This window comes from Zingiber officinale, chromosome 7A, assembly GCF_018446385.1.
Source record: "Zingiber officinale cultivar Zhangliang chromosome 7A, Zo_v1.1, whole genome shotgun sequence".
NCBI lineage: Eukaryota > Viridiplantae > Streptophyta > Magnoliopsida > Zingiberales > Zingiberaceae > Zingiber > Zingiber officinale.
The window spans coordinates 27,865,186-27,937,274 of NC_055998.1; the positions used below are offsets into that span (position 1 = coordinate 27,865,186).

The 72,089-nt window shown below is 39.1% G+C and overlaps 1 protein-coding gene across 4 annotated transcripts; it reads right to left on the bottom strand.

Annotated features, from left to right (window-relative positions):
• Positions 1–33,703: 33,703 nt before the first annotated feature.
• LOC122001231 (indole-3-acetaldehyde oxidase-like) lies at positions 33,704–44,017 on the bottom strand. Of its 4 annotated transcripts, none has more exons than XM_042555875.1 (10): positions 43,838–44,013; positions 39,641–41,281; positions 38,479–38,738; positions 38,098–38,307; positions 36,779–36,997; positions 35,142–36,107; positions 34,829–34,921; positions 34,641–34,739; positions 34,361–34,550; positions 33,704–34,116 (listed from the first exon to the last, which is right to left on the bottom strand). In XM_042555875.1, exons 1-10 carry the CDS (start codon positions 43,971–43,973, stop codon positions 33,902–33,904), a joined length of 4,029 nt encoding a protein of 1,342 aa, XP_042411809.1. In that variant the 5' UTR covers positions 43,974–44,013; the 3' UTR covers positions 33,704–33,901. The 4 variants fall into 4 exon arrangements, with proteins under 4 accessions (XP_042411809.1, XP_042411811.1, XP_042411810.1 ...); XM_042555877.1 differs by lacking the exon at positions 43,838–44,013 and adding an exon at positions 42,011–42,119; XM_042555876.1 differs by lacking the exon at positions 43,838–44,013 and adding an exon at positions 41,769–41,807.
• Positions 44,018–72,089: the final 28,072 nt, after the last annotated feature.

The following is a 72,089-nucleotide window of genomic DNA, read 5'->3' on the forward strand; positions in this document are numbered from 1 at the left end:
TGGATGATAGTACGTTAGGGAAGCTTAGTCTATGCATGTCTAGGAAGATATGGCTTCGACCTGGTGCATCTGGCTAAGTGGAACTGATTGAAGCTACCCTTAATGAATCCTAACCAGTTAGACCAAGGTTTTGTACTGAGTCCAGTGGATAGGACTATTTGGAAAACCTCGAAGGCATGGTTACTTTAATGATGTCTGAGTGACTCACCATAGCCCAGAAGTTTATCCAGAGAATGCCTATTTGTTGAACCCAAAGCTAAACCTGAATCTAACACAAGTTAAAAAACAAACCCTAAAGTTGTACCTAATTCATCTCACAAAATTATAGGATTCCCTGATTGACATCATAGATCGAGTGAGATGACTAAGAAATTAAAATTAATTAAAATAAAATAAAATTAAAATTAATTAAAATAAAAATAAAAATAAAAATAATTAAAATTAAAATAAAATAAAATTAAAATTAATTAAAATTAAAATAAAATAAAATTAAAATAAATTAAAATTAAAATTAAATTAAATTAAAATTAATTTAAAAAAAAATAAATTAAAATAAAAATAAAATAAAATTAAAATAAAATTAAAATTAAAATAAAATTAAATTAAAATTAAAATTAAATTAAAATAAAATTAAATTAAAATTAATTCAAATTAAAATAAAATAAAATTAAAATTCATTAAAATTAAAATAAAATAAAATTAAAATTAATTCAAATTAAATTAAAATTAAAATTAATTTTTTTTAACTTAAAAATTTATTTTAAAAATTAAACTTAAATTTTTTTTAACTTAAAAATTTATTTTAAACTTAATTTTTTTAACTTAAATTTTTTTTTTAACTCAAAAATTTATTTTAAAAATTAAACTTAAATTTTTTTTAACTTAAAAATTTATTTTAAACTTAATTTTTTTTAACTTGAAAACTTATTAAAACTTGTTTTTTCCTAAAAATTTATTTTAAAATTAAAACTCAAATTTTCGTTAACTTAAAAATTTTATGTTAAAATTGAAACTTAAATATTTTAACTTAAAAATTTATTAAAACATTTTTTTCAATAGTTAAACTAACTCCAATTCCTACCTATTGTAGGAAACTAAGTGGATTTTAGATAGTGGTTGCTCCAAACACATGACTGGAGATCACACAAAATTCACTCAACTCACCTACAAAAACCTAGGAACAGTTGCCTTTGGGAACAATGGCAGACTCAAGGTAATTGGTATAGGTAACATAGAACTAAAAATTGACTTTATTATTACAAATGTTTTACTTGTTGAAAATTTCAAATATAATCTCTTGAGTATCAGTCAACTGTGTGATACTAGGTATAAGGTTAGGTTTTTATCTACAGAATGCTTAATCAAACACCTAGACAACCCTAACATAAGCCTAAAAGGGTTTAGAAAAGACAACATCTATGCAATCAACTTAACCACTTCTTTAATTGAGTGTCACTTAACACAAAAAGAAGAAACCTGGTTATGGCATAGAAAGATGTCACACACAAATTTTAGAAATATAAGTAAACTAAATGGATTACTTAGAGGTCTACCAAAATTACCTAACTTAGACTCAACCATATGTAATGCTTGTCAACAAGGTAAACAGACAAAATCCACCCACAAACCAACTAATCAATCACAAACCAACTCAATACTCAAACTATTACTCTTAGACCTATTTGACTCCCATGGAGTCAAATCAATAAATGGAAGCCTATACTGTCTAGTAATAATAGATGACTACTCTAGGTTCACCTGGGTAAGATTCTTAAAAAATAAGGATGAAACTTTTGAAATTTTTACAAACTTTTGTAAACAAGTTGAAAATGAAAAAGACCTTAAAATTAAAAGAATTAGAAGTGATAATGGGGGAGAATTCAAAAATCATAATTTTAACAAATTCTGTCTTGAAAATGGCTACCATCACGAATTTTCGTGTCCTAAAACCCCCCAACAAAATGGGATTGTAGAAAGGAAAAATAGAACTTTACTTGAAGCCTCTAGAACAATGTTAAATGAATACAACATACCTAAATACTTTTGGGCAGAAGCTGTCAGTATGTACAAAACAGAACAACACTAAATAAAATCCATAACAAAACATCTTTTGAAGTTTATCATAATAAACAACCCAATATAAAATACTTTAGAGTTTTTGGGTGTCCCGTTTTTATCCTAAACACAAGAGAACACTTAGGAAAATTCACCTCTAAAGTTGAAAATGGAATCTTTCTAAGCTACTCCCTAAATAGTAGAGGCTATAGGGTTTACAATAAGGTAACCTTAAGAATTGAAGAAACTACTAATGTGAAATTTGAAGAATCCAAACAAAACCCAGAACAAACACAACTTCAACCAATTGATCCTGTTCAACAAAATAATAATTCTGAAGGAACCAACCAAACTCTAAGTCCTGAAGAAGAAGAACAACCTCAGGAAAGTCAACCCCTAGAACTATAAGAGTTAACCCAAATCATCCAACTGATCAAATAATTGGTGACCCAGATCTTAGAGTTCAAACTAGATCATCCTTCAGAAATCTAAGTTAAATATCTTTAATTTCAAAAATTGAACCAAAAACCATAGCTGAATCACTACTTGACCCAGACTGGGTCATAGGTATGCAAGAAGAATTAGCTCAATTTGAGCGAAATGAAGTTTGGGACTTGGTACCACCACCCAAAAATAAGAAAATAATAAAAACCAAATGGGTATTTAGAAACAAATTAAGTGAAACTGGAGAAATTACACGAAATAAAGCTAGGCTAGTTGCTAAGGGGTTCAGTCAAGTAGAAGGACTTGACTACGATGAAACATATGCCCCAGTAGCTAGAGTGGAATCCATTAGAATGCTACTAAGTTATGCAGCATACAAAGGGTTTAGACTATATCAAATGTATGTTAAGTCAGCATTCCTAAATGGATTAATAAAGGAAGAAGTCTACGTAGGACAACCACCTGGGTTTGAGAGTCTAGAACATCCTGATTATGTCTATAAATTAAAAAAAAAACCTTATATGGACTTAAACAAGCACCTAGGGCATGGTATGAAAGATTAACATCTTACCTAATATCTAAAGGATTTAACCAAGAACAAATTAATCCAACCTTATTTGTCAAAACAATAAAGGAAGATATCTTTATAACACAAGTTTATGTAGATGACATAATCTTTGGTTCAACAAATTTAAATTTCCTAGATGAATTTACAAGCTTAATGGAACGCGATTTTGAAATGAGTTTGGTAGGCAAATTAACCTACCTTTTAGGGTTAAAAATTAAACAAACAAATAAAGGTAACTACATTTATCAACAAAAATATACTAAGGAATTACTTAAGAAATTTGAAATGGAAAACACCAAAGAGATGAAAACACCTATGGCAGTAAACACAATCCTAGATGATGATCCCAATGGAAAACCAGTTGACCTAAAACATTATAGGAGTGCCATAGGTAGCCTACTATACTTAACTACAAGTCGACCAGATATCTTATTTGCAGTAAGTATGTGTGTGAGATACCAAACCTGTGCTAAAGAATCCCATCTGACTCAAGTCAAAAGAATCTTTAGATACCTTAAAGGAACAACAAATGTAGGCATTTGGTATCCTAGGACTAATAACTTTGAATTAATAGGGTACTCTGACTTAGATTATGATGGATGTAAGTTAGACCACAAAAGCACAAGTGGCGGATGTCAATTATTAGGTCCATCACTTGTCAGCTTGTTTAGTAGAAAGTAACATTGTGTTGCCCTTTCTATAACTGAGTCAGAATATATAACAATAGGAGAGTGTGTTGCACAATTATTATGGATGATGCACACCCTAAAAGACTTCAACTTGAACCTCACAAATGTCAAAGTCTTAGTTGACAACATTAGCTCAATCAACCTAATAAAAAATTCAGTGCATCATTCTAGAACTAAATATATTGAAATTAGACATCACTTCATCAGGGATCATGTTACTAAAGGGGACATTGAACTCAAATACATTGAGTCCAAATCCAATTTAGCTGACATATTCATAAAACCACTCCCTGAAAGTGAATTTAGCAATCTGCGTAGACAGTTAGGAATGTGTTCAATATACTAGGATTTTCAAAATTTAAAATTGCTTTCAAATTGACTGTTTTAAATTCTAGGTTTTCATTTGTTTTAAAACCTTCCAACTTTTAGAATTTCAAAACAACTTTAGCCTTAGACTAGAAAAATCCTCTTAGAAATCATGTTCCCCCAGGACTAGTATTTGAGCATCTCACCAACACCCTAGGATTACCTTACTTGTGATTGACAAACTTAGAAAGGGGTGAGATGTATAGGCCAATTGCCTGGATTTAAGATGCTTATGTCAGTGCATCGATATAAGTCTGGGCGTTAAATACAAAACCTACATTAATCAAGTTAAGTTATTCAGCTTAGTCAACCACTAACTGATCACAATGAACTTAACTTGACTAACCAAGTGAAAGCTGTTATCTTCTGATAGTCAGTAAGTAACTAATTGGTTAGACAACTATTTTAGATGTCAGGTTCAGGGGGAGGATTAATTAGTCTCATATTTATTTTTCTGTTACTATAATTGGTTTTTGAAAAATACTTTCTTAAAAAATATTTTAACAAATTTGACTTATCTTTATAAAATCTAATAAACTTGGTTTTTGTAAATATTACTTTTGCAAAAATTATCTTTATAAAACTTATGTTTAAAAAGTTGTTTTAACTTTACTAGCTCATTTTCAAAAATTTCAAGAATTGGATCTAGCTTTAAAGTTTGATTTGAAAATTTAAACTTCACCTCATTTTGAAAATCTGGATTTTGCAAACTTAGACTTGAAAAATAAATTTTAATTAGTTTTGAAAACTAAACAAACTCAGTTTTGAAAAATCGAGTTAGATTTGAAATTTTTTGATATGGAAAATTATGCTTAAGATTTTTTTTTAATCCACTTTTGAATACTTGCTTCTATAAAATAAGTTTTTTAAACTAATTTTGAAAATTTTAAACCTTGAAATTTTGGTCTTAAAAACTCATGTTTGTAAAGAATTCCAAGTTGAAACTTATTTTGAAAATTCAATTTCTTGAAACTTGGATACTTATGTTTGAAAATTATACGTATACTTGAAAACTAGCTTTTATTCTTTAAGTTTGCAAACCCATTTAAAAATTATTTTTACTCAAAATATACTAAGTTATTTTTCAAAACTTAGTTATTTTACAAAAGTTAAGAAACAAAAGCTAAATTACTCCCCCAAGTTAACCTAACATTATTTCCTACAGTTTTTTATGCATTCTGTATTGTTGAATGGTTAATTTGTCTTCCTTATTTGATGAATGCCAAAGGGGGAGGGATAGGTGGTTAAGTTAGAAAAACAAAATAAAATTAAAAACTAACTTAAACCTCATACTAGAACAAAATGGTTAAACTTTTTTACTCGCATATTTTTACTAACTTAACCAGGTTGTCATTCCATCAAAAAGGGGGAGATTGTTGGTGCGGTTAGCACTAACGGTCTAACTCAGGTTTTGATGAATGACAAATCAGGTTAAGTTAGGTTTGTTGTGATCTAACACTCTGACCGAGTGTGCAGACGAAGTCCAGACAGGTCGATGGGCTAACAGGATGTCTGGCACGAAGTCCAAGCGGGTCGATGGGCTGACCGGACGCTTGGCGAGAAGTCCAGACGGGTCGAAGGGCTGACCGGACGTCTGGCAGGTAAGTAAGGTAAGTCACTGGAGGGGAGTGACTGTGAGGACGCGTTCCTGGGAAGGGAACATTAGGCGTTGATCCGGCTTAGATCCGTTTCGGATATCTAAGTTGAGATCGTGACTAGATTCCGGTCTCGGAAAGATGGAATCTAAGTCATACTCTTTATATTAAACCTATAAACTGTGGCAACACCTTGTTTTGCAGGATATACCTTATCTATTTACCTCGGACTAACCTTGTCTTGCAGAAAAGTTGTCCTCTGGAGAAAGGTGGTCCGGGCGCCCGGAGGGGATCCGGGCGCCGGGAGGTCTGGGCGCCCGGGAGGTGAATTTTATCCAGATTGTGCGTCGCCACGTGGAGCTCATTGGTTGGACTTGCCACGTCTCACCAGGGCGCCTGGAAGGGATCCGGGGTGCCCCGAGCCTCATATAAAAGGAGGGTCAGAGGGGAGCTTCAAAACAACAACTGAAAGAAAGTCTTCTACTGCTTGCTCTGCTGCTCTGAGCTCCTGTGACGCCAACAAAGCTCCGACAACACGCTCCTTCACTTCTTTGTTAAATTCTTGTCGGTATTTGCTTTATTTCCATTAGCACTCCTGTACTTTAATTTGTAACAATTTTCGAACTGCTAGTGATTGCCCATCGAAAGCACCCTTGTGTGCGAGCCTTGGAGTAGGAGTCGACACAGGCTCTGAACCAAGTAAAACCATCTTGTGTTAGCATTGTCCTTTTATTTTCGCTGCATTTATACTCGAACGATTTTGTTTATCGATATTCACCCCCCGTCTATCGAATCTCACGGTCCAACAAGTTCATCCTTTTATTTAGATCTTGAAATACCAAACACAAGAGGCTAGTGATTCTAGGTTTCAGATTTGTTTCAAATTTGTGTTTCTTTCTTTTATTTTTCGATCTTGTGATTCGATTGTTCTTTTTTGTTTAAACCTAGGGTTACTATAAGGAAATTAAATATTGAATTTTGTTAAGAGGCTTTGTCGAGGTAGTGGTGGATGTTCCCATACCCAAGAAGGCCAAGTGCCTCACCATGTTTGACCTGAGAGCCGATTTTTGAAATAAATATTTAATTGAATTTGTAACATAGGTGGATTTGGATCTATAATGTTAAGTATCGTTTGCGATCCAAGTCTAAACCTCTAAGAACAGATAAGTTAAATTTGGAATCAATAATGTTAAGTTCCATTTACAATTCCGAATTTAATTTCTAAAGAACACAATAGGTTGTTAGGAAAAGTTCAGGACTTGTATAAAATTTTTGTACAGGGGAACCGGTACGATATTCCCAGTAGCAACGAACAAAAAGATACACTAAATCAACATCTTAAGTTTTGTCATCCTCCTAACATCTCACGTGTATCTAATGTATATCAAGACACATACAAGTCAACTTATGGTGTTTATGAGATGTAAAGTAACTTTTCCCTAAAATTAAGGGATTATGTATATCTATCTGGACATTTTAGAATTGATCATCCACCTAAGATGTCATTTGTTAACTAATGTCACTGTCCTTAATTACATGGAATTAAAATAATGTATGATGTTGATTATGACATATATTAAAATGAGTATTTTTCAAAAGAAAACTACTATAGCTACATGATGTATGTATGACATGACATATGATATCTTCATAAAAAGATGAACACAAAATATGATGTCATGACATATGATGGCCAAGTAACACAAAGCATGACAACTTTAATATAAAGAAAATACCTAGCTTATTTATCTAAGTGTTTCTATCCTTAAACCCATTTGTTAAGCCAAAATAATCCTAGGTTGCTCTCATCTCCCAAGAAAGTGCCAAAAATCTCAACTTGGAATTTCTTTGATTTATCCTATTTGTGCCCATTTTAATTAAGTCAAAATCCTCAAATTTTGACACATTTTATTCTTCTAAAGAGTAAACATTCAATCCTTCTCATTTTCAAGGTATAACAATAACTTGAAAAGCCCCCAAAGTGCCAACTTCATCGAGGTTGAGTCAACTACCCTTCCAATTAGAGTTGACACTTTCTAAACTCATTTAGGGTGCAGAGAATATACTTTTAGGAACCCAAAACCTATTAGTGCTCCTTGAGTGTTCTAGGTACTCACTAGGGATAACTTCCCTTGATACCTTCCTAAGCTTCTTAGAAGACTTGGTCACACTATATTCCTAACTGTCAACTCTAGGGATAACTTTTCTTCTGACATTCTTAGTGACTTTCTTAGGCTTTTTAAAAGCCTGAGTCACATTTGTCTTTTCAAGGCTAATTTTAGGGATAGCTTCCCTTGAAGCCTTGACTTAATCCCTAGACCTAGGGTGTAAGATACCGTAAAATTAAATAATAAATATTATTGGACGAAAAATCTTATTGGATTTTTCAGGAATTTTTAGAAACTTTCCGGGAATTTTTCGGAGCTCGTACGACGGGTTTTGAGGGGACGAATTGATGGGTTCGAATAAAGCCTGTTTGGAAAACCCAATTAAGTGAGGAAATATTTTATTTATAAATTCATTTTCTTTTCTTTTCTCCCCCAAATCGCCGATTCCCGACCTTTCTCTTTGCCCCGATGCGAATACCCTTTCTTCTCTCGCGATTCTTTCTGTCCGATCGCCGGCCGCTGTGAGTTCACCGCTGATGGAGGTCGTCTCCTCCACCGTCCCTCACCTCCGCCACTCAATCTTCTCCTCCACGAATTTGCCGATCCTTTCTCCCTCATTGTCGTGCCCTAGATTTGCCAATGCGGAGTCTCGCGCGACCTCCATCTTCCCCGATCCCTCTCCACTGCCGACGTCGCTTGATGCCGTGCTATCGGCGGACACCGCCTGATTGCATCAGCGTTGTGCGACCATTGATCCTGCTTTCTTCTTTGCTGATCATCGGAGGTTATTGGGTTGTCTTCCTCTCTAGGCCATCGCCTGCGCAGGAAGATCTTCGACAGGGGGGAAACCGAGCCCTAGCATCGAACTTCCCTCACGATCAACCCACTGCCGGACAAGCCTTCTTCGCTGATCCTATCTTTTGTCGATTCCCTCCCGAGCCTTGCCTCCTCCATAGAGTAGACACACATCTAGATTTTTGTTGCATCGCCGGAACAACAGATTCTAGCCGAGAAGGTATGGTTGCATCCTTACCTTTTTCCTCCTCTCTATTCTGTTCGACTGCCACCACCAGGGGTGATCAATCTAGGTAAGTTCATCTGGAATCTTGAAGATTCATTGATGATGGTCTAATTAATTTCCTTTGTGATGTTCTTCCTAATGCTAGACTCATGGGAGGCATAGGAACAACTCCTTGATGGATTTCCTCTGGGCAGATTACTAGTCTCTACATTCTTATGGCTGGGGTCTTGGGTAGCTCTCGGGTGAAGAGGTAAGGGTTCAATTGAGGTAAATGTGGTCTTGTTTGTTAGGGTTCCAACAAAATTCAATGCTGTGTAATTGTTTCCTGGACTGATCTTGGAAAGAATTGATGTAGGAATTCTTGGTGGTTGTGTGCAGAGATTAGTAGAGGGTTGTTGAACTACTGGATTTGTTGCCTCCCTCAAGGTAAGTGTTTACCACTAGTTTTCTTATTAGTGTGTTACTCTATTAAGTTTATGATGGATTGTAGAAATTTAAATTAAGTTGTATTGGATTGATTAGTGGATTTAGAAGGATTTATGATGAGATTTGATTGGAATTTGTGGATATGATGATGTTAGGTTGTTGTGGATTTATGGTAGAGATTCGATTTTGTGATAGGTTATTGTGGGTTGATATCTTTATGAGATGAATTAATATTAGAGAGATGGATTTGTTATTGGATTAAAGGATGTGTTGATTTGGGAGATTAGTCAGGGATCAGATTTGATTGGAGTGAACCTATTGGGTTAGGGATTTTATTTAGCTATTTAATTCATATGAATTTAGCTAAATAAAATATAAACATATTGATTGCTGCAGGATTTGGATTCGAGACGAGTGTCTTGACGCGGGATTACTTGGCACGATCTATATTTTAAGGCGGGTATTTCTTCCTTGGCCTCTATGTAGATTTTCTTGTACTTAGTGCATGGTTATTATTGGATGAATTAGGCTGCTTTATCTTATATCATGATCGGTTGCTATTTTTCCTGCATGATACTTATGCTTGACCCTTGTGATGATCTATTTAATTCATATACAGTCTCCACTCTTGATATCTACTCTGTTGTGATTTCACATGTAGAGTATGTCTTGTAGGGATTGTCGGGTTGTTGGTATTACCATGCTGATTGGGTATATGATGTTGACTGTACATAGGTGGGGATGTGTTATAGGAGTCATCTTGTTGACCGTGCATTTGCATGTTGTATGTACACACGTATTTGTCATGTACTTTTGGAGGAGTTGTGTTGATTGTATGTTTGGAGTATATGCACATGTCCGTTGTGTTTTTATTGGAGGATACATGTTGATTGTACTTATATTTTTGTGTACATGTGTCTCGTGGGATTATTGGAGATTTTTGGTTAATTATACATGTGTAGTGGGTACATATGTTTGGTGGGATACGTGGAGGTATCATGACGATTATACTCATGTTGGAGATATTTATGAGGTTTGGGGTTGTTGCATGGATGATGATTATATATATATATATATATATATCATGTTCATCATTCATTGCATCTGATGACCATTATCTCCCTTGTGGTTGAGAGAGTCATCAGTTGGTTTGGGAATAGCACCGCACACTCGGCCACTCATGGGTAGTGGTAGCTGGAGCAGTTGCTGCTAGTCCTGTCGTGCCACCCGGTCATGAGGTTTTGTGAGATCCGGTGTTGTGAGCAGTCAGGGACCCTGATGCTATGTAGCTAGATAGCTACTAGCGGACTATCCGCCTCGACCACTATATAGTGGGCTGGAGGGTAGTACAGTCGTCACAGACCCAAGCCTCTCGGCCATACAGGGGTCATGGTATCTGGAGAGGTGGCGGGGTGACCATGGAGCATGCATGCACTTTTGCATATGATGCGCGGTGAATCTAGGGGTTATATTTGCATACATGCCCAGTAGATACTAGTTGCATGTGATTGTCGTTGTTGCACTTGTTTGAGATATGATTGTTGCATATGGTTGTCATACTGCATACATGTCATTTATTTTACATGTATATGCAGTCGTATTTATATTTCACAGGTGTCACGGGTATATCTGTTGCAGATCCGGTAAGTTTACTGATCATTGTACCATGCGTCGATTCCAGGTTGGGTATGTATCTGTCATTATGTTAGTTGTGGTTTGTACAGTTTATATGTCAGGTTTTTTATGTCTGTTATGTTTAGGTGCATTGATTATGATAGTATGATCATGTTCTTTATTCCCTACTGAGACTGTATACTTTTGATCTCCATGTTTTATTTGTAGGTCGTGCACTGTCTTTTCTATTACCCGCTAAGTTACCTATACTCACCACCGCATGTATACATTTATATTTTCAGGTAGCTTGTAGATGGTTGGTGTGTCACTGGGAGTATCCTGTCTGCCGGGTCCTATGTCACATCCGAAGACCGTGCTTGTTTTCTTTTGTATATCTTTTTATTATTTTTGGCATTGTATTTATGTGTAGCCATGTGACTATCTTATGGTTTTGGTGTTGTATTTGTGTTTAAGCCGTGCCGACATGCATTGTATTTATTTGGTTTGGGTAGGCTTTCCTTCATTTTTTCTGCTGTGTTTTTAGTACAGCCGTGTGGGCCGTTTTATATATAACTGCGTGGTTGTGATTGTTTCATTTCAGCCAAGTGGGCTGTGATTATAACTGCGTGGTTGTATACATATATATTCCAGCCGCATGTGGCTGATGTATTTTGTTTGTAGTGATGCTTCATATTGTCACCGATACAGGGGAGATGTCGGATTTTTGTCTGGCAGGGACTCCTTTGGGGGCGTGACATAGGGTTAGTCCCATAGCTATATGGAACTATATAATAAGAAAATACATCCTTCTTGACTTTGGGTTTATAACCCAAACCCCTCCTACGATTGGATGGTAAAGATATTATTCATTCCTTTTAGAGTTTTTTCTAATTTATCAAATTTTGACCTTAAGACTTGATTTTCTATCTTTAAATCCTCATATTTGGATTTTTCTTGATGGCCTTAGGTATTTTTATTTTTAGGCATACATCTAAAATCCATAGAGTTCTTGCCTAAATTGTTATCTACTTTCTTAGCCTTATGTAAGTTAGTCTTAGCATGACACGCTACATACTTTTCTTTAATCTTATCATGTTTTCTATTTTCATGATAAATAGTATTAAAATAATATAAATTATTTCTAGTATTTTTTTTATCATTTCTTAAAGAAATTGCATCAATAAATGATACCTTGGGTTTGCTCTTAAGAGCTCCCTTTTGATTTGAGCTTCCTCCTTTGACCTTGGTAGGATTCTTCCTCTTAGAACATTGACTCCGATAATGCCTATTTTGTTTGTATGAGAAGCACATAATGTGTTCCTTGCCTCTTCATACTATGGGACTGACTTCCTTGGCCTTTTCCTTGCCCTTAGATACCAATTGATCCTTCTTCTTGGACAACTTAGGATATTTACTTTTGTAGTGTCTTCTTTCCCTACACACAAAACAAATAATATGATTTTTATTATTACAATTTGAAATTGTTATACCTTCATATGTAGGGTTGACACTTGATTTTCCATTTGATTCCGATGTAGAGGCTTCTTCTTGATCAAGCATTGATGATCTACACTCCTCCTCAATTCTTGTGGTGGATGCCTCTTCATTTTCATCTTCATTCTTGGATGTTGAGCATGCCTCTGAATCCTCGTGCACATCAAACAAGGAGTATGCCCCTTTGCCTTTGTTTTTGCACTCTCTTGAGGATGAATCTTCTTGAATTTCCTCCTTAGATGTTAAGTACCTCTCAACCTCCGAATCCTCTTCCTCTTGATCCATTGAATTTCCCTCTTCAGATTCTTCTTGAATTGGTACAATGGAGGGAACTTCATGAATCTTTGCCAATTTGCTCCAAAGCTCCTTAACATCTTGAAATTCTCCAATTTTACACACAATAGTGCTAGGAAAAAAACTAACCAATAATGTGGTTACCTTATCGTTGGCCTCGCATCTTTGAATTGCTCCATTTGCTCTTGTTGATGATTTTGCCTTTGTCATTTGTTGGAGCTTGAAAGTCTTCCATTAGAGAAAATCATTGCTCTATATCGATCACAAAGAAGTTTCTGATTCTTGATTTCTTAAAACTTGTAGATGTGAATGGTGGAGGCATCCTTGTGTCATAATGTAAAATATCGAAAATAGGCGAATATTTAATAGGGAATTTTTGGAAATTTTTCGAAAATTTTTCGGAGCTCGTATGGACGAGTTAACGGGGATAAAATTTGGATTCCGGGAAAGCCTGTTTAGGCTACCCTATTTAAGTGAGGAAATGTTTATATTTCCTTTTCTTTTTATATTTCTTTTTCTTTTATTTATTTTTGTCACCGTTTCTTCTCCTTTCCCCGTGCCCGACGCCCGCGCCCTCTCCTTGCCCTAACCAGCGCTGCAACAACCGCCGCACGCCACGATTAAAGCCTTCTCCTATCCCTCTGTTTCCTTTCCTTTCTTCCCGACGTGAGCTTCTCTCCTCCCCCTCTACTGATCTCTTCCTCCTCGCCGAGCGACGGTGCCGATCGCTACCTCAGCCGACGATGCTCCTTCCACATTGCCTAGCGCCGGTGCCATGCCAAACAGCCGCTGTTCGTGAGCCCTAGCCCCGGCCAACCCGCGACTCCCTCACCCTTCCGAGACACTATCGGCCACAAGAACCCTAGCGCCGATCACCTTTCCTTTGCGACGTTTCTGTCCTAGATCGCCGCCGACTCCCTGTTCTTGCGTTGTGCCCTAAATCTGAGTCAATAAGGTGAGTTGGGGTTGTATGGTCCGTGATCTTCACTGCTTGATCTTCTTCTTGATCAGTTTTGATTCCAGCAGTGATTCCGGCCGTGAGGAGAAGACAGACTTGCAGTGGGCTTGTTTTAGTTCTAGCAGCGAGACAACCCTTCTTCGGTAGTAACAGCGGTTGTGAATTTAGGTAAGGTTTAGGGTAATTGATTCATGTTGTTGATGAAATAGGATAATTGTGTTGTTGATTAGCAATTTCACCTTGCTGCAGCCATTAGATCCGGCTGTAGCCTTTTCTAGCAGTGGGTAAGTATAGATTTAGATGAGTTTTTGTGTTGAATCTATGATGGACTATGTTATAGTAAGTCCTAATTAGAAAGTGGGATGATTAGGGTTAATGAAGTTAACTCTAATTGATTAATTGGATTAGAATTTAGTTTGGCTAACTGTTGTAGGATAGAATTAGCTTAACTAGACATTATGTTTGATATCACAGGACTTTGACGCGAGACGAGCATCTCGATGTCGAATTTGGACATTCCCATTGGAGGCGGGTACTTCTGACTTTATGTCGTTTGATATACATAGTAGTGATTTTAACAAATTGCAATAATTATATTTCTCATTTGTTTCGGTTAGTCACTACCCAATACTTATTACATGCTTGGTTGATTGCTTGTTTTGCATCTCATGTATTCCTTACCTGCTTATACATGCTTATAGGGGGTAGTGACATACCATGCTTCACCATGTTCAGGACCTAGGTTGTATACCTTATATGATCTGTGTACCGTTGTTTGATTCATTGACTTATGGTGCACCTTATGTATGTATATGGATTAGTTCAGGATATTTTATGGTTGTTGACATGCACCATTTGCATGATTGCATGCTGTGTGATAGTCCGCTCCATTATTGTTGAGCACATCGCCAGTTACATGGATCTGCACACACCACCACGGGTTACAGGGTGATAGCCGGCAGACGGAGGACTTTGTTTGGCTCCGTTGGTCCGCTCATGGGTAGTGTGACACAACGTGGTAGCCGGCAGGGATTCCTCCCCGTCATCGTGTACCGAGAGTTGAGAGCATTGCGCTCCCCCATTTATGATTTGGGGTAGGAGGATAGGTGTACTCCGACAGCATCCTGTCCACTCGGTCACTCATCAGGAGCAGTGACGACAGAGTGCACGGTTGTCACAACCCTACCCACTCGACCTCACTATTGTGTGTGAGATGGTTGACTGGTGTCAGGGGTGACCAGGACGCATCATTGGCATCATATGTATGATGCATTTATTGCTTGTGTTTACTGCATTTATATGCTGCATATTATTTGGATGCCTATGTTTGACATGCATACAGGATTTCTATACCTCTCGGACTGTTTGTCCTTATACCCAGGTCCTGGTTAGTACAGTTTCTCTCCTATTTACTTCAGTTGCATTTTATCCTTCTTATATCAGGAGACTGTACGCATGATTAGTGCTAGATGTTATTTCCTTACTATGTATATCAGTTGTACCTGCTGAGTGTTGGACTCACACCCTCCTCCGTTGATATTTTCAGGTTGAGGCTGTCCGGAGCAGTTCCAGTCGCTAGTCCCAATTGCACGTAGTGCTAGTCCTCTGCTGATCTCGAGTTGTTATTTTTTTATCTCTATCAGACTATGTCTTAGTCTTATATTGGTTTTACTTATGGATCTTGTATGGATTCTTATCGTAAATGGATTTTGGTACGATTTGGTTTTGTTCTACTACATGCCTGCCTGGATGGCAGAAGATGTGAGTTCGTCGGATTTGTGTTTTATGAGTGTAGTGGAATAGGAAAAATCGGATTTGAGTTTTATGAGTGTAGTGGAGTAGGGTTGTTTTCGAGTCATGATATTACTGATTTGTTTATTTCTTATTAAACTGCGTGGAATGCCTGTGTGTTATATTTTATTATCGTTGTTATTCCAGCCGCATGTGGCTGAGGTATATGGATATGTAGAAAGTTTCAGATTGTCCGCCGTACAGGGGAAATGCTGCCGAAATTTCTTCGGACAAGGACTCCTCCGGGGCGTGACAATTTAGTGGTATCAGAGCGCAGTTTTATGATCTTTGTTTTCGTATTTTGACTATTTGGAATAACCTGATATCAATTTATTGGTATCAGAGCGCCATGTTGGCGATACTTGTTTGATTTCCGTGTGTTGGATTTTCAAAATTTATCTGATACCAATTTATTGATATCAGAGTGGGTTATGATACCTGCTTTTGGTGTTCTGGATATTTGGATATCTATTTCGGTTTGTACAGATTTTCGTTATGGTTATATTCGGACTTTCGTTTCAGATTTATATGGATTTCCGGTGATTTTCTCGTTCGAAATTTTGAGGTCAAATTAGGGACTAGACAGCGACAGAACATCTCCAGACGACAAATAGGTATAATGTTATTTTATGATTGTTATACTGGTAATGATATCTGTGATATAACTTAACAGATATGAGGAGGTCAACACGTATTGCTGCGAGACGTGGTGCTGGACGGCCACGTACGAGGACGGTGGGATCTCTGGACTTGTCAGAGATGCCTACTAGTGCTGAGCCTGTCAGTCAGGGACAGACTCAGGATGTTGCGGGCGCATCGGGCTCTCAGACCCCGATGGCTCCTATAGAGGTACCTACCTCGACTGTGTCGAGTGTACCTACTCCTACCGTATTTACGGTACCACCAGGGGTACCATTGGTATACTCGACATCTGCTCCAGCACAGCCTACGGCGTACTCGGCACCACCGCCACCTGGACCTACAGTGTACTAGACACCAGTGGCACCTGTGCCCCCAGTACCTACAGTATACCCAGCAGCACCTGCACCAGCGATATCGGCTGCCCCACATCCGGTACCCGTACCTACCGTACCTCCAGTTGCGGCCACCTATGTTCATCCTATAGAGCCACCGACGGCTTATGCTCCAGTTTATACAGCAGCACCGGGAGTACCTCCTCCGGTTTATTCAGCGGTACCACCTGTAGCACCAGCTCTAGTAGTTCCGCCAGTTCCTGTAGCCGTCCCGACACACCTCACTGACATTATCGCGGCACGAGCTAGGATTCCAGTATTAGCAGTGTCGATGAAGAGTCGATTCACACTCTTCCGAGGAGACCTTGACCCGAGTATGGCTCTATCATGGATAGAGACTATGGAACAGACCTTCTTCTATATGGCTTGCTCCAAGTGGGAGAAAGCAGAGCTGGCTGCTTTCCATTTACGGGATGAGGCTAATGCCTGGTGGATTACCCAGCGTTCCATCATCGGCGAGCGGAACGTTACTTGGGCCAGGTTCAGAGAGGCTTTTGAGAGCCGTTTCTTTCCACTAGCATATCAGATGGCTCGCCGGCAGGATTTCATGAGTCTGCGTCAGAACAATCGCACGGTGACAGAGTATAATACTGAATTCAACCGGTTGGCTAAGTTTTGTCCAAAGTTAGTTGCGGAGGACAAATCCCACATGATGCAGTTTATACAGGGACTGGATGGTCATCTGTAAGTAAGGCTTGCCGGTTTAGGGATCGCATCTTACTCAGATGCACTGGATCGAGCCTTGATGATAGAGTTAGCTCAGTAGAGAGCATTTCTGGACAGGAAGAGGAAGCATACGGGTCAGACATCTAGACAGATCCAGCAGCCATCGGCTAAACAGCAGCAGAACTGGAAACGACCCGACAGCGACATTCGCTATTGCAAACTGCCTGGGCACCAGAGCCGAGATTGTCAGCTGAAGGCTCAGCACACGGCTTCCGGAGGGTCAGGTCAGAGGGGACAGCCTAGTCAGACGGGGGCATATCGAGGCGGGCAGAAAACCCAGTCTTCACATTGTCAGCAGGGGATAGTTTCACCTACAACAGCGGCATTTGACATGCTTGGACAGGAGTACTCCAGTGCTTCCATAGTACCCCAGAGTTCTGTTCCAGGACCTTATTATCCGACGCAGGGGCAGTATCAGATGCAGCCTCAGCCTTTAGGCCAGTACCAGACACAGTCCCAGCCATCTACACAATATCAGTCACCGTCCTCTCAGTCTTCTCTGGCACATTATCCAGTACCACCTCAGTGGCAGGCTTTTGCCCAGCCGCAGCAGCCGCTGGCAGCGTTACCATCTCTTGCTCCGCCAGAGACTGGGCGTATTCATGCGATTACCAGAGAGGATGCGCAGTGAGTCAACAGATCCATTTTCCGCGGTACGATTCCTATTTATGCCTTATCTGCAGATATACTGATAGATACTGGTAGCTCGCATTCTTTTATATCTCGTACTTTTATACGAGAGATTGGTAGATTACCCACTTTCAGACCCCAGCGAATGATCGTCTCTCTACCGTCCGGTGATACATTGGACGTCACTAGGAGGTCAGAGTTGCCGTTAGATTTTGGTAACATGATACTTACGGTAGATCTTTTAGTATTGGAAATGGTCGACCTTGATATTATTCTTGGCATAAATTGTTTGTCTGCATATCATGCCACTGTTGATTGCTAGACGAGGGTGGTCACATTCCGGCCATTATGAGTTTTTGGTAATGTCATTTGGGCTTACCAATGCTCTAGCGGTATTTATGGATTGTTGTGGTGGAGCGTTGCTCCCACATATTGTAGATTGCTCGTAGAGGAGCGCTGCTCCCATATAGGTTGCATTGATGGTGGTAGAGCGTTGCTCCCACATATGTAGTATTTCGTGTGATGGAGCGTTGCTCTCACATTCGATGATCTATTTCTCTAGTGATTTGTAGCTAGTGATCAGATTTCAGACTTGTTGTCGGGGATCTTATAGTTGAGTATGTCTGTTGTACGGGCATTATGAGTCTAGGTTTTACCATTTAGGTTTACAAAGCCCTAGATGTTTTTCATGGACTCGATGATTTCGGTATTCCTAGGTTGTTTGGATCGGTTACCATTGTCCTTGTTGACAATGTTGTAATCTATTTTTTTTTATCCAAGCTCGATACTCCATCTTTTCACTTGAGGTATGTGATTTAATATACCATTCAACATTCATACTTTCTATTTGTTGTTAGTACTTGCTGATGATAGATACCGAAATTTGGGGTCCAAATTTTTATTATTGGGGGAGAATGTAAAATACCGAAAATAGGCGAATATTTAATAGGGAATTTTCCTGAATTTTTGGAAATTTTTCGGGAATTTTTAGGAGCTCGTATGGACGAGTTAACGGGGATAAAATTTGGGTTCCGGGAAAACCTGTTTAGGCTACCCTATTTAAGTGAGGAAATGTTTATATTTCCTTTTCTTTTTATATTTCTTTTTCTTTTATTTATTTTTGTCACCGTTTCTTCTCCTTTCCCCATGCCCGACGCCCGCGCCCTCTCCTTGCCCTAACCAGCGCCGCAACAACCGCCGCACGCCGCGATTAAAGCCTTCTCCTATCCCTCTGTTTCCTTTCCTTTCTTCCCGACGTGAGCTTCTCTCCTCCCCCTCTACTGATCTCTTCCTCCTCGCCGAGCGACGACGTCGATCGCTACCTCAGCCGACGACGCTCCTTCCACATTGCCTAGCGTCGGTGCCATGCCAAACAGCCGCTGTCCGTGAGCCCTAGCCCCAGCCAACCCGCGACTCCCTCACCCTTTCGAGACACTATCGGCCACAAGAACCCTAGCGCCGATTGCCTTTCCTTTGCGACGTTTCTGTCCTAGATCGCCGCTGACTCCCTATTCTTGCGTTGTGCCCTAAATCCGAGTCAATAAGGTGAGTTGGGGTTGTATGGTCCGTGATCTTCACTGCTTGATCTTCTTCTTGATCAGTTTTGATTCCAGCAATGATTCCGGCCGTGAGGAGAATACAGACTTGCAGTGGGCTTGTTTTAGTTCTAGCAGCGAGATAGCCCTTCTTCGGTAGTAACAACGGCTGTGAATTTAGGTAAGGTTTAGGGTAATTGATTCATGTTGTTGATGAAATAGGATAATTGTGTTGTTGATTAGCAATTTCGCCTTGCTGCAGCCATTGGATCCGACTGTAACCTTTTTTAGCAGTGGGTAAGTACAGATTTAGGTGAGTTTTTGTGTTGAATCTATGATGGACTATGTTATAGTAAGTCCTAATTAGAAAGTGGGACGATTAGGGTTAATGAAGTTAACTCTAATTGATTAATTGGATTAGAATTTAGTTTGGCTAACTGTTGTAGGATAGAATTAGCTTAACTAGACATTATGTTTGATATCACAGGACTTTGACGCGAGACGAGCATCTCGATGTCGGATTTGGACATTCCTATTGGAGGCGGGTACTTCTGACTTTATGTCGTTTGATATACGTAGTAGTGATTTTAACAAATTGCAATAATTATGTTTCTCATTTGTTTCGGTTAGTCACTACCCAATACTTATTACATGCTTGGTTGATTGCTTGTTTTGTATCTCATATATTCCTTACCTGCTTATACATGCTTATAGGGGGTAGTGACATACCATGCTTCACCATGTTCAGGACCTAGGTTGTATACCTTATCTGATCTGTGTACCGTTGTTTGATTCATTGACTTATGGTGCACCTTATGTATGTATATGGATTAGTTTAGGATATTTTGTGGTTGTTGACATGCATCATTTGCATGATTGCATGCTGTGCGATAGTCCGCTCCATTATTATTGAGCACATCGCCAGTTACATGGATCTGCACACACCACCACTCATGGGTTAGTGGTCGATTCAGGCAGAGTGTGTTGCAGCAGGGACTTTGTTTGGCTCCGTTGGTCCACTCATGGGTAGTGTGACACAACGTGGTAGCCGGCAGGGATTCCTCCCCGTCATCGTGTACCGAGAGTTGAGAGCATTGCGCTCCCCCATTTATGATTTGGGGTAGGAGGATAGGTGTACTCCCACAGCATCCCGTCCACTCGGTCACTTATCAGGAGCAGTGATGACAGAGTGCACGGTTGTCACAACCCTACCCACTCGACCTCACTATTATGTGTGAGATGGTTGACTGGTGTCAGGGGTGACCAGGACGCATCATTGGCATCATATGTATGATATATTTATTGCTTGTGTTTGTGTTTGCTGCATTTATATGCTGCATATTGTTTGGATGCCTATGTTTGACATGCATACAGGATTTCTATATCTCTCGGACTGTTTGTCCTTATACCCAGGTCCTGCTTAGTACAGTTTCTCTCCTGTTTACTTCAGTTGCATTTTATCCTTCTTATATCAGGAGACTGTACGCATGATTAGTGCTAGATGTTATTTCCTTACTATGTATATCAGTTGTACCTGCTGAGTATTGGACTCACACCCTCCTCCGTTGATATTTTCAGGTTGAGGCTATCCGGAGCAGTTCCAGTCGCTAGTCCCCATTGCACGTAGTGCTAGTCCTCTGCTGATCTCGAGTTGTTATTTTTTTATCTCTATCAGACTATGTCTTAGTCTTGTATTGGTTTTACTTATGGATCTTGTATGGATTATTATCGTAAATGGATTTTGGTACGATTTGGTTTTGTTCTACTACATGCCTGCCTGGACGACAGAAGAGGTGAGTTCGTCGGATTTGTATTTTATGAGTGTAGTGGAGTAGGAAAAATCAGATTTGAGTTTTATGAGTGTAGTGGAGTAGGGTTGTTTTCGAGTCATGATATTACTGATTTGTTTATTTCTTATTAAACTGCGTGGAATGCCTGTGTGTTGTATTTTATTATCATTGTTATTCCAGCCGCATGTGGCTGAGGTATATGGATATGTAGAAAGTTTCAAATTGTTCGCCGTACAGGGGAGATGCTGCCGAAATTTCTTCGGACAAGGACTCCTCCGGGGCGTGACACATATCTAAGTCCATCTCAGAAATCCATCTTGAAGTTGAATTCTTTTGATGAAGTCTTTGGCTTGTTGGAATTAGGTCTTCAACTTCTTCTTCCTCTAGCTCTTTGCCCTTTCCAATGATGAGTTCGGTGAAGAGAAGCCTCGCTCTGATACCACTTGTTGGGATACTTCGGGAGTTAAAGGGAGGGGGGGGGTGAATAGTTCGCTCGCTTCGTCGATGATGATCTTTTGTAGCAGAAAACATGAAGCAAAGCTTCCCAATGCTAACCTGAATGATTTACTTAGTATGCACCTCAAGGAGATGACTAACCCAAGGATCTACACATGAGCACACTCTTCACTATGAAATACACTCCTCGAAATAATCCAGAGGTGGAGAACCCTCGTACAACTCAACAATAAAAATACAACTAGAAGCAAAAAGTACATACAAGAATACAAATGAGAACCTTCTTATTGCTTGATCTATTGTGGATGAAGATGCCTCTAGACCAATTGGAAAGTGCAACAACACTTGTCTTCCAAGCTCAAAGTCCAACGAACAGTAGTGGAGAAGAACTGTGTGAGAATTTTTACGTTTGAACCTTGCTAATAACTTTATTCTTCGCGATCTAGGGTTCCTAATTGATTGGGATTACTCACAATCAATTGTCACGTCAGATCTAGGTGATCCCAGCCGTCCAAAGCTCACAACTTGTGCAAAGGTCATAATTTAATCTATCGGCTGATTGATTGGAGGAGCTGGATCGATCTAGAGTGCCTCTGTGTTCTCGTGAGAAGTCCAAGAATCGATTGGCCAATCGATTCTGCCTTCCTCTCAACCTCATGAGAAAACCATCTCTAATCTATCAACTGATCAATTGAAGTATCCCAATCAATCAATTAATTGATTGGGAAGCCTTTTATGCTCACATGATTTCCTTTTAATCAATCATCTGATTGATTGAGCTCCTCGTGTCAAAAAGCACTGCCTAATCAATCAACTGATCGATTGGCGCCACTCTCAATCGATCAACTGATCGATTGGTGCCGCTCTCAATCAATCAGCTGATTGATTGGAAAATCCTAACTTGCTTTCCTCAAGTCTTAGGTTCCCACGCCCAACATCCTGTCAACCATGACCTATTGGAACTCATTATTGCCTAGCATCTGGTCAACCTTAACTTGCTGGGACTTCATCACCAAGTGTTCGATCGATCCTTTGACCCACTTGGACTTTCCTCCTCATGCCAAGTGTTTGGTCAATCTTGACCCACTTGAACTTTCCATCTCGTGCCAAGTGTCTGATCATCCATGACCCACTTGGACTTTCAAATACCATATGTTCGGTCAACCTTGACCCACCTAGATTTTCACTGTCTGACTTCACTCACTAGGACTTCCTCACTGCCTAGCTTCACTCACTAGGGATTTTCACTTGGCTTCACTCACCAGGATTTTCATCTGCCTAGCTTCACTCACTAAGACTTGCATCTACCTAGCTTCACTCACTAGGGATTTTTACCTGGTTTCATTCACCAGGATTTCCATATGCCTAGCTTTACTTACTAGGACTTGCATCTACCTAGCTTTACTCACTAGGACTTCCTCACTGCCTAGCTTCACTCATTAGGGCTTTTCACTTAGCTTCACTCACTAGGATTTTCATCTGCCTAGATTTACTCATTAGGACTTGCATATGTTTGGCTTCACTCAGCAGGACTTCCTCACTACCTAACTTCACTCGCTAGAGCTTTTGACCTGGCTTCACTCATCATGATTTCCAATTTACTTGGCTTCCCTCACTAGGACATTCCACACCAAGTGTCCGGTCAATACTGACCTACTTGAATTTTCTTTTTCTTTCAATCTTCTCATTGGTCTTGCCCTTGTCTAACCTCTAGTTAAGACTTCCCAATTAGGTATCCGATTAATCTTGCCTTAATTGACTCTTCTAGTCAACCTTTGACCATCAATCTCCCACATGGAATTGCACCTGCAATCTTTATTTATTATCAAACATCAAAACTCAAATACCAAGACTCAAGCTTGAGCCAACTCAAGCTTAGTCAACCTGGTCAACTTTGACCCAGGAAAAATTACACCAACAAGGGATCCTATGGATTGGAATTTAGTTGCAGCAACCGCCTGGTAGAGAGGAGGTGGCATCATCTCCTTGAGTGCGACTAGGTGATTAGAGGATCCTTCTGTTGGAACCCATGCGGCCGGCAAGAGGGCGGGTGTGAATTGCCTGTATAATAAAATTGGACCTTTCTCGATCTTTCAGACAAAATTAGTAGCACAATTAAATTAAAGCAATTTAACAACTAATAAAATAAAGAGGTACAAAAAAGGTTACTTGGTTACAACCTAGGTGGTTGTTAATCCAAGGCAAAAGAATGCAATAAAAATCTTCTTCGGTGAAGACGGAGAAACCTCTTACACTCGTTGAATGCTCAGAAAAAGACTAGTAAATAAATACTAAAGTTGTTGAATATTTCCTACCTTCAAGAGTCTTTTTATAGCCCATGGAAAATCTTATCCGACCTTGGAAGGCGCCTTCAATAAGCTTGAAGGCTCCTCTAGCGTGGCAAATGTTATTGTACGAAGATAAAACTTTATCTTCGCTAACGATTACTTTTTGCTCAGTCCAAGACGCCTTCAAGTGATTGAAGGCGCCTTCCATAAATGCTCAAAGGTGCCTTCAAGAGATTGAAGGCACCTTTAGTAGCTCTAGCAACTCCGTTTGCTCTTAAGTTGCTCTGTTTACTTGGGTGATTTCGTCTATTCGGAATTGGGCTCACCTGGACCCATCTTCAGGTCTTCTTCTCGAGCAAGCTTCCACTTCGGCTTCTCATCCCTTGGAAATGTTGTGCACTTCCTTCTCATTTGCTTGTGTACTCTTGCGTAGCACTTCATCCCTCGGAGGCACCCATCCTGTCAACTCTCTCCTGTGTTGTCCTTCTCGCTAGCTGCATCTTTCGCTCGACTTCCTGTGATCCTAAGTTCCTACACACTTAGAAACAAGACATCAAAATACACACAGGACCTAACTTAACACGGTTGACAATATCAAAACTACCTCGGGGTACTAACAATCTCTCCATTTTTGATGTGCATCAACTCGAGTTAAAGTTAGGGTAAAAACATAGAGTTAATAAAATCATAGTTAAAACTAGAATTTTGCAAACTACAAAATTGCAAACATAACCTCCCCCTAGACTTAAGCTCTTATCTCTCATTCTTCCCCTTTAATCACAGCAAAAATGAAGTCGGGGGTAAAGCAAAGTTAGATAAAAAAATATGAAAAGTTTTTTCTTAAAGTTCAACAAAGGTTTATGAATATGCAGAAAAATTCTCACGAAAAATTTATAAGTGTTTTAGCACAAACAAATCATTTTACACAGAAATATAGGTTTTGCAAGTTAAATTTTAAAAATTTATTTTTATGCAAATAAATCCTTAAAATTTTTTAAGTATTGAGAACAAAATGCACAATTAAGGGAAATAAATTTTTAAGATTTTTTATTTTAATAGAAGATGAAAAAAATTTCAGAAATAAAATTTAACAGTAAGCGTACAAAACTTAATTTTGCAAATGAAACTAATATTCCAAACATAAAACATGCATAATCATTTATTTTTAGACTAAGCAAGATTTGGGAATTCAAAATAAATTTTTATCTACTAAGTTAATAAGAAATTTTTTGGGTACATATTTTTAGGATATTTTTCTAATTTGGTCTTTATAATATTTAAAATATCAATTTAGGCTTCTATAATTTCTCCAGGTATTTTGATTAACACATGTAGATTTTTTAATTTTGTCCTTTAATCTTTCATTTTCCTCTTTTAATCTATCATACATTTCTAAAGGACATGTTTTTGATAAAATAATTTTTAGTTCTACAATTTCCTTTTTCAAATTGTTATTTTTGGACTTAAGTTTACATAATGATTTGGTCATAGATTTAATACCTGAGTATAACTGGTCAGGGGGTAGTAACCATACCTCACTTACCAGATCTGCTCTAAAGTTTATTTCTTGCTCCTTGCTATAGCTTTCTTCTGATGAGCCTCCCCCTTCGTCTATACTTTCTGCTCGGTGACTTGCTATCAGTGCAAGTCCAGCATACTCCTCCAGATCAGATTCTGATGACGACTCATCCCAAGTCGCTTTCAAGGTCTTGTGTTTTGTTGTTCTTGGACTTTTCTTATTGTACTTCTTCTTCAGCTTTGGGCAGTTCTCCTTGATGTGCCCTTCTTTATTGCAGTTATAGCATCCTATATTCCATGCTCTTGTTTTCTTTGCCTGCACTTGATTAAACTTATCATTTCTAAAGAACCTCTTAAATTTCCTTACCATATATATGCTGACTCATCATCGTAGAGGGAGTGTCAGCATCTGATTCATCCTTCTTGGCTTTTAGAGCAATGTTGCTAGATTTTTCTTTTTCTTGATCTACACAACAAGATTCATAAACTTTGAAAGTTGAAAATAAGTTTTCAAGAGTACTTACCTCAAGGTTCATAGAGATGCAGTAAGCATCTACTAAGGCTGATCATTCTTGAGTTCTCGGAAAGGCGTTAAGTGCATACCTTAAAGAGTCATGATTTATTACCTTTTCTTTGAGGTTGTTGAGCTGTGTGATCAAATCTTTGATCCTTGCATGGAGTTGGGCTACCTTTTCTCCTTTGTTCATCCGGAGGTTCGTTAGTTGGCTTCGGAGAATGTCCCGCTTCATTAGTTTGGCTTCGAAGTACCCTTGTGGAGTTCCAGGAATTTTTCCCAGAGATCTTTAGCGGAGTCGTAACTTCCGATCTGGCTTACCTCTTGGGGTGAAAGAACACTAAGCAGATGGAACTTTGCTTTTCCATTAGCCACGAAGTCAGTTTGTTCTTTCTTTGTCCACATGTACTCTTCTTTTCCGGCTCCGTGCTGATCCATAAGCGCTACAAAACCGTATTTTATAATTAATAAAATTTCAAAGTCAGTCTTGAAAAATACCTCAATGTGCTTTTTCCATGTTGCGAAGTCTCCCTCAAATTTTGACAAGTAGATGCTAGATCCGACCATTTCTTTTGCTTCAGATGATGGTTAGTCCTTGTGAAGCGAGCCTGGCTCTGATACCACTTGCTGGAACCCATGCGGTCGGCAAGAGGGGGGTGAATTGCTTGTATAATAAAATTAGACCTTTCTCGATCTTTCAGACAAAATTAGTAGCACAATTAAATTAAAGTAATTTAACCACTAATAAAATAAAGAGGCACATACAGTTACTTGGTTATAACCTAGATGGTTGTTAATCCAAGGAAAAAGAAAGCACTAAAAATCTACTTCGATGAAGGTGGAGAAGCTTCTTACACTCGTTGAACGCTCAGAAAAAGACTAGGAAATGAATACTAAAGTTGTTGAATATTTCCTAACTCCAGGGTCTTTTTATAGCCCTTGAAAAATCTTATCTAAACTTGGAAGGCGCCTTTAATATGCTTGAAGGTGCTTCCAATATAGCAAATGTTATCGTGCGAAGATAAAACTTTATCTTTGCTAACGATTACTTTTTGGTCAGTCCAAGGCGCCTTCAAGTGATTGAAGGCGCCTTTCATAAAGGCTCGAAGGTGCCTTCAAGAGATTGAAGGCACAAGGGCGCCATTCTGGTGGAGCTGTTGGAGCTGCTGAAGGTGCCTCCAAGAGATTGAAGGCGCAAGGGCGCCTTTCTGGTGGAAGGCGCCTTCAATCTCTTGGAGGCGCCTTCAGCAGCTCCAGTAGCTCCATTTGCTCTTCCGCTACTTCGTTTACCTAGGTGATTTTTGTAGGTGCAGCGGGGACCGGCAAGAGGGGGGTGAATTGCCTGCAAATAAAAATAACCCTCCTCAAAGCTTTTCAACTCTAAATAAAGCAACACTAAATAGAAAGAGAACTGAAGACAGAATTTTAACCTGGTTACAATCAAGAGGGTTGTTAATCCAGAGCAATGGAAAGCACAGTAAGAAACTCTTTCTTTGAAGGTGGAGAAGCCTTTTACACTTTGATAGCACAGTAATTGCTAAGAGAATGAGATTACAAGAATTGAGTTTCGCTCATGATCGTTGTTGTTTAAAGCTGCTTGAGACCCTCCTTTATATAAGGGTTCTAGAGCTTATCGGATGACCTGATCTTCGGGATCAGGTTTTGACTCGAGAGGGATCGGTCGACCGATCCCCAGGTTCAGTTGACCGAACCTGCTGTACCTGCCCAGCTTTCTGTCCAGGTGCAGTCTTTGTGGATCGAGCTCTGGTTCGGTCGACCGATCCTTGTGTTCGGTCGACCGATCGGCCAACGGTCTTCCTCTGCGTTGGCCCGATGAAAACGCTTGACTCAGTCTTTGGATAAACTTGGGTTCGGTCGACCGATCATGAGGTTCAGTCGATCGATCACTTCACCGCTGGCAGATGTGTTACTAACGTGTCACCAACAGCTGGCTTCGGTTAATGAAGGGTTCGGTCGACCGATCAATAGGTTCGATCGACCGAACCGTTGACAAGTCAACTTCCAATTGACTTGCTCCGATTCGGCTCCTTGGGTGATTGCGGCCTACCGGAATAGGGCTCACCCGAACCCAATTCCCGGCCTTCTCCTCGAGCAGTCTTCCGTCCGGCTTCTCATCCCTCGAACGCCGCGCACGTTCTTCTCGCTCCACCGGAGTACTCTTCCGCAGCTCTCTCATCCTTCGGACGCACCGAGCCCGTCGGCTCCCTTCCCGTGCCGTCCTTCTCGCTAGCTGTGTCTTTCGCTCGACTTCCTGCGCTCCTAAGTTCTTTCACACTCAGACACAGGGTTCAGACAAAACGCAGGACCTAACTAACTTGGTTGATCACATCAAAACTACCACGGGGTCCAAGAATCTCCCCCTTTTTTATGTGCATCAACCCAAGTTCAAGTTAGGGTAAAACAGACACAAAAAGTAATTTTGAGGAAAAATTACTAAACTAGCATTTTAAGCATAAGTATTGCAATAAGTAAAATTGCAACACTATTTAGAAAAAATATTAAAAATTTAAACTTTTAAATTTTCTTTTAAATTTCCTAACTCCCCCTAATTTCCCCTAAACTTGTACTTTTCTCTCCCCCTTTGATCACAGCAAAAACGGGGAAGCAAGTTCTTAAGATAGAAAAAAAATTTCTAATATGATTTCTTAGAATTTTCAAAAAGAATTTCTAAGTTAAAAATCTATTTTCTAAGTTAAAAAAAATTTCAAAAAGTCCAAAAAAAAATGTTTGTGCACTTTCAAAGCATTTTAATTTTACTTTTAATGCTTTTTCAGAAAGTTAATTAAACATTTTGTTTCAATATTTCAACTTCCAGGTCGTGGCAAGACACTAGGCCTTCTTGGTTATTGGAGCAACAACCACTTCCTTAGACAAAGCCTGCATAAGGAAAAAATGTTTAATTTTCTCTCTATAAAGCTTTTAATTTTAAGAGCTTAGTTTAGCACAGATTTTGGAACCCAATAAAGGTTCCTTCCTACAGGATTAGTCAAAAACTTAGGGGGTATATAATTCTTAGGAATTTTCCTAAGTTGACCCTGATGCTTCCTTATATACCAATTTAATTTTTCATAAATTTTAAGTTTTGATATTGGAAAATTACTTTTAAAACATGCATCAGTTTTCAATTTTTTAATTTCTAATTTTAAAACCTCATTTTCTGATTTCAAATATTCATTTTCCTTTTCTACTTATCTAATTCTTTAGAAAGAGCTTTAATAAAACGAAAGGACTGTTTAGGGTTTAGGGCACGTACCTTACTTACCTCATCTTGCGATGCTCCCCCTTCATCACAGCTTTCTTCTTCTTCTGTTGTTCCTCCCCCTTCATCTATGCTCATTTCTGAGCTAGACATTTCTTCTAGCTAATGGTTGGTCATCAGTGCTAGTCCCGAGAATTCTTCGACTTCGGATTCGGAGGATGATGAATCATCCCACGTGGCTTTTAGGTTGTATTTGGGTCGAACTAGCTTCTTACTCTTTTCTTTACTTTTTCTTTTCAGTTTTGGGCAGTCATCTTTGATATGTCCTTCTTCGTTGCAATTGTAGCAACGAACCACCCTTTTCTTTTGCCGATGCCTCTTTGTCTGCGATCTAAATTTATTAGACTTAAAAAATTTATTGAAGCGTCTTACCAATAGTGTCACTTCCGATCCGTCGATCGAGGCTTCGGAGTCAGAATCGTTTGTTCTTGCCTTCAAAGCGATGTTCTGACTAATCTTTTCTACTTCATTGGGCTCTGCAACTCGAGATTCGTGAAGTTCAGAAGTAGAAAACAAATGTTCTAGAGTACTTACCTCGAAGTCCTTAGAGATGTAGTACGCATCTACTAAGGAGGCTCACTCGGGAGTTCTCGGGAAGGCGTTGAGCGCGTACCGGATCGAGTCCCGGTTCGTTACTTCTTCTCCAAGGTTGGTTAGTTGCGTGATCAGCTCTTTGATCCTTGCTTGGAGTTGTGCTACCTTTTCGCCTTGGTTCATCCGGAGGTTCGTCAACTGGGTCCGGAGGATGTCGCGCCTTGCTAGCTTCGCTTCGGAAGTACCTTCGTGAAGCTCCAGAAATTTTTCCCAGAGATCTTTCGCGGAGTTGTAGCTTCCGATCCGATTTACCTCCTGAGGTGGCAGAACGCTGAGCAGGTGGAACTCAGCTTTTCTGTTGGCGACAAAGTCGGCTTGTTCCTTCTTGCTCCATGTGTTTTCTTCTTTATCTTTCGGCGCTGCATATCCATATTTCATTATTAAAAGTATATCAAATTCAGTTTTAAAGAATACCTCCATTTTTCGCTTCCATGTAGCGAAATCTCCGTCGAACTTTGGGGGATGAATGTTCGCGCCGGCCATTGTTCTGATCTTTGTGCTTCAGATGGCGGTTAGTCCTTCTGAGGCTGTTGGGCTCTGATACCACTTGTAGGTGCAGCGGGGACCGGCAAGAGGGGGGTGAATTGCCTGCAAATAAAAATAACCCTCCTCAAAGCTTTTCAACTCTAAATAAAGTAACACTAAATAGAAAGAGAACTGAAGACAGAATTTTAACCTGGTTACAATCAAGAGGGTTGTTAATCCAGGGCGATGGAAAACACAGTAAGAAACTCTTTCTTTGAAGGCGGAGAAGCCTTTTACACTTTGACAGCACAATAGTTGCTAAGAGAATGAGATTACAAGAGTTGAATTTCGCTCGTGATCGTTGTTGTTTAAAGCTGCCCGAGACCCTCCTTTATATAGGGGTTCTAGAGCTTATTGGATGACCTGATCTTCGGGATCAGGTTTTGACTCGAGAGGGATCGGTCGACCGATCCCCAGGTTCGGTTGACCAAACCTACTGTACCTGCCCAGCTTTCCGTCCAGGTGCAATCTCTGTGGATCGAGCTCAGGTTCGGTCGACTGATCGGCCAACGGTCTTCCTCTGCGCTGGCCCGATGAAAACGCTCAACTCAGTCTCTGGATAAACTTGGGTTCGGTCGATCGATCATGAGGTTCGGTCGACCGATCACTTCACCGCTGGTAGATGTGTTACTAACGTGTCACCAACGGCTGGCTTTGGTTAATGAAGGGTTCGGTCGACCGATCAATAGGTTCGGTCGACCGAACCGTTGACAAGTCAACTTCCAATTGACTTGCTCCGGTTCGGCTCCTTGGGTGATTGCGGCCTACCGGAATAGGGCTTACTCGAACCCAATTCTCGGCCTTCTCCTCGAGCAGTCTTCCGTCCGGCTTCTCGTCCCTCGAACGCCGCGCACGTTCTTCTCGCTCCACCGGAGTACTTTTCCGCAGCTCTCTCGTCTTTCGGACTCACTGAGCCCGTCGACTCCCTTCCCGTGCCGTCCTTCTCGCTGGCTGTGTCTTCCGCTCGACTTCCTGCGCTCCTAAGTTCCTGCACACTCTGACACAAGGTTCAGATAAAACGCAAGACCTAACTAACTTGGTTGATTACATCAAAACTACCACGGGGTCCAACAATTTTGTCCATCTGGAATTGGGCTCAACCGGACCAATCTTCTGGTCTTCTTCTCAAGCAAGTTTCCACTTCAGCTTCTCGTCCCTCGGAAACACTGCGCGCTTCCTTCTCGTCTGCCTGTGTACTCTTCCGCAGCACTTCATCCCTAGGATGCACCGAGCCCATTGACTCTCTCCTATGCCATCCTTCTCGCTAGATGCGTCTTTTGTTCAACTTTTTGTGATCCTAAGTTCTTGCACACTTAGACACAAGACATCAAAATACACACAGGGCCTAACTTAACTCGGTTGACTATATCAAAACTACCTTAGGGTACTAACACCTTCTCTAGCTTTCTTCGACCGATCGGAGGGTTCTTCGAACCCTATGCCCATAGGGGAGCGAAAAGGGAGCAACTTGGATTCACTCTCGTCACCATTGGGGTTATCTTCTGAAACTTCGGGTGTCATAAGAGCTTGTAAAGCCGCTCGATCCCACTTCATTTGTTTGCTCATTGAAAGGTTCAACATGGTGACATTTGCATCAAAGAAAAACATAAGTTAGTCTTCACAGACAAAGGAGGTAGTATAGGACTAACCAAGCAACATCTCTAGATCGACAGCGTTCGAGCTTAGGCGAGCTCGATATAGTAAGCTCTTGGTCCTAGCCATCTTTGTTGCATTAATGCACATGCCGATCAACAGCTCTAAGGCTCTTAGGTACTTGGGTACTTCCTATTATGACCAAGAGATGGTGGATCTGGTAAGTCTCCTTGCGAGTCGGTTAGGAAAGTGAAGGGAGTCGGGGGCTTCAAATAGAAAAATTGATTTTTTTTCAACCCTTGTGAGATGAAGGGACCCCATCTAGGAAGTGGCAGTCAGACTGGTCCATGAAGTGAAATATGCCTAGTTTTGTTCTTTTCGAGTGGTAAAAATAATGGAAGAAAATAGGGGTTAAAGGTATTTGGCACAACCTAAAGATCACTGCCACCCGCTCATAATCCTAAAAGCATTCGACGATAGTTGATGGAGAGGAATACGGAAATATTTTGATAGTTTTGTATAAAACTCGGGGACAGGAAAATGAAGACTGTCATCTAGTTGATCGGAGAAGAAATTCAGATAGCCTGGTGGGGGCATATTGGGCGGTTGGTTTGCCTTAGGTATATGAATCCGATAATCGAGTGAGATGCCAAAAGATAACCTCATCTTAAGGCGATGCTCTCCGGTCAACGACGATTGAACGTACTCGTACCAAGCGGAAAGCAAAGGGCTATCGACTATAGAGAAAAAGACAAGAAAACAAGAAACTCAAACGAACTTATATAGGTGGAATTCAAGTAGTAGAATACAGCAGCGGCCAAGCACGAATGAGGATTGAAGATGATCACACAGGGGAGGAGGAACTTGCTCCTCATCGCGTTGATTTATAGCTTCACTCATCGATTTGTAGCCACTAGATTGAAAATCGGCGAAAGGCGGGATTGCTTTCCTACCGCTGGATCTATTGCCAAATTCAAGGTAAAAATTTCAGCCATCATTACCCTAGTCAAAAGTGATCAGTCCATCCAATCCTTTTATCTGATGTGACTTTGGCAAAAGACGAACGATATCACACCCTGTACTTGGCCCAATACCTATGATGTCATAGAAGCATTAATTATGCATCATACTTCATTAATGACATAACATGCCACATTTAATATGTATTCTCTCTCCATTATTTGAAGCATGCTCCTCCTTAAATACTGAAGATTTATGCTATCCACATGGCATTAATAAGATAATCAGTGGTTACCTTTCACTCATCCAGTCAGACTTTATACCTCTTTGACTGGACTTGATGGGAAGACTTATGATGTGGGGGAATGGTAGAGTCTTCATGTGTTTGTCACAAGTCAAGATATCTACTTATATAGATAGAGAGGTCAGAGATAGACTAGCTCAAAATCTACTAATCGAGATGAGGATCGCTCAACCGACTGGGACAAGGATAACTCTGCCGATTGAGAAGAATGTTCAGCCAACTAAGGGATGTTTTATTGTTATAAATATATTGTATGTTACTTAACTTCAGCGAATTCTAAGGGATTTTTTATTGATGGGTGAACCAATGTACAATGTAATATGCGACGCTACAATCAAAATACATCTGAAACTAAAAACAATCTGTCTATCATAATTTGTAACGATTATTATAATTGTTTGAATTCATATTTACTTTACACGAAATTTTGATGTGAGAATTGAAATTAATTCTCAATTTGTCCTGTCTAGTATGTTTTTTCTCAAAAGCAATGATTTCGACAAAATTATGGAGAAAAAAAATGGTAATGAACCTGCTAAAAAGGATTTGAACATCCATAATGTTCATCAATCTATTTCAGTGCACAAGACGAGCAACAAGTTACTAACACATCATTTCTTAGTTAAATATCACATGCCAAATAAACTGTACCAGGAAAATCATCTCCTCTGGCATACCATTTCTTATTTAAATATGCATTCATTCATTCATTTATTGGCACAAACGCTATCTTATACTTCTCCATGAGCTTCCAAGTATTTCTCCACAGTGTCTAGGCCACAGAGCTCTTTTACTAGTGGCATGGTTGCAGGAGGATCAAACTGGAATGATGAAACAGAGCTATCGTTAGGGTCAGTTGAGGAGAAATCAGCCCGGGCAGCTCGTATTGCTTTCCGTATGGCGGAGTGAACTGAAGCAGCTAGAAGCAAAGGTGGTTCCCCAGAAGCTGCGTGCAAGAAATTAAACTTATCAGCTACTTGAAGCTTTAAAATTAGAAAGCTAATGGCAGCAAAGAGAAAAGGTGCATTAGGATTTAATTTGATAAGGTCTGTTAACAAGGAGCAATTGCATTCTAAGCATCTTGGAGTTAGACATCTTGTTTTATCTACTTGCTTCAGTAATTGTTTTGTTTTAGCTTGAAGGCCAATCACTTCTGGACAATTTCTAAAATAGCTGAAGCATATGTATACCCTTCGAGGAGAGGACTCGGTCCTTGTGATGCCCACTGTTCATTACTCTAATATTAAAATGCTTCGGGATGGTGTCGATAGAAGGGATCTTGTATGTCCAAGTACCATCAGAAATCACCAATCCATCTGAGTTTTCCTCGAGTTTCTCATACACAAAAAATCCAATTCCTTGAACAAAAGACCCTTCAACCTGCAGAAACACTCAGATATAAGTATATGAACATACGCCTGATTGTGATTTAGGATTATAAAATCAATAGGACAGATGAAAAAAAAAAACCTGTCCTAGATCCACGGCAGGACTCAAGCTCTGTCCGCAGTCATATGTAAGGTCTGCTCTCAATATCGTAGTAGCTCCAGTGAGAACATCAATTTCTACCTAGAATGCACACAATTTTCAAAATCAAGAAAACAGACTAGCAATGTGATTACAAGTCAATCATATGAATGATCTACAAAGGAGGTTACCTCGCTTATAGCAGTCCCATAATTTAGATATGATGAAGTATCGTCAGCAACCCAAAATGTACTCGCTGATAAGTTCACAAATTGCAAATTTGCCTGTATATTGTAAGGTAACTAGTTCATAATGGATGAAAGGAAGTAACTGCTTTGATTTCCAAAATATAAAAAAGCCCAGGAAATCCCTAAAAGTGAATGCATAAGCTATCCTGTCCTTCACTTGCATAAGCTAGCTAACACATACAGACTACAGAAATAAGCTTAGCTTCTTGCCAATAAATAAACAGTAGTACATTTGATTAATGATGCAATTACACACCTGGGTAATAAGGGTGTCCCATGAAATTGATCCCATTTGCTCTTCCAAACTTTGCTTAAGAGGCTTTAATCTGCTGACTAGAATAGAGCATGCTAGACGAACTGCTTCGCAGCTTGCTTCAGATTTGGTGCTTCCAGCAGTTAAGCCTCCCTGAACCAAACTCAGAGTATCTGCTTGAATGATTCTAACCCTATCCAAAAGATATTTTTTCTCTTCATCCCATAGCTGTTCAAGACCGAATGCAGCCATTTGCTTCACCTTTGTCCACAGTCCCTGGCCTATTTCAATTCCTCCGACTTCAACAACAATTGAACCATCATTTAGAATGGATACTTTCCTTGGTGTTGGCATTGGTTCCACTTCATATACAATTGGTACCCAAGAAATCCCTCGTTTTTTCCATTTGTTGCAACTATTGAAATGCAATACCATTTCAAGACGATTGAAGTAGCTTGCAGATGTAAACAACTCATCAACTATAGCAGGTAAAGTATATTCCGGAGCTTCTCCACTGCTACTTCCATAAAAAAACTTCAGGCTTTCATATGTATGCAAATTTCTTTTTCTCACAACATCGACATCCAAGGACAGGAAAGATGCTACACGCTCAATAATAGCTTCAGCAATGTAAGATCCCTGTACCTGCCCTGGTGCTCGCATCGATGATTTACTTGTAAGATTCGTCTTGCATAGTTTAATATCAAAAGCGAGAGCACCCCAGTTGTATTTTTTTAGACAAGTTATAATGGCATGTGAAATAAGTGGACTATAATCCTCTGATATGCCTGCATTTACCAACAAATTCAAGTACAAGGCCGTAATCTTTCCATCGGATTTAAAACCCACAGAATAGGTTATTTTCATTGGATGCCTTCCTCCTACCATTACCATATCCGTGCTACGATCAAGGTACATCTTTATTGGACGACGCAACTTAAAGGCTGTGAGAGCACATGCTGTTGCAATCTGTGAGCATCAGGAAAAACCATAGTCTAACGGTTTATTAGCTAAATCATAAACATTCCAAAGCCAGAGAGGGAGAGATAGAGAATGACATTACACATTATTATTTTGCCTAAAATGTAGCAAAATGATATGATTGAACGATTTTGAGATTTTGAGACATTTTGACTGGATGTACAATGGGCTAAAAATATAAATTACATCTATCAACAAGAAAAATCATAAGTAACTGCAATAAGGGAAGACTTCTTTAAAAATTTTAACATGATTTACCAAGCCAATATAAACTAATTCTTTAACTTCATTACATACTGCCAAGTTCGATATTTTTTATTTCATGTAAGAATTCCATAACTCAACTTTGTTTCAAAAATAGAGAAAGTTAACTAAGGAACTAGTTAAGAAATCCAAACATTGGTAGCAAAAATAAATATTAAGAACATCATGAAACAAGTTCCTACCATTAATATTTTTCTAAGGGATCCCCTATAATGATGCTAGTTTATGTGCTATGCAAAGAGTTCTGTAATCTGTATTCTACACTTATTATGCACTTCTTTATTTTTTTAAAAAAAAGTAATAATATAGATGATTGTTTTGTTTGATCATCTATCACCAAATGATATCCTCATGACATAAAGTTCAAAAAAGAAATTTAAAGTTCTCATTCTCACAGGATTTGATCGAGTGGCTTTGCCACCAAAACCTCCTCCAACTCTTCTTGTAATCACACGAACATTATGTTGTGGTATTCCAAGACATTTTGCAATAACACCCTGGGTACCCTCAGGGTATTGATTAGAACTGTAAACTACTATACAATTATCTTCATCAGGTATGGCAAAGGCTGTTTGTGTTTCCATATAGAAGTAATGCTCAGATTCAAGTTTAACCTGCATATATCAATGACATAATAAATTACCAATTCACTAAAGAAAGTTACTTGGACATTAGATAACAAGTTCATAACACAAGTAAATATTAATCATATGGTAAATCAAAGGGCCTTCACTTGATTGCAAACATTAAAGGGAAAAAAATCATGCATACATGAAGCAAGAAGATTTTCAACCCATCCTATGTAGCAAAGGCCATTTAATATTTATATATTATCTAATTTTTGTCATGGTCCTAGCATTCAGCTCTTGGACCCAAATCTGAAAAAAGAAAAAATTCTGTGATTAACATGTCATGCTCATCTGTGATTTTCCCCTCTTTCATATTTGGTGTCATGCTCATCTGTGAAGATTAACATGTTAATTTTCTTTAATGTGATAAGAAGGTGACGTTTTAAAAGTCTGTAGATGCATTTCTAAAATCTCATGATGCACACTACATTTTGATTCAATGCAGTGTTTCATAAGTCTGTAAATGGATCTATACAATCTCATGATGCTCATTTGCTATTACTTAGCTTCATGTAAGTTTTAAATGTAAGCAAATAATTTGAGAATGAACAAATATCTCTGTGAAGTTGAGAACCATAATTTTTCTAAATTAATAATAGGCTATAGTAATCAACTTTGGAATAAAAAAAGAATTTCTTTCCGTGTTAGCTTTCTTATAATTTTTTTTCTACTTTTATTGTGCATACATTTTGGGAACAATTCTATGATTATATTGTTGGTTCCTATTATTTTTCTATTAAAGCTGTGTTGTATCAAGCTTCATATTATCCTATCAAGCTATTTATCACTCATATCGAACTCCTTAGCATTGTTATCTTGTATTCGTAGATGGAAATTGCTCAATCATCATTTTTGACACCCTTGTATCATCTCGATAGATTATCAAAAGGGCATGTCTTGGCCATATGGTGTAACATGGAAAAAGATTTAGAACTATAAAAATATATAATAGCTTAACATAATAATGTGGGACTAAACTATTATCTCCAAGAACAATATAATCAATTAGCCAAAAAATAGTACCAAGCTAAGCTAACAAAGTGATTATCATTTATCTTGATGAAGTCAATAAAGAGAGCTCACACCTCAGCTGAGAGAATTTTGTGATCAGCTTCATCCATTCCTCTGGCTAGATCTCCAACTTTTGTAGGATACAGAGATGGAGGGATATCAAAGAAACTTGACCTTCTGACAGCATCTTCAACAGAGAGAATCGGAGGTTCCAAGCCTTTAGTGGAATATTGTACAATTGCTTGTTTTGCAGCCATGTTGGCATATCTTTGTGTTTCTGCAACCTAAAGTAATCAAGTAATCAGATTTCAAAGGGAATTCAGATCAATACAAATCTAGAAGACCATATAGAATGATTTGATTTTAATAATCATAACTAGCTCCTCCAGGATGTTAAATATTCATTACCAAAATAGATAGCAGGCAAATGAGAGAGAGGAACAAAGGGAGTATACCACAATTCCAAGACATTGACCAGAATATTCAGTCAAAGAATCCGCAAATAATGGTTCATCTGCAAATCTAAAGCTAGATCCGACATTTTTGCCTCCTTCTGGGATATCATTGATACTAATATAAGCAACAATCTTACTAGACACCAGAGTAGGGTTGAATGTAATTCCCTTTATACGAGCAAAAGGTCTGGTGCTATAAATAAATGCTCCATAGAGACAATCTTTAGAAGAAGGAATGTCATCAACATATAGTGCTTCACCTAGTTTGATCATAAGATTATTAATAGCACAAAATGGTCTCAAAAAAAAAAAAAAAAATAACCTTTGGTCTTAAGAAGAAAAATCTTGCACCTGAAGAATGATACCGTCGTAAGCATCCACATTTTATTGGTAATAATGCAAAAAATGGTTGCAAATTCTTGTAAATCCACAAAATTAAAAATAAAATATATTTACATAACTTCTGCCAAAGTGGGTCGGCTAAGTGATAATTGAACTAGCACACACTTTTCCAAAAAAAAGGGAAGCAAAAGCAAGTCGATATTACATTACATGGAAAAACAAATTTTAAAAAAAATATTATAACTTCAAACATCACTTAATCAAAGGTGCTTGTGTGTGACGAATACTTGGTTTTATTCTTTCCACATAACTAACAACACTAAGTGATATTAACCTTTTGTAGAGTTCAACAGACAAATAAATTTTCATGTAGCCAAACCCGTTCATAGAGTTCAATGGTTTGATTTATTGCATGTGTTCAATGGCCTAATAAACTGCATGTAGCCACACACTATAACTATTATTTTAACCAACAAGAAGCCACTCTAATCAGACTGAAAATGCCACTATTAGAAGTTGAACTTTATTGACAACCTTTAATCAAAGCCTTCAATTATGATGCATTTCGTATTAAATGAATTGTAGGTCATTCACCTCCTATATGAGATGCATTCTTTACTGACATGATTACAGGCCATTTACCCTTTAATATAGATATGACATATTGATATATTTTGTATGGGGCGGATTGCAAGTCATCCACTTAATGTATCTTTTATCAAGTGAATTGTAGGTCATCCTCCCTCTATATGATATATATTAATTTTCGATAAAATAAGATCAATGTAATTATTAAAAGAAATAACCAAAAAGCACATACCAGAGGCTTGAATTTCAGCTGCAACTTTTTTGATTGGTTTGCCAACAGGAAAGTATTCTGTGCTAAACTCAACTAATTGCTTTGAAGACAATATGACATCTGGAATGTGAAGATTATTCTTCTCAACCTGAGCCAAGTCTTTAGATAGTGGTTGAAAAAATTTGAACAAAAAAGCAACAGCCAAACTTGTTCTGTATCTTGGATGAGAAGTGCCTTCTTTAGGTATGATGATCTCCTTCAATAATTTAATGGCTTCAATTAGCACAGAGACCGTGAGCATTTTACCAACCAAAAAATTTTCAACTTTCCTAGCTCTGATGGCATGTTCAGTGCCATAAGCACCAAAAGCCAAGTGCAGTTTCAGTAAAACAATATCCCCAGAGGACCTATCAGAAGCAACATGAGCCAAGAAAGCAGAATTTAGATAAGACACAGCATTCCCAAGAGGTCGTGGAGCTGCTCTGTATGTTCCAAATATAATATTGTATTTACTAGTTCCAGATGATGAGATACTTGCTGAACTCCAATAAGGAATATGTATGCTTACAAGTATGGTTCTATCATCATATGGAGGCCCCTCCAAAAATTCCTCAAGTGAAAGAATTAGCCTTTCTGAAGCCATCTGAAGACAAACAGTTGATCCAGCAGCAAGCAGTATTGTAGCAATATCTGAAGGAAACTGGTATCTTTGAGCCATAATCAGATTCCCACCCAAGCTAGCCATATTTCTAACAAATGGTGTAGCCACTTTATCCATATGTTCAGCAATTCTACCAAAGACCAATTCTCCATCTGTCTTCAATACATTTCCATCTCTTTCTTTCAGCACTTCAATAGCTTTAGATATTGTCACAGCGGCTCCAAGTGTAAACCCTTTGCTATTCCTTTCAATGATCGAGAGTTCTGGTATTCCTGTTAGACTAATATACTTATCATATAGGTTAATTTCCTTGTAAACGCCAGACATTGTGTTACCCACAACCATTTTAACATGACTTTCAATGAACTCACTGGAATTCAGAAGTTCATAAAGCTCATCAAAGCTAGCAGGTCGATACCACTGGCACTCTAGTGCACCATTATCCTTGAAACTCTTCAGGGTATTCATGGAAGAATTGATCTCACACTTCAAGAATTCAGGAAAAGTGCAGACTTTGTGTTGATTGTAAGGAGGCAATCTTTCCACATTTGCATCTTCTGGCTTTTCCCAGAATATATTAAAACCCAAATCCTCCAAATCAACATCAGCTGCAAAGCTCTTGCAGACATCTGCAATTGGCCTAAATCCAGTACATCGACAAAGATTGCCAGAAATAGCCTTCTCAGCCTCATATTTTTTGATCTTTGAGAACCCTCTGGGAGGCTCAGGCCTATTGGTGTTGTCTGCATTGTTGAGGGCAGAAAAGAGTGACATACACATTCCAGGAGTGCAAAAGCCACATTGGGATGCATGGAATCCTGCGAATCTTTGATGAATCGAATGGAAACCATCCTTGCTATTCCCAAGCCCCTCAGTGGTGGTAACAGAGCATAAATTTATGTTGCAAAGTAAGGTAAGGCATGAACTAACACTGGATCCATTCACTTGGCCACTAACTGGATCATATTTAGAAAGAAAAACAACACAAGCACCGCATCCACCTAATCCATGAAGACAAAATTTATATTAAACAAGGGATTTGTTAAACCTGAGTTTCATAGAGAAATATAAAGATATTATCTGACAAACATGTAATCAATTGATCACAATAAACATATCACACATAGAAGCCGACATAGACTAGGGCTTGATGAATTTCTCATTTGCATGTCTAGAAGAACGCTAATAATGGCACTTGTTCATATTTTAATTCTATATTGCTATTCTATTATTTCACATAAGTATATTAATAATAGCATATGATCTTCAAAACTTAGATATTTTTTACAAATAATTCAATAATTATTCAAATCAAAATATAGATGACAATCCCAAACATAATGCATTGTGTAACTATGCTGACAACTAAGCGAAACGTCACACCTAACCCCACAACAGAGACACAACATCATGTTTGCTAAAATGTTTTCATAAACGAAGTATAGTAGTTCAAACAAAAGCATTTTAGGATGAACAGATATACCCCACCTGTGTGATGAAGGTGAATTAGAGCTCAGGATCCTTAAGTATTGCGAGAGGCTGCGGGTGTGTCATAAAAGAAATTAAATAGGGCTTTAATAGAGAACCAATTATTCACATCGAAACATAATTACTTCCAACAACTATCGTTCAACATCAAAACATATAAAAAGAAATGATTATATATCAAAATTAATACTTGAAACATTCAAATGATGAGAAGTTGAAACCAGGAGCAGAAAAAATTGCACCTTTTCCAAATAGAAACGTTGACGACAAAACAAAGAAAAACGAATTCCGATTTCCGAACCCTTTTTTCTTATTTTAATTAGCGAACAGAATCTCACTTTTTTTTAACCCTAAAACAAAACTAAACAAGTGATAAGACCGAAGATTGAACTAGTCATTATTTTATTTGTGACCGTATGAGGCTAAGGGTACAAACGAGTCTAATAGTTCATGAGCCGCTTGTAAACAACTCGATCAAAACTTGATTCGAACTTAGAAGTTAATCAAGCTCGAACCGGCTTGATTAGAGGTCAAGTCTATTTATTACTAACTCGATGATTTATCAAGTTAAATGATTTAATAATAATATATATTTTTATAATATATAATATATAAATTTATTTATTAAAAAAGTAAAAATATATTCAAGCTCAGAGTCCTAGTCCATAATTAAATATCGAACTCGAATTCGAACTCGAACTCTATAGACTCGAATGAGCTCGAGCTTGAACTTGAGTCAGTATAAATTGAGTCGATCTGAGCTCGAGCCTAAGCTAACTCGAGCTGGACTTGGCTCGTTTACTGTCCGAGGTTGAGGTAATATGCATGGTCTAAAAGAAAATAAACTTTGTTAATAAAATTTAATACACATTAGTCATCGCGCACACGCATTATATGTATAATATAATATATGAATACGCATAAATTAGTACTCTAAACTTATAAATTGGACTTGGTAAGGATGCATTAAGTCCATGCAATACGTAAGAGCAGCGCATTTAATTTTTTATATCAGATATTAAATTGATAAAAATAAATACATATTACACTTGATCTTAGCCAAAAGACCAAGTAAAGATATGCTTTCTTATATCGTCAGTCCAATATATTTATAGAAGTTTCTCTATGTTGTCAACCCTAAGATTTGAGATTAAAGAGAATTATAGCAATATATATTTTTTATATAAAAAGTAATCAGAAAAAATTATTAATAAGTTTTAAAATTATTTTTTAGTGTGAAAAAAAGGGATGTTAGCATAATTTTATTTTAATGTACACTAAAATTAATTACTTAGTAAAAATCCATATTTATAATAAAATAACAAGATTCATATTAATAATTAATGTTGATTTTGTTATGATATATATATATATATATATATATATATATATATAGCATAATTCATATCTAGTATCTAAATACGGGAAGATTATAAACGTGTAAAAAAAAAAAACAAAACAAAAAAAACACCTTAAGTAAGCCGAAAAAAAGGGTCTCTCTCTAGAAATACCAAATGAGAAAGTTTTGCAAACCATTGAAAAAAAACCATTTGATTTTATCATAGTAAAAAGTGATACGTATCCAAGAGGTAACTCATGCACGGGAGATTCATTAGTATAGTAACCCTTTATGATCAGATATTTCACGATAAATTTAACACTCATTAAAAATTAATCTCATAGTTTATTATAGTAATACCATATGTAAATATTAACTCGATAAGCTTTTAGAGGCAACCATCTAGCTCTATCCAAGAGAAAGAGAGCTTTATCAACCAATCAGCATACCTTATAAAAAAAAAATCCAATTAACTTTATCGATTATCTTTAAGATAAATTAAAAAGCGGATACAGTGATTAATTTAAAAGTTCAATATTCTTTGATTATATGTTTTATTTAGAAATTTTTTATTATAAATACGTTATAGTTATAATTAAAGATCAAACTTCATCTGAATGATAATATGAATATTCCACTATAACACATAGCCCCGGGGAAAATCAACATGCCTTACACGCATGCATGCATGCAAGGAGCACCTGAGAATATATAGAAATAGAAGGCATACCCTCCCCGCACCCAAGCTTAGGACCAGTGTACCGGGAGCGAGTCCTCAGGAACTCCAGTAAGGTGGTGGAAGGATCCACCTTGGCGACCTCGAAGCGCTCCCCGTTGACGGCGAACACCAGTTTGTCCGCTGCCATCTCACCGGATCCGCCCGATCTGAGGAGCTGGATGTAGGCCGCCCTTTATCGTCGCGCTTTAGTATATAGTAATTATGAGCCTTTCGCTATGGTCCCCGTGGTAGATGAGCTGCAGTGTCGATCGATTTCTGAGACGGACACGTTACCTCTTCATTGGAACCGTTCGAAGATACTTGACATTGAAGTTCCCCGCGTTTCTCTTTCGGTGAAGGATAAGTTTATCAAAAATTTCATTTTGCCCCCGTTAATTACTTTGTCGAAAATGCTCTAAATTTTGAGTTTCATTCTTTTATCTGTAAATTGAAGCAGTTCCAATTAGAGATGATAGAATTTAACACGGCATAATCTAATCCGTAATTTTATAAATTTAATTTGATCGTACCGTAAGCTAGTTTGATCCATCAATGAATAAATTAATGAGTTGTAAATAAATCCACTAATCTTTATTTTTATATTATATATATTTTTAATAATTGTGCAGACCAACGAATGATGTAAGAAGGGCATGGCCGACTTTAGGCATAGATCATTAAAGTTTATGCCTAGGGCTCCAATTTTTATTGGGACACATTATTTTTAATGTATTAAATATATTTTTATATATTTTTTTAAAGAGAATGGAAAAGAATATGATCCACGTGATAAAAGATTGCACAATCTCATTCTCTAAAAATTAGGGTGATTATTTTTAATATATTAAATATATTTTTATGTATATATTTTTTAAATAGAATGAAAAAAAATACAACCATTAAATATTTACATGATCTCAATATTTGATCAAAGTTTTGAATTTCGCAAAGATCTCATTAGGATTTGAATGGATAGAGACATAAAAGGACTCTTTTTTTAACAAATTAAATTTATTTTTAATTTTGGATGTTATTTTATAAAATCTAATCTATTCCTCTTCAATATCTCTCAATCATAGCCTACTCTTGTTATGTTTCTCATCTGATACTTTCTCCTTTGATCAATAACAACATGAATTAATTTTTTTTTTATCTTATCCATATAATACAAAATAAAAATACTAGTTTTTTTTAGTTCCCCCTCTTCTCCTTTTCTAACTCTCCCTCAATGCTTCTATTGCTTATTAAGATTGGAGAAGAGAAACTACACCTAATACTAATAAGTTGATTTGGTTTGTGCTACTATGATCCTTGCTTGATTAAAATTCAAATGTTGATACATTCATCCATATTGTATTTCATCAAAATGGATGATTTTATTATTTTTTTAGCAATAACGAGTTAGAAATCCTACCATTTCGCTTTCTTGATAGATATTAAGTTTAACTTTTATTTAGATGTATTTACAGTATAAATTATTCGATTTTTCCTTTGTCTCAATTCTATCATTTACAACAATTCTGGTTTAGGTGATAAAAAAATATGATTTATTTTTTCTTTTGCTTTATGCCTAAAAAGACTCTCATTTTGGTTCTTGATAAATGATAATGGTTGGTTTGATCTCATTGCGATTTTTATTTTCTAAGTATTGTATTGAGTTTTATCATTTTGTATATGTATTTTTTTGTTTATTTGTTTTTTGTGCATGATGATGAGTTGAGCATGTGAGCATGATTTTTTTTTATTGTTATCCTATTTCATTGTTCTTATTTCCTCAATTTTATTTCTTTTTGTACGAGTTGTTCTCTCCATCTTTTATTTAAATAATTAGACATGCTTAATTATATCTTTCTTCATTTTTAAATAATTTTGAATACACTCATTTTTAGCTAAGTAAATTGTAAGCTTATTATCTACTTGAGATGTATTATTATATCTAATAATAATACTCTGTTTAATATCGTAAAGTTTATATTAGTTCGAATTAGGTTATCAAAAACTGAATATAAAAATTTAATTAAGAATTTTATATTTCAAAAAGTGAGAAATTAAATTGTATAAAAAATATTTTTTAAAATTAAAATTTTAATTTGTTAAAAAAAAATTAAAAACCGTTTTCGATCCCAAGCCTAAATGAAAAAAAAATGACAGATTTTTTTTTAAAAATAATGTCAAAGGCCTAATTTTTTTTCTCGCTGAGGGCCTCAAGTAGGCTTGAGCCGGCTCTGAAGAAGGGTACAAAACAGAAACCTCCTTAATCCCTCTCACATGGGGGAATGGTAAAGCTTCTATATATTTTCCACAAGTCAAGATTCTCTCTATATAGATGGAGAAGTCAGATATAAATCAACTCAAAACCTATTGATCGGGACGAGGATCACTCAACCGACTGGGACGAGGATAGCTCGACTGACTAAGAGGATAGCTCAGCCAATCGGGAGGAGAATAGCTCAGCCGACTAGGTCGAGGATAGCTCAGACGACAGGGACGAGAATAGCTTAGTCGATCGGGACGAATGATGGCAAGGATCATGTCTTGAATACTCATTCGTGACTACTTCCGAGTGGCTATAACCCGGGTCCCCAACTGGCGATGCCCAAGTTCTCTCGAGCAGATAGGCCTTTGATGTGAATGGTCCCATCAGGCTGATAATTTATCAATATGCGATAGCATTCAATAGGGTGAAGATGAAAGGTTGAAGGTATTAATGATTTTTAGGTGTTAATGATAATCATCATTAGACGTTAATAATAAATCATTAATAACCATTAAAGTACTCAGAAGGTGTAAAAATTGATAAGAGAAATAAATATTCACTAATGCACGGAAGATGATAAGTTATTGTAAGTACTCCGAGTTGATTTTTATATGATTAATTGAGTTAAGTTGTGCTTTGTATTTTTGATGCTTTGTGTCTAAGTGTATAGGGACTTAGGAACATAAGAAGTCAAGCAGAAGACGCAGTTAGCGAGAATATTGACGTAGGAAACGAATCGACAAGCTTGGTGCATTCGAGAGATGAGGTGCTGGCGAAGAGTAAACCGATGGATGAGAAGGATGCGCAGAGCTTCTAGGGACAAGAAGCCGGGGAGAAACATTGTTCAAGGAGAAGGACGAAGTTGGGTTAGAGTGAGCTCAATTTTGGACGGCCGGAAGATCGCCCAAGCAACCAGACAAAAGTTAATTGCTGAGTTGACCATGTCATGTCCATGCCCCTAGACCAGGTCCAAGCACCCGGATCCCTTCAGGCAACATCAAATAGCAATTGCGGTGAAGAGGATTAGTGCGGAGCCTACGCCAGCAAAATCCAAGTGCCCTGACCACATCCAGGCACTCGGGAACCGATAAACGATTATCAGGAAGCCATTGTAGAGTAAATCAAGGCGGCCATGTCCAGGCGCCCAGACCGGGTCCAGGGGCCTAGGAGCTACCACATCAACAATGGTTATTTCGATCAGTGGGCTATAAATAGTACCCTGACCCTCATAGTTCAATGCAACACACACTATATTCAAAATTCTTTTTATTTTTATTTGTGCTTTAATCTGTGTAAGAGACTACTCCGCATATAATGAAAGAGAATCTTAGTGAGCTATTATTTGCCTTATATTAATAACATTCCTGATTATAACTAAGTAAATTTTGTTATTTCTTACTCTTTCTTTTGCATGTTATATCTGTCTAATTAATATGTGTTTGACCTTCCTAAGTAAGTAGCAAGAAATTAATTTTAAATTTATATTATAGACTATTCACCCCTCTAGTAGACCTACACGGGACCATCAATCATGAAAGATAGCATAAAAAAGGGAGCAAGCAGGAAACAACCAGGTTCTTCTGTTTTATAGATTAAGTCACTCTAAACTATTCATCAGCTCACTTTGCTCCGCATCTCTAGACCGATTCTTGGGCATCGGAGTGGCAATGCTGGGGCATCTCGGCGCCATTCTAACCCCTGTCTTGAGTTTCTATCATTCTCCAAGTTCTCCGGGGACAGTGGTTCCTCCCTTCGTTCTTTCTTCTCTGCTAGTTCTAAGCGTCAATATATTTATCACGTCACGGGTGGATTTCCCTCTAAGAGTCTTGGTGCAGAATCAAATTGACTCCATCTGTGTGAATTAAATACCTGAATCGAGACACTTAGATGGATGGCCCAAGAAGGACCACAATTGTCACCTTGTTAAAAGAAGACTTGGATCGAATATTAGCTGCTGCGGTAAAGGGCATACTGGAGCAATAGCAAGTGCAACAAGTAGCTTCTCCATCCGCCTCGGCTAGAATCCCTCCTATTCCTCTAGCAACGCTAGCATATCCAACCAACCTATTTCAAACCCCGGTTGGAAATCCTGCTGGAGCCTATGCTCAGGAGGCACATTCTGAATCTTCCGAAAGGAATACGTTGCCCCGCGCCATCGCCTGGGGTATAGCATCATCCACCGATCGACTAGAGAGTTAGGATAAATATTTATTCTACGCCAGTATTCTGGAAGATTCGTTACCTCGTCATTATCGATCGCTTATGATTGGCGAGTATAGTGGCACAACTAATCCGAAAGACCACATGTGCAAATTTGAAAATACCGCTCTGTTACACCAATATTTTGATGGCATGAAGTGCCAAGTGTTCCTTACAATGCTTTCAGGCTCGACTTAGAGATGGTTCAGCCGACTTCCTATGGTGTCCATTCAATCATTTGGCAACTTCAGAATAGTATGTTTACATCATTTCACTAGCAGTCAGAGGTATCACAAAACACCTTTAAATTTATTAGCTCTCAAGCAGAAGTTCAAGGAAACTTTGAAAGATTATATTCAATGTTTTAATAGGATGACTCAAGACATCCCTTCAATGGCTTCAAAAATATTGACGAGCGCCTTCTCGCAAGGATTGGCAAAGGGAGACTTCTTTAATCCCTAGTAAGAAAGCTTCCTACTAGTTTTGACAATCTGTTGGGCTGTTCGATCAAATATGTGAATATAGAAGATGCCCAATTTACTCAGAAAAAAGGATCTCGAAATGCCTAGTGCTCCCCTTCCTACTCGGAGTGGAAGGCGCCTCCCCTCCCCTTGAGAAGCAAAGAAGCACTTCTGATTTATCACCTACCCAACGATCATCGAGGAGAAAAGATGATTTAGAAGGTAGAAGAAGTCACTCAGACAAACCAGGGCTCTTACCAATAGCTCCCTAAGAAGGGAGGATAATTATGCATCTATCATCAATTAGGGAGCCATGCGACTAAAGAATGCTATGGTTATCCCAACTATTTACGAAGGATGAAAAAGCGGAGCATTTAGGGGAAAACATTATCCCTAGCCTTATTATACTTCCACTTCCCAATCATAGCATCGCAACAAGGAGGCTCATCGACTTGACCGGCGAGACTAGGGGCCAAGAGTTGACACCCCCAGAGGGATCGACTGAGACAAGGGCAAGGAGAAAGTGAGGAGAACACCAAAAGGAACCATAAATATGATTTCGAGAGGCCCCATCGATGGAGATTCGAATCGAGTATGGAAAACCCACGTTCATCGACTGGAAAACTACTTTGTGGGAATTGGTCGAGAGTGGAATGCAGGCCCTTCTATAAGCTTCGATCAGGAAGACTTGGAATAAATTGAAGCCCCCATGAGGACGCCTTGGTAATTCAAGCCTTAATCATTAATTATAATGTAAAAAAAGTTGTCATAGATACAAGCAGCTCGGTCAATATTATATTCAAGGCAGCCCTCGATCGGATGCAAATAGGAGAAGAAGAGTTGTGCCCCATGGTCACTCCATTATTCGGCTTCACGTGTCATCAATTACAGTCACTTTGGCAGATCTCTCTCTCTCTCTCTCTCTCTCTCTCACACACACACACACACACATACACACACACACACTTTTGGAGAAGAACCTCGTGAAAGAACTAAAATGATGCCTTTTATGGTAGTGGATGTTTCTTCCTCCTACAATGATATATTGGGAAGACCAACGTTGAATGCCTTCTGAGTAGTAGTTTTCACATTTTATCAAAAGATCAAGTTCCTAGTGGATAATCGGATCGGAGAAGTCAAAGGAGATTAGCTAATGCCCCACATGTGCTACGTGGATTTTGTCCGACTGGGCTCTCATAAAAATTGAAAAGTTTAAGAATCTCTTCAAATTGCTTTGGAGGCTCCCCTCTCCTGAACAGGGAAATAGGAGATATTTTATTGAGAGGAAGAAAAGAAGGAGGAAGTCTAGATCCATCCCGGTCGAGAAAATGGAACCACATGGATAGCTATAGATCTTTAGTCAGACTTGAAATAAAGGCTGGTGGCTTATCTTTCCACCAACCATGACATCTTTACTTGGTTGGCTAAAGAGATCAATGGGGTCTCTCCAGCCTTGATGATATATCGACTCAATTTCAATCTAGATCCCTGGTTGGTCAAACAAAGATAGAGACACTTTGAGGTGGAGCAAAATCAGATAATCCAAACAGAAGTCACTAAGCTTATAGAGGCTGACAACATTCGAGAGGTGTAATTTCCAAACTAGCTCGCCAGCATTATCTTGGTTTTTAAGCCAAGGAATGGGGGCGGGGGATGACGGGTCTGTGTCGATTACAGGAATCTTAACCAAGCTTGCATAAAAGATTGTTACCCCTCCCTCTGATTGACCAAATGGTCAATTCTACCTCGGGGTGCGAATTCATCTGCATGCTAGATACTTACCAAGGTTATCACCAAGTCCTTTTGGCGCCGAAAGATCAAGAAAATGTTAGGTTCGTCATCTCTAGTGGGACTTTTTGCTATAATGTTATGCCGTTTGGACTAAAAATACAAGAACTATTTATCAGTGAATAATGGATCAAATATTCTGACACCAGATTGGGGGAAATGCCAAAGTCTATGTTGGTGACATTCTCATCAAGATTGGAGAAGCAAAAGACCTAATAGTTGATATTGAAGAAACTTTCGGCACCCTAAGAAAGCACGCGCTCAACCTGAACCCGAACAAATGTTTATTCAGTGTGAAAAGTAGACATTTTCTTAGGTATATGGTAATTGAATGGGAAATAGAAGCCAACCCGGACAAGGTCCAAATGATTCAACAGATGCCCCCTCCTCATGTCTCCAGGAAGCACAAAGGCTGGTCGACCGTATCACAACACTATCCAGGTTTATCTCCAAGTCGGTTGATCAGAATCTTCCATTCTTCAAAGTACTCCGAAAGGCTTCTAAATTTGAATGGGACGAAAAATACAATCAAGCCTTTGTGGAACATAAAAAATATCTATCTGGACTGCCATCCTCTTCAAGCCAGTGATGGAGAAAAGTTATTATTATATTTATCGACCGCTGAACAAATAGTTGGCTCTGCCCTATTACTAGAAGACGGTAACACCCAACATCCAATCTATTTTTCTAGTCATTTACTAAAATATACAGAAAGTCGATACTCCACTTTGGAAAAGCTGGACCTCGAACTAGTTTTAACCATCTGGCAGTTGAGACCTTATTTTTTATCTCATCGATTATAGTCTTCACCAATAGTCCTTTGGGATGAGTATTAACCAACCCAAAAGCTATAGGGTGGTTGGTTAAGTGGATAATAGAGCTTAGTGAGTACGACATTCAATATCATCCTCGGACGACTAAAAAGCTCAAGCCTGGCAGATTTTGTGACAAAAGTCATCAAACTTGACTCCAAAGACCTATGGAAAATATATGTAGATAGTTCTTTCACCAAACAGGCTAGCAATGTCGGAGTATTATTAATCTCACCAAGAGAAGACGTTATACAGTTATCTATTCAACTTAGTTTCTGAGCCTCAAATAATGAAGCAGAATATGAAGTCTTACTAGCTAGTCTACATGCGGCCAAACGAGTGGGTGCTTCCAAGGTTATCATCTATTCAAATTCTCAGTTAGCTTTTTCACAGATAAAAGGGAGCTTTGAATTAAAAATGAGTGGCTGCAACATTACACAAAATCCTTCACCTGACTAAGAGCTAATTTTCATGAAGTAACGCTTAGGAAGATATCCAATCAAACAACATGAAAGCAGATGAGCTTGCCAAAGTGGAAAGTGCTTTAGCCACTTGGACTCCAGATGATTCGATGTCCTAGGTAATGTCTATAGTTTGTATTGACTAGGAGCCCAATTGGGGAGAATTAAATGACCGGAGGACTCCCATTATCTCATTTCTCCAGAGTAGTATTTTATCTACTGATCTAGACCAGGCTCAACTATTAAAAAGAAGGGCCCCTTGGTTTACCCTTATTAATGATCACCTATATCATAGGGTGTTCTCTTACCCCCTCTTGAAATGTCTCTGGCTTGAGGACACTGATTATGTTCTAAGAGAAATTCATAAGGGCATCTATGTTAATCAAATTGGAGGATGAGCATTTACTCATAAAGTATTGCTGGTCGATTATTTTTGGCCTACCCTATAAACTAATGTAGTGAAGTTTGTAACCATGTGTGAGTATTGCTAAAAGCATCAAAATCTCTCCCACTAGCTAACTGAGCTCCTAAAGACATCTATTGTCTCTTGTCCCTTCGATCAATAGGGAATGGATATAGTGGGTCCCTTCCCAATAGGGCCACAACAGAAGAAATTTCTCCTAGTGATCATTAATTACTTCTCCGAGTGGGCAAGGCCAAGGTTCTAGCTCGAATAACTAAGGAAGCAGTGATGAAAGTTTTATGGAAAATATTATTTTTCAGTTCGGAATATCTCACAAGTTGGTGTTTAATAATGGGAAACAGTTTCAAGGTTGTAGACTCAAAGAATGGTGTGAAAGACTAGGTATTTAGCAAGCTTTCTTGTTAATATCTTACCCTTAAAATAATGGACATGCCGAAGTTGTCAACTGTGAGATCATTCGAGGCCTCAAAATCAAGTTGGATCATGTACTAGGTAGCTGGGTGGAGGAGCTTTTGTCCATCCTATGGGCATATTGGACAACTCCGAAAGAGAATACCGGTCAAAATTTGTTTCACTTAGTATATGGGGGAGAGCTTGTAGTCCCGATCTAGGTGGGAGAAGAATTCGTGTGGTAGCATACTTATTAGGAAGAAAATAATGCTAAAAAATGGTTCTTGGAACTTAACCTTACGAATGAAGTTAGAGACAAAGTTTCCACTCACTGGTAGTGTATAGCAGCGGATGAGTGTGATTCCTTGGTTGTTCTAAGTTGGTGATCTTGTATGATGAAAGATCAAATCAGCTGGAGATGTTAACAAGCTCAAACCATAAGGGAGAGATCCTTACCAGATCTATAGCAAGCTGAAAATGGGAAGGCATTATCTTGAAAATTGGAATGGGAAGAAGTTGGATTGGCTATGGAATGTCGCTTATCTACAACCCTACAAGACCTAATGAGTATCCTTAGTCTCTGCTATTTTTTGTTAACTCTTACGATAGCATTTTCAAATAAAATGCCAGTTAGAAATCTTGGAAAAACGGTTCGTTGTCCCTCTAAGGGACTCAACCTCCTTGTATGGGAGCTAACAAAGCAACACCCTAATGAGCTCAACCTCCTTGACCGGGAGCTAATAAAGCTACTCCCTTTTAAGGGACTAATCTCCCTGAGCGGGAGCTAACAGAGCGTTGACGTCCCTCTAAGGGACTCAACCTCCCTGTGTGGGAGCTAACAAAGAAATGTTCTAAGGGATCAACCTCTCCGAGCAAGAACTAATAAAGCAACACCCTAGGGGGCTCAACCTCCCTAAGGAGGAGCTAACAAAGCGCAAGTCCCTCTAAGGGACTCAACCTCCCTAAGTGGGAGCTAACAAAGCAATGCCCTAAGGGCTTAACCTCTCCGAGCGGGAGCTAACAAAGCTATGGTCTCTTAAGGGTCATTCAACCTCCTCGAGCGGGAGTTAACAAAGCTCCAACGCCCTAAGAGGCTCAACCTCCCTGAGCGGGAGCTAACAAAGCTACACCCTCTTAAGGGCTCAACCTTCTTGAGTGAGAGCTAACAAAGCGCTAATGCCCTCTAAGGGGTCCAACCTCCCCAAGCGAGAGCTAACAAAGTGATGCAGGCCCAACTCGTGTTGAAGCCCAATATGAGTCTTAAAACTTTAAACGAATAAAACTTTTAACTTGGAACTCAGAATCAGGCTTTGTCTATCATCACACGTGTAGAATTCAAAAACCTACGCTTATTACTAGTAAACTATAACTATCAAATTTCCAGCCTCAAATTCTATCGTTTAAACCCTTTTTAGGGCCTTTTTACTATTTTGTTAATTTTTATTTTTTGAGTATTTAGGATATTTTCATAATTTTGTTATTTTTTAGAAAGGATTTGTCTTAATTCACATCTTGATTTGAGTTAAAATTGTTAAGTTAATTACTTTTCTTTTTAGGTAAAGATCTATTTCCTTTCTTTTCAAAATTAGAAATAAGAGCTGTTAATTGTAATTTTCCCCCTTATCTGAGTTTTAAGTTGTGATCTTTATAAGAGATATATTTAGATGTTGAGAGATTCACCCTTAAATTTTAATAAAAAGTTTTCTTTTTGAAGGTTCCTTTTCTTGTCTTCTCCTCAATCTTTCCTTTTCTCGTTAGCCCACAGGATAATCGCTTTCCTGCCCGTCTTCAGTTGATATTAGAGCACAAGAAGGTCATTAATAGATCCAATGGCGGGTCGTCGTGGTCATAGTCACAGTTGCAACAACAGGTAGGCTTCAGCGGAGGAAGCTGAGCATCATGGTCATAGTGTCTAGGACATAATGATGATTGAGGATTTACGAAGGCAAGTTACAGATTTAACCCGGTGTATGGCGGCGCAAGATCTTGAAGATTGTGAGATTTTATATTATGGATCTGATTCTTCCTTTAAGAACCCATATCACTAGCGAGACTCACCTTAGGAATGCCATGGACAAGAGGAGTCTCCCAAGGATGATTTGTGGGACGATTGGTTGAGAACTAACATTTTTCATACTATCTGCACCATTACGAATAAAATCTACAAGATGATTATCGACAGCGGTAGTTGTGAGAATGTAATATCCGTAGTGGCTATTTAGAAATTACAATTGAAGATAAACCATCATCCTAAACCCTACAAGTTATCTTGGTCGAATAAAGAAAGCGAGGTAACAATAGATCCACAATGCCTCATTTTCTTTCAATTGACAAATATTTTGATATTGCTTGGTGTGATGTGGTGATCATGGATGTATGTCATATATTGTTGGGATGACCTTGGCAATATAATTGCAGTGCTGTTCATGATGGGCATACCCTTAACATCAAGGGGAAAAAATTGTATTGACGCCACGCACGACGGGAAGGAATTGCTCTAATTTCGGTAGCTAAAAATACTAATCTTCTTTCTATATCTAGGTTTTTAGATGAAGTGGAGCATGGAGTTGTATATGTTTTGCTACCATGCCAAAGCATTGCTTCGACCATGGACACTGAGTTATCAGTTGAAGTACAGCAGCTACTAGCAGATTTTGATGAGATGATGTCGGAGGATCTTTCTTCTAGGCTACCACCTATACGAGATATCTAATATTAGATTGACCTTGTTTCAGGGTTGAGTTTGCCTAATCGGCTAGTTTATCACCTTAACCCTAAGGAAATAGAAGAATTACAGTATCAAGTGGTGGAGTTGCTAGAAAATGACACATCTGAGAGAGCATGAGCCCTTGTATAGTTCTTGCCCTACTAGTACCAAAGAAGGATGACTTGTGACATATGTGTGTTGATAGTAGAGTCATCAATAAGATGATAGTGAAGTACAAATTTCCAATTCTCTGCTTGGATGACTTGTTAGATCAACTATCTGGTTCTAAAGTCTTCTAAAAATTGACCTTAAAAGCGGATACCACTAGATTATAATAAGGTCTGGTGATGAATGGAAGACAACATTCAAGATGCAGCTGGGCTATATGAGTGGACGATCATACCTTTTGGACAGTCCAATGCACCCATTACCTTCATGAAGTTTATACATCAGATCTTGCAACCCTTTATGGGAAAGTTTGTGGCGGTATACTTTGACGACATCCTTGTTTACAGTTTGACATGGGCATCACAATTTGACCATCTTCATACTATCTTCAAAAAATTGAAAATGGAGTGCTTATTTGTAAACAAGAAGAAGTGCTCTTTCTTTACTACATAGGTAACATTCCTATGCTTTATTGTGCCTACTGATGTGTACATGCAAATCAAACAAAGATAGATGCAGTCGAGGAGTGACCTCAACCAAGGACCTTGTACGATGTCAGAAGCTTGCATGGCTTAGCTTCTTTCTACCACCGATTAATTACTAATTTTAGCACTCTGATTGCTCCTATCACCGAGTGTCTCAAGGGAAGGGAGTTCAAGTGGTTTGAAGAAGCAGAGGCTAGCTTTCAACTGATCAAACCAAGGATGACCAAAGCACCAGTTCTGACCCTTTCTGATTTTAACAGATTATTCGAGGTCAACTGTGATGCATCCGACATAGGTATCAGAGGTGTTCTGAGTCAATCTAGGTGACCAGTTGCTTTTTTCAGCGAGTAGCTCTCTGGGTCCAAGAAAAATTATTCTACCTACGACTTGAAGTTCTAGGCCATTGTGCAGTCCTTAAAGCGTTAGTGACACTACCTAGTACAAAAGGAATTCATCCTTTTCACTGATCATGAAGCATTAAAGTATATCAATGGTCAACACAAGCTAAGTAAGCAGTGTGCCAAGGGAGTTACTTACTTGCAAGAATTCACCTTTACACTAAGGCACCAAGTTGAAAGTCTGAATCGTGCCGCAGATTCCTTGAGTCGGCATTCTTCATTACTCACCACCATAAGTACTAGAGTTACGGGCTTTAAGGTTATTCCAGACCCGTATACAACTAACCCATCATTTGTAAGGATATTCTAGGAGATACATGATGGTTATCGACATGATTTTATTTTACATAATGGTTATATATTTCATGGGTTGTAGTTGTGTATTCCAGGCTGCTCTCTAAGACAACAGATTATGAGCGAGCTTCATAATGAGGGGCACTTTGGACGTAATAATACGTTGGTCCTCATCTCTGCCAATTTCTATTGGCCCAAGTTGACCAGTGATATGACTCACTTTATTAATCAATGTTTTGTATACCAACGGTCTAAGGGGGTTCTAACGAATGTAGGCTTGTACACTCCCCTACCCGTTCCTAAAACTCCTTGTCTTGATGTCAGCATGGATTTTGTATTGGGATTAGCCTGTATCCAATGAGCCTCAACATCAGTTCTTGTTGTCGTTGACAAATTCTCAAAGATGACGCATTTTGTACCTTGCAGAAAGACTATGGATGCTGTACAAATTGCCCATCTTTACTTTAAGGAGATCGTGCGTTTACATGGTGTTCCTCAGTCCATGACTTTAGATTGAGATACCAAATTCATCAGTTCTAGAAGAGCTCATGGGGGAAATTAGGAACACAATTAAACTTTAGCAGTGCTTACCACCCTCAGATAGATGGACAAATCGAGATGGCAAATCGGAGTTTGGACAATCTTCTAAAATGCCTTACAGGAACTAATTAACCAAAATAGTGGGACTTGGTGTTACCTCAAGCAGAGTTTGCCTACAACAGATCGAAAAATAGAACCATATAATTGAGTCCTTTTGAGATTGTCTATGGCTAGAATCCATTAGGAGTTCTTGACTTTCCTCCTGTTTCACGTGTAGTGCGAATTAGTCCTAAAGAAGATGAGATGACATAGCATGTTCGAGGTATTCATGAGCAGATGAAACTGACGATTATGGAAAGTAATATTAAGTATAAGGCTTAGGTCAATCGTCATCGTTGATAGATACTTTTTGAGATTGAAGATTTTATTTGGACTATATTGACTTGTGATCATTTCCCTATTGGAGAATATAATAAGTTAAAGGATTGAAAAATCAGACCATGCCAGATACTATAGAAGATTAACGACAATGCCTATAAGTTGTGCCTTCCTAGTCATATGAAGACTTCTGATGTCTTCAATGTGAAGCACCTAACTCCTTATTTGACAATTGCTAATGAAGTTAATTTGAACTTGAGGGTGAGTTCTTTCCAAGTCGGGGAGACTGATATAGACCCAACTTGTGTTGAATCCCAATATGAGCCTTCAAACTTTAAATGAACATAACTTTTAACTCGAAACTCGAAATCAGGCTCTGCCTGTCATCATACATGCAGAATTCAAACCTACGTTTATTATTAGTGAAATTGTAATCATTAAATTTTTATCCCAAATTTTATCGTTTAAACCCTTTTCAGGGTATTTTTACTATTTTTTAGTAATTTTTATTTTTTAAAGTTTTTAGGGTGTGTTTGGTTCAAGTTATCATATATAACCTTGGTTATGTGATTACCAAGTAATCACATAACTAAGGTTATGGGGAATAAAATATAACCAAATATTGTTTGGTTCAACCTAGTTAATGTAACAAAACTTATTTGTTTAAAGGTTTTAATGAATAACCTAATTTAATATTTTACTATATTACCCTCACAAAACCAACCATATTTATATTTTTTTACTTTTTCTATTTCACATTTTAAAATTTTTTTAGGCTTCTTTTTATTATTTTTTTTTTCCATTTTTTTTACTTTTAATTTTTTTTTATGTTTTTTACTTTTCTTTTTTATGTTTTTACGTTTTTATGTGTTTTTTATTTTTTTACGTCTTTTTTAATGTTTTTTTAATTTTTAATTTTTTATGTTTTTTTTATTTTTTTCATCTTTTTTCTTTTTAAAAGTTTATATATATATATATATTATGTTTTTTCTTTACTTTTTTCTTTTTTTTTTCACGTTTTTTTATCGGAGAGTATTTTTGGTAAAAAAATTCGTTAACCTCAAAATTAAGAAAAACCTCAATTTTTTGAGATTTTCCGATTCTGGGTTGCATGCCCCTTTTGTTGCTATGTCGGGAATGGAACATTACTCGAAAATCATCAATTACCTAAACCAAACAGGGTTTTCGTTGATAACCTTGGATGGATAATTAAGGTTATCAAGGATAATCCCCAACCAAACACACCCTTAGGGTAATTTTCATATTTCTAGTATTTTTCTAGAGAGGATTTGTCTTGATTCACATCTTGATTTGAGTTAAGATTGTTAAGTTAATTACTTTCCTTTTCGAATAAAAATCTATTTCCTTTCTTTACAAGATGAGAAATAAGATTTGTTAATTGTAATTTTTTTCCTTATCCGAGTCTTACATTGTGGTATATATAAGAGACATGTTTAGATGTTGAGGGATTAACCCTCGAATTTTAATAAAAAATTTTCTTGGAGGTTTCTTTTCTTGTCTTCTCCTCAATCTTTCCTCTTCTCGTCAGTCCGCAGGATAATCATGATCCTACCCAGCATCACAAAGGAACACCCTAAGGGGCTCGACCTGTAGGTGCAGCGAAGACCGGCAAGAGGGGGGTGAATTGCCTGAAACTAAAAGTTACCCTCCTCAAAGATTTTCAACTCTAAAATAAAGCAACACTTAATAACAAAACAATATAACAGAAAAGAAATGAAACTCAGCTATTTGACTTAGTTACAACCGAGATGGTTGTTAATCCAAGGCGGTGGAAAGACGCACTAAAAGATTCTCCTTCTCTGAAGGTAGAGAAGCCTTTTACACTTTTACAGCACAGTAGTTGCTAAGAGAATGAGAGTACAAGAGTTACTTTTTCATTCGTTTTCATTGTTTTGAATAGCTACCCGAGACCCCCTTTATATAGGGGTTCTAGAGCTTATCAGATAACCTGAACCTTCGGGATCAGGTTTGACTCGAGAGGGATCGGTCGACCGATCCCCAGGTTCGGTCGATCGAACCTGCTGTACCTGCCCAGTCTTCCGTCCAGGTGTAGTCTCTGAGGATCGAGCTTTGGTTCGGTCGACCGATCGGCCAACGGTCTTCCAGCTGAGTTGGCCCGATCAACTTGCTCGACTAAGTCTCTAGATTAACTTTGGTTCGGTCGACTGATCAGGAGGTTCGGTCGACCGATCAGCTTTACCAACGGTCAGCTTCTGACGTGGCATTGGCGGTTGGCTGCTGATTGAAAGGGGTTCGGTCGACCGATCAGGAGGTTCGGTCGACCGAACCATTGACAAGTCAACTTCCAGTTGACTTGCTCTGGTTCGGCTTCTTTGGGTGATTTCGGCCATCCGGAATAGGGCTTACCCGAACCCAGTTCCTGGCCTTCTCCTCGAGCAGTCTTCCATCCCGGCTTTACATCCCTCGAACACCGCGCATGTAATTCACGCCCACCGGGTGTACTCTTCCGCAACTCTCTCATCCTTCAGACGCATCGAGCCCGTCGGCTCCCTTCCCGTGCCGTCCTTCTCGCTAGCTGCGTCTTCCGCTCGACTTCCTGCGCTCCTAAGCTCCTGCACACTTAGACACAGGGATCAAACACAAAGCAGAACCTAACTTAAACTTGGTTGATCACATCAAAACTACCACGGGGTTCAACACGACCTCCTCGAGTAGGATCTAACAAAGCTACATCCTCTTAAGAGCTTAACCTCCTTGAGTGGGAGCTAACAAAGTTATGCCCTTTTAAGGGTTCAACTTCCCTGAGCGGGAGCTAATAAAGCCCCGACACCCTTTAAGTCGCTCAACCTCCCCATATGAGAGCTAACAAAGCAACACCCTAAGGGGCTTAACCTCCTTGAGCAGAAGCTAACAAAGATACGCCCTCCAAGGGGCTCAACCTCCTCGAGTGGGAGTTGGCAGCTCCGACACTCTCTAAGGGGCTCAACCTCATTGAGCGAAAGCTAACAAAGCTTCGTTCTCAATGGTTCAACCTCTATGAGTGGGAGATAACAAAGCTACACCCTCTTAAGGGCTCAACATCTCTGAGCGAGAGCTAACAAAGCTACGCCCTCTTAAGGGCTCAACATTCCCGAGCAGGAGTTAACAAAGCTACATCCTCTTAAGAGCTTAACCTCCCCGAGTGGGTGTTAACAAAGCTCCAATGGAAAAAGTTCAACACTTTGGGACTCAATAGGACATAATCAGTGGGGAGGAAAGTCCATACATAGGTATAAAAGTTTCTTCAAAATACAAAGCCTCTAAGCTGGTGATAAAACTTATTTATAGACAAAATGAAGTGCATCAATAGTCTGTCTTTTTTGAGTCAGGAAGTTCCTCCCATACTTTTTGCAGGTCAAGGAAGTCTTCCAAGAGGTAGGTATCCAGCCTGAATAACCTATCGGATAGCGCCTTCAAAACCCTATCACATCCTCTTCGACACTTGGGCACCTAGCAAATCAAAATATTCCTGCTATTGAAGAAAATCCTCCTTGAACTTTGAGTGTTGTTCTCCCTCTGAGGCTTTATAAGTCGCCAGCTCGGTCTTAGTGAGTTCCAGTTAAATAGTCATTATCCTTGGTTCTGAATAGCTTCATTGGCTTGCTCCCTCAATATTTTAGCATCCTCTATTGCCTGAGTTAACTTCTCCTATAGGTCGGCCATTAAATTTCCTAGACCGATGATTTTCTCCTCTTGGTGGCTATTATGAGACCCCTACACTGCGCCTGGGTAGTTAATCGAGCAAGTTCTGCCTCTAGCGGCACAAGTTGCATTTGTAGCTATTCTAGCTTAGTTTTAACAGACTTGACATTAGTTAAAGCTGCTTCTAGTTCTCCTCGAAGATGAGCTGACAAATTTGCCTACAATTGGGGCTCCTCTCGTGCCCGAGATGCTTTCGCTCACGCCTCTTCTACCGCTTGGGTGGTAGGGACAATTGGGGTTTCAACTTTTAAATTCACTTTTTCAACAACCCAATCTACCTCACTAGAGCTGCACATGATTGTGGACTTTTAAGTGCTCCGACCATAACTACAAAACATCCACAATTAGTGTCAACAAGAAACACAACCCATTATCGTTCAATCTAAGTATGTACCTTGATTATGGAATGCATTCACTTAGCCATTGACCTTGAGAGTGTCTAGACCCTTCAACTCCTCGAAGTACCTACCTTCCTTTATAAGAGCCATTAAGTTGGCCTAGTGTTTGTTCTTAGTCTCACGGCGGGGCCCGGGCAGTACCCTTGTAGCAATGGTGGCTAGCGGCACCTCGGACGTAGGCTCCACTGGAGGGGCTGGTATTCCTTATTGCGCCTTGATCGAGGCACTTGACACAGGTGAGCCCGATCGGTCAGGACTAGAAGGCCTTGGGAACATGACCGGTAAGTTTTTTGGTTCACTGACATGCTCGGGAAAGTCACCTGCGAGGGGGGGGGGGTGTGGTAACTATCACACCTCTTTGGCCAATAAAAGCCATGCACTTACGTTTCTTTTGTAGAGCAGCAGCTCGGGGTTGGGGTTTAGAGGTGTCCCTTTAATTTCTTCAACTATCTCCTTAATTGGGGGTAGGGATGTTGGGACACTCTGAGAGTTAGAGGAGAGGGGGGGGGGGGGGGGAATAGCTTGATTGCTTTGTTAATGATGATCTTTTGCAGCAAAAAACATGAAGCAAAACTCCCCAATGCAAACATGAAGGATTACTTGGTATCCACCTCAATGAGATGACTAATCCAAGGATTCACACATGAACATACTCTCCACTATGAAATACACTCCTTCTCGGAGCAATCCAGAGATAAAGAAACCTCATACAACTCAACAATAAAGATACAACTCGAAGCAAAAAGTAAATACAAGAATTCAAATGAGAACCTTCTTCTTGCTTGATCTCTTATTGATGAATATACCTTTGGACTAATTGGAAAGTGTAGCAATACTTGTCTTTCAAGCTCAAAGTTCTTGTGAGCATTTTTATGTTGGAACTTCACCAACAACTTTATTCTTCGCGATCTAGGGTTCTCAATCAATTTGGCTTACTCCCAATTGACAGCAACGTTAGATCCTGGTGATCCCAGCAGTCCAAAGCTCGCAACCTACGCAACAGTCATAATCCAATCGATCGGCTGATTGATTGAAGGAGCTAGATTGATTAACTGATCGATCTAGAGTGCCTCTTGTTCTCATGAGAAGTCCCAGAATTGATTGGCCAATCGATTCCTCCTTTCAATCAACCTCGTGAGAAAACCAACTCTAATCGATCAACTAATTTATTGGAGTATCCTAATCGATAAAGCCTTCTATGCTCATGCGATTTCCTCTTAATCGATCATCTGATCGATTGAGCTCCTCTCATCAAAAAGCACTGCCCAATCGATCAATTGGCGCTGATCGATTGAGAAACCCTAACTCTCTTTACTCAAGTCTTATGTTTCTACACCCAATATCCGATTAACCTGACCTGTTAGAACTCCTCATTGCCTAGTATCTGGTCAACCTTAACTTGCTGGGACTTCGTCAAGTGTCTGGTCAATCCTTTGACCCATTTGGACTTTCCTTCTCATGCCAAGTGTCCAATTAACCTCGACCCACTTGGACTTACCATCTCGTGTCAAGTATCCGGTTCTTCATGATCCACTTGAACTTCCAAATATCAAATGTTCGGTCAACCTTGATCCACCTGAATTTCAACTGTCTAGCTTCACTCACCAGAACTTCCTCACTGTCTAGCTTCACTCACGAAGGCTTTTCACCTACCTTCACCCATCAGGATTTCCATCTGCATAGCTTCACTCACTAGGACTTGTATCTGCCTAGCTTCACTCACTAGGACTTTTCACCTAACTTCACTTATCAAGAATTTTGTCTGCCTAGCTTCACTCACTAGGACTTGCATTTGTAGGTTCCTTGGAGGCTGACAAGAGGGGATAAATTGCCTAAAATAGAAATTGAAACGTTTCTTGTCTTTTCAAGATAAATTAAGAAACACTTACATAAAAAGAAACTAAATAACAAACAAGAAGGAAGGGGTAGATCGTTTACTTAGTTTGCAATTAGAGGATTGCTAATCGAAGGCAAGTAAAGCTCATTATCAAATCTTCTTCAGGCGGAGAAGCCTCTTACAATAGTTAAAGTACTTGAATACAAAGCTAAACAAAAGGTAGAACATTTACAAGTATTGTGTTTATCTTATGGGATCAAGGTTGTATTTAAAGCCTTGATTGGGGCGCCTGGAAGGGTTCCGGGCGGTCAGACGGTGTCGATCCGGCCCCCACTGTGTAACACCCATGAATTTCTATAAGTATATGAGTAATTATTTCCACTAGAACTCAGAAATAAGAGAAGGAGAAAGAAAAAAAAAAGAAGAAGAAAATAAAATAATGATATATAATAATAAGATAAGAGGAGAAGGTCAAGGATTGAACCTTGAACCTCTCACAAACAATGGAGAAAGATTTATGGCATGATCACCACTAGGATAGAGAGTAACATATGGATAGGAAGAGATGAAAATGTTAGTTAAAGGAGAGAAAAAGAAAATAAAGCAAGAAGCAAGAGAAAACCAAATTTGCTTACCTCTTTTTCCTCTTGGTTAAGAGAAGGAACAAGAAGAAGACAAGTTGCCTTCCTCACTTCTCCCTCTTCTCATTTTCATGAGAACCAAGGGAAGTGACATGGGAGAGTTAAGAAAGGGAGTAAATGAAGGCATAAATTCCCCTCATGGTGAATAAATAGAAAAATGAGAAAGTAAATCCCTCATTTTCTCCTTCTTCCTCCTCCTTCCTCCTTTTCTCTTCTTCACCGAAACTAAGAGGTCTTCCCTCTCCTTGATCCGAACACTAGGTCAACTTTCTTCTCCAAGAAAACTAATTTTCAAGAAGAAGTCTTCAAGTTCTAGCCCTTCCAAGCAAAGGAAACCAAAGGAGACACAAGAAGAAGAAGCTCCTTCCTTGCTTAGCTCCTAGGATATTCTTCTCTTAAGAAAGAAAAACCACAAGCGAAAGGATGTAAGTTCCCCTCACCTGTGGTACAATATCTCTACGATTGTCATGTAAATATATTCCTAGAAAAAAAAAACCTATGTTGTTTCATGAGGGTTTCGGCCAAAACAAAAATAAGAAAGGTTTTAAGAACTTGAAAACCAACTAGGTAAGTTCATGATGTTTCCTATAATATGTAATTGATGATAAGGGGGTTAGACAAATATTTTCATGTTGGAATGTTTTGTTAGAACATAAGTTTATGGGCTTAGACTTTCGGCCAAGAAAGAACAAAAGAACTAGAAAAAAAAACTCTAGACCTAAAACAAAACATGTTCTCTTATCCTTATGATATGTACCTTATGGAAGATGGTGTTGTTGATGTTTTTCCCACTTGTATGTTAATTTAAACTTGATTCCATCTTCATGAACTTTCGGCTATGATAAAGTTGAGGGCCTAAAAGGGCTTAAAACCTAAAAGTTTAGCATGCTATGATTTTCATAAGACAAGATAGGAAGCTAATATGACATGCCATGATCTTAGGTTAAATTGAACTATAATTTTTATGTATATTATGTTTCAGCCATGTTAAGACTTGAACCCTAGGAAGGTTTAAATCAAGCCTAAGATACTTATGATCTTCTTGAAGAAAAGATATGAAGTAAACTAATGTTCTTATGTTGCTTGAAACTTGAACTTGCTTAGTCTACAACTTTCGGCCACACTTGGTTCTTTGACCTAGGATGCTCAAAATTCTAAACTAAGTGGTCCATGTTATTCCTTCAAATGAATGCTAGGAAATTCTTATGGTCTTCATGCTATTATGCCACTAGAAACCTAATTTCCATGCTTAACAAGATTCGGCCACATTAGGTTAAAAAGTTTGAGAAGCTTGACACTTAGACCAAAAAGTACTTATGGTGTTTCTCATGATATGTATTGGAATATTGGTATGAAGTTCAATCTTTTTATGTTACATGTAACCTAGAAACATGTTGCTAGGGTTTCGGCCATGTTGGGGTTAAAGGCTTAGAGAACTTAGAACCTAAATCAAACATGCTCAAGTTGTTTCTCATGAAATGTGATGTGACAATTGTTAGGGTTTTCATGCTTGTATGATGTTTATAGCCAAAATAATGGCTTAATGGGTTTCAGCCATGTTATGAAAAAGGAAACTAGAAAGCTTGGAACCTATACCTTGTTAGGATCTTAGATGGCGAGAGGGGGGGGGGGTGAATAGCCTCTTAAAAACTTAAACACAAATTTCTACAAAGAAACTTGTTAGCACAGCGGAATTAGGAAACTAAAACAAGAAGGAAACAAGCACACAAACACACGGATATACGAGGTTCGGGGATAACTTGCCCCTACTCGTCGGCGTGTCCGTAAGGTGGACGAGCCCTTGATCTTCGGTAGATCACACCCCGGATGACTCCGGCTAATGAAGCTCTCCTTCTCGGTGGAGAAACCTCTCCACAAAGTCTTGAACAGATTTAAAATGAAGCACACAAGACTTACAGATCACAGTGGCTCAAAGGAAATCGAAGTAAGCTCACAGCCACGAAGATGATGAAGATAGAGTCCAAGAGCACAGCAAGCTCTCAACCGAAACACACACACCTTTTTTTTTTCTTGCTTCTTGTTTTTTTTTCTTGTTTCTTGTTTTTTTTTCTTCTTATTTTTTCTTTCCAGCATACACTGCTTCTTATGTCTCTGCATTCGATCAGCCTGCACCGGATCGCTGCCAATCTGCACCGAATCCCTGCTGCAAGCTACGGCTTCGGCAATCGCTTCTCTTCCTCTTCTGATTCTCTGAGCTCACACCAATCACCAGGAGTTAAGCCAATCGCCGCCTGATCACTGTCAGAAACACAGCCAATCGCAACCTGTAGCCGTTGCTGCTTCAAATGTATTTGACGCAGAGAAAGTAGTGGAAAGATCTTTTGTCTCATTCCTTTGATGAGGCTTAATTTGAAACTAAGCACTGGTATGGTACCTGCAACCTATATCTCCAAAAGACTCACAGCAGAAGGTTAAACAGATATGGGCAAAAAGAAGTGCGGATCAGAAAATATCAGAGAATGCGCATGCACAATGATCTTAACTGTGGATCGGTCAGCAGACCGATTGCAGATCCTTGGACCGATCAGACAACAGCCTGATCGGTCTGAGGATGGTCTGATCGGTCGTGGCGACCGATCAGATTGGATGTGGATCAGTCCATAGACCGATCCACCACCCTTTTGCTTCTGCGGCATTTTCTCCTGATCGGTCTCCAGGCAGATCCAGGTTTAGAGCTCCCAGCCCTAAATCCTACCTGGTCCTGAGACTGAGCTACCGAGCTACCGAGCTACCGAGCTCTCTCCGACTTCGTCCGGAGACCGAGCTACCGAGCTACCGAGCTACCGAGCTACCGAGCTCCCGAGCTACCGAGCTCCCGAGCTACCGAGCTCCCGAGCTACCGAGCTCCCGAGCTACCGAGCTCTCTCCGACTTCGTCCGGAGACCGAGCTACCGAGCTACCGAGCTACCGAGCTACCGAGCTACCGAGCTCCCGAGCTACCGAGCTACCGAGCTCCCGAGCTACCGAGCTACCGAGCTCCTCCGACTTCCCGTGCCAAGTCTCCAACTTGGTCTTCTCCGTGCCAAGTCTCCATACTTGGACTTTTCCCGTGCCAAGCTCCTTGCTTGGACTTTTCACCAGATGTCTGGTCAACCTTGACCCATCTGGATTTCCCTTGCTTGGCTTCACTCACCAGGACTTCCAAACTGCCTAGCTTCACTCACCAGGACTTCCACTTTAACCTAGCTTCACTCACTAGGATTTTCACCTGGCTTCACTCACCAGGATTTTCCCAAATCAGGTCGACTCACCTCGGGTCAACCAGGTCAAACTTGACCAAAGCTTGCACCCGCAATCTCCCAAGTTTGTATTCTGTCAAACATCAGAATACAACTTTTCTATTTTCTTCAAACATCAGAATAGAACTTTTCTATTCTCATCAAACATCAGAATAGAACTTTTCTATTCTCGTCAAACATCAAAATACAACTCGAGTCAGGTCAACTCGAGTCAAGTCAACCAGGTCAACCTTGACCTAAGGTTGCACCAACATACCTAACATGCTTAAGATGTTCCTTATGTTCTAAGAAATGATAAATGTTTAAGGTTCACTTGTTCTTTTTGTTGTTTGCTAACCCAAACCATCTTACATGTTTCGGCCACCCCTTGTTACTAGGGTTAGAGACCTAATTAGATTCTCCCATGAACTTCACATGCGATGCTTTATGATATGTTAAGAGTATGACATGCTGTGATGTCTATTTATGTATGCTAGGTCAAATTTCATGATATGCTATGTACTTAAGTTCATGATATGCCGTGTGCTCAGTTTCATGATATGCTATGTATTTACTTTCATGATATGTTGTGTGCTAAATTTCATGATATGTTATGGGCTTATTTTCATGATATGTTGTGTGCTCAAAGTCATGATATGCTATGTGCTTCACTTCATGATATGCTGTGTGCTCAAATTCATGATGTACTATGTGCCTAAACTCATGATATGCTATGTGCTCAAATTCATGATATGCTATATGCTGTGTGCTTAAACTCATGATAGGTTGTATGCTTAATTATGCATGTGTTCATGATATGCTGTGTGCTCAAAATCATGATATGTTGTGTGCTCAAATATACATGCATTAATCTATGCCTAAAAGAGTTGCTTCCCTATAAGTGGGATCAAGAGCACTCTTCATGATATGAATATGACATGAGTAATATGGACTATGTAAATATGACATGCTATTTTACTTTTAAGGCTTGTACCAAGGGTGGGCTCCATAAGCGCCCCGGGGTCGATGGACTAAGAAACGGGCCTCGTTAGGGATGGGCTCCTAAGTGCCCCTAGGTTGATGGACTAAGAAACGGGCCTAGTATATGTAAGCCTTGTAGGGTTCAAGACTTGCTACCTTGAACCTACTAGGACGCGCGCATTTATGTACGTGGTACAAGCCGGGATCCCCTCTTATGTTGAGATTATGTTTAAGTATCTATGCTATACGTTTGAAAAAAAAAGAAAAAAAAGACATAATGCATATGTTCCATGATGTATGTTTAAGAGTTCACCCTGCATATACCTTAGGAATAAACCATGATAATTATGATGATCATGTTATGATATGCCATGCTACCTTGTGTTTATGCCATGATTATGCCATGATATCTATGATGATGCTTATGACATGTATGATGATCATGTATGTTATGCCATGATACCTTATGCTATGATGTATGTTTTATGCTTGATGACATACTATACGATTTCTGTGAGTAGGAAAGGAACTTACTGAGCCATAAGTGCTCACAGCTTACTTTCTTGTACCACAGATAAGGGCAAAGGATGGATGAACTAGGAGAGCAGCAGGAGGGGTTAGTAGGATATGTGTGGCAGTGACTGGCTAAAGAAGAGACCTGCTTTTTTTGTTTAATGGAAATTATGCCTAATTTATATAGGACTCTATGACATTTTATCATGTTTACTCTATATGTCTTGAAATAATGTTAAGTAAGACATGTGGACTCTATGTTTCAAAAAAAATTTACAAGTAAGACTTTCGCTGTAATAAGTTATTAAGTTGTTAAGTATGGTAAGTAACCCCCGTCGCCTTAGCAGGAGGGGCGGGGCGTTACAGTTTGGTATCAGAGCCAAGTTAGCCTCTCACTACACACATGTCAAGCCTTCCTCCTGCCACTCCAAGTAAGAATTTATATGTTTAAGTTAAATTCTTTTATTATGATGCTTTAATATTATGCATGTTTACTTATTCTGTTTGATTATGATAGTCATAAGTTTAGGATAGGAATGCATGCTGGTAGAGTAAGAATGATAACGACCTTATGTTAAATTGGATAGAAATAATGATAATTTATTGTCATTAAATGAAGATAAGCATGGCTAGGAGATGCACTGCTCGAGCTGACGAGACAGCGACTCCACCGGATCTGACCCAGGTAGTTACTGATCTTCAGCGTCAGATCGCGGAGCAACAACAATTGATCAAAACATTAATGGGTCAGCAAGGAAATCCTGCCACCTCGCCAGTGAATCAGAACACAGCGCCAGTTATTCCAGTAGTTGCACCAGTACCACCGATAGCCCCTATTCTGGTGGTCCGACAGGAGACCTACTTGATACAGTGGCTACGGCTGAAGCCGGAGAATTTCTCAGGTACTTGCGAACCATGGGACGCCCAGGCCTGGTTCAAGACAGTGGAAAGTATAGTAGAATTGCTGGACTAGCCCGTGTCGGAAAAGATCAAATGTGTATCATTCTGTTTTTCTGGAGACGCAAGGATGTGGTGGGAAAGAGTGAAGGCAAAGAGACAGATTAATCTAATGACCTGGACGGACTTCGAGACAGAGTTCCTTGAGGAATTCTTCCATATGTAAGTAACGAACCGACACTATGACGAATTCACCGAATTTCGGCAAGGTGACCTATCAGTGAACGAGGCAGTGAAACGCTTCAACCGATTGGCACGCTTATGTCCAGAGTTGGTTCGCACGGAAAGAGAAAGGGTCAGACTAATGATGAAAATGCTCCGACCTGAGATAGCACTGAACGTAGCGGGCGGAGTTAATAGACCACAGACTACAGAGGAACTAATCAGCAGTGCCCTAATCACGGAGCACTATCAGAAAGCAATGAACGAGAATAAGAGCCAGTCCCGAACAGACGGACAGAGATCCTCAGGCAGCAAAACAAACTGGAAGGGGACCTCTACCGGAAAAAGGAAGCAATGGGACAATGCTAAAGGTGGCCCAACGAATAAGCAACCGAGATATCCCCAGTGCACTATTTACGGAAAGCTGCATTCCGGAGTATGTCACAAGGGTTCAAGGAGGTGCTATAATTGCGGAGGGGAAGGACATCTGGCCAGAGACTGCACCAACCGGGTTCAAGCACCACCCCAGCAGAATAACCAGAACAGGAGTGTTCCCTCACAACTACATCAAATGCAAGGTGCAATAGAAGGGACTTCAATCAGCCAAGGAAGGTTGGAAGCCCCGCCAACTACAAACGCCAGGGTTTTCGCGCTCACCGGAGAAGATGTTGCGAATGTCTCTACAATCGTCACAGGTCAGCCGCCTATTTCTAGTCAATATGCTAAAGTTCTATTTAAAATAGAAGGCAAACCAGTGAACGAATCTATCGGGAAACCAAGAAATATTTCATGTCATGGAGTCGAGAGTATCTCCGGACGACTCTCCACCTTGACCATAGCACCCACCCTATTCGATAATATATTAGAGAAGCAAACCAGTGACCAAAGCCTCTAAAATATTAAACAAGAGATCTTAGGAGGAAAGGATAACGGGTTCCATACCGCGGACAGTGGAATATTACATCTTAGGGATCGATTATGTATTCTCGAGGATCCCGAGCTACGAAGGAAGATATTAGAAGAAGCTCATTCCACGCCCTGTGCAATGCATCCGGGATCCACCAAAATGTATCAGGATCTGAAAAAGAAATTCTGGTGGGCTGGTATGAAAAGAGATGTGGCTCGGTATGTCAGTGCCTGCCTGACCTGTCAGAGGGTTAAAGCAGAACACCAGAGGCCAGGAGGATTACTGTAGCCTGTCCAAATTCCAGAATGGAAATGGGAAGATATCTCTATGGATTTTATTTCAGGATTACCCAAGACAACGAACGACTATGACGCTATATGGGTAATCGTGGATAGATTAACCAAATCCGCCCACTTCCTATCAATCAAGATGACTTATTCAATCGAGCAACTGGCTCAACTATACGTCAAGGAAATTGTTAGGTTACATGGGATTCCTAAGACCATCATTTCAGACAGAGATGGTCGTTTTGTTTCACATTTTTGGGAAGGCGTCCAGAAGACTCTGGGTACAAAGCTATTATTCAGCACGGCCTTCCACCCTCAGACCGATGGATAGACGGAGAGAGTTAACCAAGTACTAGAGGACATGTTACGAGCTTGCGCATTAGACTTCAAGGGGAGCTGGAGCCGGTATTTATGCCTAGCAGAATTCGCCTACAACAATAGTTATCAGGCTACTATTGGGATGACACCTTATGAGGCTCTGTACGGGAGGAAATGTAGATCCCCGATATGTTGGTACGAAGGCGGTGAAAAGAAGGAAATGGGGGTTCAAACCGAATTCATCGATATCACCACCCGCGCCATACAGAACATCCGCCAACGAATAGAAACTGCACAGAGCCGACAAAAGAATTATGCAGATAAACGACGAAGGCCATTGGAATTCAGCGTCGGAGACTCAGTATTTCTCAAGGTAGCTCCTATGAAAGGAGTTATGAGGTTTGGCAAGAAAGGAAAACTAAGTCCGCGCTATGTGGGACCATACCAAGTTCTGAAAAGAATCGGCAAGGTAGCCTATGAAATAGAGTTACCTCAAGAGATGTCAGCCATTCACAACGTGTTCCACATTTCGATGTTAA

Coding starts and splice junctions, on each gene's coding strand:
- LOC122001231 (XM_042555875.1), bottom strand. CDS start 43,973: ATGGCAGCGGACAAACTGGTGTTCGCCGTCAACGGGGAGCGCTTCGAG. Junction 38,739..39,640: donor AGCTGAAATTCAAGCCTCTG/GTATGTGCTTTT, acceptor TGATCAAACTAG/GTGAAGCACTATATGTTGAT. Junction 34,922..35,141: donor GGGACACCCTTATTACCCAG/GTGTGTAATTGC, acceptor TACAATATACAG/GCAAATTTGCAATTTGTGAA.